At 44.7% G+C, this 72,089-nt stretch overlaps 2 protein-coding genes across 2 annotated transcripts in view; one reads left to right on the top strand and one right to left on the bottom strand.

The window, feature by feature from the left end:
- Positions 1–25,927: 25,927 nt before the first annotated feature.
- On the bottom strand, positions 25,928–59,401 carry LOC109896194 (sushi domain-containing protein 2). Its single transcript, XM_020490489.2, has 15 exons — positions 58,598–59,401; positions 57,259–57,463; positions 55,545–55,693; positions 54,783–55,152; positions 53,085–53,286; positions 52,873–52,958; positions 52,410–52,678; positions 52,057–52,200; positions 49,542–49,700; positions 48,763–49,017; positions 45,553–45,711; positions 44,675–44,791; positions 43,891–44,067; positions 30,205–30,301; positions 25,928–26,598 (listed from the first exon to the last, which is right to left on the bottom strand). The coding sequence occupies exons 1-15, from the start codon at positions 58,659–58,661 to the stop codon at positions 26,550–26,552; spliced, it is 2,502 nt and encodes an 833-aa protein (XP_020346078.1). The 5' UTR covers positions 58,662–59,401; the 3' UTR covers positions 25,928–26,549.
- Positions 59,402–68,237: 8,836 nt separating this feature from the next.
- Positions 68,238–72,089, top strand: part of LOC109895174 (tripartite motif-containing protein 35-like) — a 4,465-nt gene continuing 613 nt past the window's right edge. The window contains exons 1-2 of the mRNA XM_031829670.1: positions 68,238–71,678; positions 71,767–72,089. The exon at positions 71,767–72,089 is cut by the window's right edge and continues 613 nt beyond it. Coding sequence (XP_031685530.1) covers positions 68,415–69,473 — 1,059 coding nt within the window. The 5' untranslated portion in view covers positions 68,238–68,414 and the 3' untranslated portion in view covers positions 69,474–71,678; positions 71,767–72,089. The remainder of the gene's footprint in view (positions 71,679–71,766) is intronic.

Here is a 72,089-nt window from a genome sequence, read left to right as displayed (position 1 = left end):
TAACTGACTAGGTATCGCCCTCTCCCTCTCTGTTGTATAATTGACTAGGTATCCCCCTTTCCTTTCTGTTGTACAATTGACTAGGTATCCCCCTTTCCTTTCTGTTGTATAACTGACTAGGTATCCCCCTTTCCTTTCTGTTGTATAATTGACTAGGTATCCCCCTTTCCTTTCTGTTGTATAACTGACTAGGTATCCCCCTTTCCTTTCTGTTGTATAATTGACTAGGTATCCCCCTTTCCTTTCTGTTGTATAACTGACTAGGTATCCCCCTTTCCTTTCTGTTGTATAACTGACTAGGTATCCCCCTTTCCTTTCTGTTGTATAATTGACTAGGTATCCCCCTTTCCTTTCTGTTGTACAACTGACTAGGTATCCCCCCTTTCCTTTCTGTTGTACAACTGACTAGGTATCCCCCTTTCCTTTCTGTTGTATAACTGACTAGGTATCCCCCTTTCCTTTCTGTTGTACAACTGACTAGGTATCCCCCTTTCCCTTCAAAATAATACAAACATAACATATAATTTATTTTGTACAGAAAACTTGGGGGCGGCCTATTGGGGAACACTGGCTTAGGCCTTCTACCCCCCCTGAATGTTTCTTGTTACTGAACCGTGGTAATGTGCCTCCGATGTTTGGCACTGCTCAAACCAACCGCACAACTCACTCCCAATTACCAAATGAATCTAGTCAGGGGGAAGTATGTCTGCTATGCCCTCTCCTGACAACTGATTCTCAGAGCATGGCGGTTAGCCATAAATCACATTCAAAGGGAGTAATGTTATTTCCCGCCGCAGAGCAATTGTGCAACTCTAGTTTGTGTCAAACTCCAATCTGTTCTCAGAGCATTTCATATTATTCTGTACATAAATACAGGACACTCCATTTCGTAAGATATGTTACATTTCATATGGTATGTAATAATTTGTGGATGTCAATCATTCATTTCGTATGATACCAAATGTAACATATCATACGAATATCAGTGGATTTACATGTACTATATACGTCTAGTTTATGAGACCAGGCTGCAGACTCAGGACTTTAAAAGAGGATGAATGATAGAAGACTTAACATAGTAACACAGTATTGGTGTGTAAGTACTTAACATAGTACCACTGTATCCTTCCAGACTCATATCAAATCTAGAGTCGGCTTTCTATTCCGCAACAAAGTCTCCTTCACTTACGCCGCCAAACTTACCCTTGTAAAACTGACTATCCTACCGATCCTCGACTTCGGCGATGTCATCTACAAAATAGCTTCCAATACTCTACTTAGCAAACTGGATACAGTTTATCACAGTGCCATCCATTTTGTTACTAAAGCACCTTATACCACCCACCACTGCGACCTGTATGCTCTAGTCAGCTGGCCCTCGCTACATATTCGTCGCCAGACCCACTGGCTCCAGGTCATCTACAAGTCCATGCTAGGTAAAGCTCCGCCTTATCTAAGTTCACTGGTCACGATGGCAACACCCACCCGTGGCACGCGCTCCAGCAGGTGTATCTCACTGATCATCCCTAAAGCCAACATCTCATTTGGCCGCCTTTCCTTCCAGTTCTCTGCTGCCTGTGACTGGAACGAATTGCAAAAATCGCTGAAGTTGGAGACTTATCTCCCTCGTCAACTTTAAACATCTGCTATCTGAGCAGCTAACCGATCGCTGCAGCTGTACATAGTCCATCGGTAAATAGCCCACCCAATTAACCTACCTCATCACCATACTGTTTTTATTGATTTACTTTTCTGCTCTTTTGCACACCAATATCTCTACCTGCACATGACCATCTGATCATTTATCACTCCAGTGTTAATCTGCAAAATTGTAATTATTCGCCTACCTCCTCATGCCTTTTGCACACATTGTATATAGACTCCCCCTTTGGTTTCTACTGTGTTAATTGTTTACTCCATGTGTAACTCTTTGTTGTCTGCTCACACTGCTATGCTTTATCTTGGCCAGGTCGCAGTTGCAAATGAGAACTTGTTCTCAACTAGCCTACCTGGTTAAATAAAGGTGAAATAAAAAATAAATAAAAAGTATCAGTACTTCTTTACTTCCTAAAAGGTACAGTAAGAGGTTACGTACTTCATAGTAAGTCAGTTACTTACATCTAAACCAGGGTTTTTTCTTGACCATGAGACCTGGCCAGGATAATTCTGGACCCTATGTACTGTAGGAGTTCAACTATTTAGGATTTAAACTAGTTAGGAGTTAAACTCCAGCCCTTAACTATGGACTGCGATTGATGGATCAGAGGACAGCAAGACGCTGGCCGTTTCAACCACATAACTCTTGTTATCCCCACACTGGCTGACCATTTTGAGACTGGTCATTTTAATAGGCTACTTTATCACACTGCTATACTGACCTTCTTATCATTCTGGTTCACACCTTCTAAATAAGTATGATTTGAATAGCAGTAGAACAGATAGAGTAGTTAGATAGAGTAGAACAGATGACAGTATGAATAACTATGAGTGCTTAACCTCAGTGGACCTGCCACACCAAGTAATGGAGGAGAGAATACACTCTGACTCATAACGTGTATAATAAGATGGAGGGAGAGAGAAGAGCAAATGAACACAACCCAACCCAACACACGCACACAGACACAGACAGAGACACAGGCACACAGGAACACACAGAGCGAGAGAGCGAGCGAGAGAAAGAGAGAGAGAGAGAGAGAGAGAGAGAGAGAGAGAAAGAGAGAGAGAGAGAGAGAGAAAGAAAGAAAGGAGTGCTCCAGACATTAGACAGTAACAGTAGTTGCCTCCCAGGCCTGTGTGTGCCGGTGCGTGTGTGTGTGTGTGTGTGCTAACCACAACCAGATACCATAGGGCGCTATGCCTGGGAACCCCCACCTCTCTCCTATGGTGTTCAAACCACAACTACTGAAGGGAAATTTCCCCAGTGACTTCACAAAGGAGTCAGCTCACATAATGGATATCATCTAATAACAAGTAATACTGAGTGAGACAAGTCGTGGGCTACTGAGTAATGTAGTCAATCAATCATTGCAGTGTACATGTTATGGGTGTACACCTAAATGTTGGGGGAATAATGAGGTTTGGTATTTCAAATCAAAAGAGTTTATGAAATGTTGAGCAGTCGGATCTGACAAAAAAAATTGCAGTTTTTTTTCTGAAGCATTATTCACAGTGTATGAAAATGTGGTTAGTAGTTTTGATACCGGAATGTTCCATAGAAGGTATGCTGGGCATTCGATCAAATTTTCTAGAATCTTCCTTGATGTAGGAGTCCACTGTATACAGAACAGGACTAGCTGAAATGAAGAGTTCTTCGGCTGTCCTTGTAGGTAGAATAACCCTTTTTATGGTTCCAGGCAGAACCCTTTCCTCCCCCAATGAAGAAGCCTTTCTGAACCCTTAGTTCTAAGAGCGTACAGTAGGTAACACAACCCGAAGGTATTGTTTAATAAACCATTAGTCTGAAGGAGAGGAGTCACTGTGAGTTTGGGCTCCCGAGTGGGGCAGGGGTCTAAGGCACTGCATCTCAGTGTTTGAGGTGTCACTACAGACATCCTGGTTTGATTCCAGGCTGTATCACAACCGGGCCATCCCATAGGGCGGTGCACAAATGGCCAAAGCGTTGTCGGTGTAGGCCGTCATTGTAAAGAAGAACTTGTTCTTAACTGACTTGCCTGGATAAATAAAGGTTCAATAAAATACAATTATAATCTAGACAGTGAGACAGAGACAATCACGTCTGGACTGGCACACAGTCTCATCAGCACATCTCTGCTACACTGTGTGAGACGATGCACACACACATGCACGTATGTGTCAGTGCCAAAAACCCTCCGATAAAACTCCAGGTGTGCAAGTTTATCTGTGCATCTTATGAACACCACTTTAATGTGTTAGACTACAAAGAGAGAGGGGGAAAACACAAACCTAACCAAGCATCTACACTACTCTAAATGTGTTGTTTGAAGTTTAATTTTCTTCTGTGATGTGACTATGTGGCATAGCGAGGATGGTTAAGAAGACCATTAAGGTTAATAGAGGCCAAAAGGCCCAGAGGCGGATTCAAGCCCTTCATCTCCAATAGTAGGAACATAGTCCTGGCAGATTTGGGGGATTGTGAGACTATTCTGAGCCTTATGAGACTATTCTGAGTTTTCGGAGACTATTCTGGGCCTTCTGAGAATATTCTGAGCCTTCTGAGACTATTCTGGGCCTTCTGAGACTATTCCGAGCCTTCTGAGACTATTCTGAGCCTTCTGAGACTATTTCGGGCCTTCGGAGACTATTCTGGGCCTTCTGAGACTATTCTGAGCCTTCTGAGACTATTCTGGGCCTTCTGAGACTATTCTGAGCCTTCTGAGACTGTTCTGAGCCTTCTGAGACTATTCTGGGCCTTCTGAGACTATTCTGAGGTGGATTTGAAGGGGGAGTTCCCCTACCCAGTGTAACAGTGCCTCAGAAAAAAATATTAATGAGAAGAGAGGAGAGCAGGGCAGGTGTGTCATGAAGCAAAGGATAAACTAGTCTGACTAAAGCCTAACACAGGTGTTGTATCTCTTTGTACTACTATAGTGTATATAGTGTATATAGTGTATATAGTGTATATACTTTAGTATGAAAGTATTTTAAAATCACACACACACACGGTTGGTTTTAATACACAAATCAATGCTTCATCAGCTGTTTCAATCAACCAATGGTATTTAGTATTTAGTAGGATCCCCATTAGCCACTGCAAAAGCATCAGCTACTCTTCCTGGGGTCCACAGAAAACAAGACATAATACATAGCACAGAACAGTATTAGTCATGTACTGAAATACGTACATTTAAAACATCACACATAAAGCCTCCATATAAATACATGCACACAATATCTAGGTTTACTACAGAGTACAGGGCAAATTACAATACAAGATATATGAAAAGGCTGTCTCTCTTCACAGTAAGATGTTCTTTTATCTGGTAAAAAAAAAACTGGTTTTAATGCCAGCTTAAGTTACCTGGGGTGTCAGAGAGTTCCATAGCATTGGCTCTATTTAATAGTGTGTGTTTTCCAGCCTCTGTTTTGGAAATGGGGACTGTGAAGAGACCTCGTCCGAACTGTGTACCAACTGCTTGCACAAAGACTAATAGTGATGCAGTGTCCAAAGAAGGGCCAGATGTGTACAGAATGGTGTCGTCTGCGTAGAGGTGGATCAGGGAATCACTCGCAGCAAGAGCGACATCATTGATATATACAGGGAAAAAAGAGTCGGCCCAAGAATTGAACCCTGTGGTACCCTCATAGAGACTGCCAGAGATCCTGACAACAGGCCCTCCGATTTAACACACTGAACTCTGTCTGAGAAGTAGTTGGTGAACCAGGCGAGGCAGTCATTTGAGAAACCAAGGCTGTTGAGTCTGCCGATAAGAATACGGTGATTGACAGAGTCGAAAGCCTTGGCCAGGTCTATGAAGACGGCTGCACAGTGAAATATTTTATTGATGGTGGTTACCATCGATAAACCACACAGCTGGCAGCCGCTACCAACCTCAGCAATTTACCATCCAGGTTGTCGGTACCAGGTGGTTAGTGCTTATGGTAATGTACCAGGTGGTTAGTGCTTATGGTTATGTACCAGGTGGTTTGTGCTTATGGTAATGTACCAGGTGGTTAGTGCTTATGGTTATGTACCAGGTGGTTAGTGCTTATGGTCATGTACCAGGTGGTTAGTGCTTATGGTCATGTACCGGGTGGTTAGTGCTTATGGTCATGTACCAGGTGGTTAGTGCTTATGGTTATGTACCAGGCGGTTAGTGCTTATGGTTATGTACCAGGTGGTTAGTGCGTATGGTTATGTACCAGGTGGTTAGTGCTTATGGTTATGTACCAGGTGGTTAGTGCTTATGGTAATGTACCAGGTGGTTAGTGCTTATTTATAGACATCAACAATTGTTTCACCTCTTCCACACCCACTTTGTGGAACTCAAAACTACAGTGCCTGTCTTTCATCAGTCGGTCCATTATGCATGAATATGAAGGCTAGGCATTTTTTTTTTTTTGCATGTCAGGCCTAAGTTTGTTAATCTTGTCAACAAAAAAGTTATTAAAGTAGTTGTTAATATCAAAGGGTTTTGTTATGAACAAGCCATCTGCCTCAATGAAGGATGGAGGCGGGTTTAGTTTGTTTTGCCTAGAATTTCACTTAAAGTACACCACTGCTTTTTTACTATAATTCTTTAAACAATGTATCTTTGTTCCATAATATAGTTTCTTATGTTTGTTTTTAAATTGACCATAGAGTATGTTTACCAGTCTGCTGTGTTGTCAGACCTATTTGCTATATTCCCTTTGCCTCATCCCTTTCAGCTATACAGTTTTTCAAATCATCATTTATCCATGGGGATTTGGCAGTTATAACAGTCCGTTTTTTAATGGGCGCATGCCTATCAGTAACCAGAAGAAGCAGGTGTTGGCCACGTGGATTAAAACAACACTGTAGTGTTCCCTGAAATGTTAAAGCAAAGATCATACCTAAGAACCTTTCCTTTCAGGCATGACAGTACAGTACATTTATTCTGATGAAATCAAGGATCAAAGCCTCTAAAAGTATCTCTGTAAAACCAGCAACTTTGAAAACCGCATTCAATATAAAAGTAGTGTTTAAAAGTGCAACCTGTCGAGCTTCAGTGAAATGCAACAGTTGAGGGCGATTGTAAAAAAAAAAAAAAAAGGTTTGTTTGTCTTGGCTGGGTGGCAAAACACAGAGCGGAGAGATCAGAGACAAACACACACACCCCGCCACACACACACACACACACACACAGATCAGGCAGAGATCCACAGCTACCCACATGATAAAATACTATAGTATACTATGGTATAAATACTGTAAGTCAAGTCTGCAAAAACACTACTATTTACTGTAGTGTTGCAAACATGACTTTAGTATAATGTAGTATTTACAGTTTACTATATTGTAAATACTGTAGTAAACATAAACTGTAGTATATGTACTGTAGTATTTACTGTCGTGTTTTTGCTGACTGTAGTATACTGTAGTATTTACTGTCGTGTTTTTGCTGACTGTAGTATACTGTAGTATTTACTGTCGTGTTTTTGCTGACTGTAGTATACTGTAGTATTTACTGTCGTGTTTTTGCTGACTGTAGTATACTGTAGTATTTACTGTCGTGTTTTTGCTGACTGTAGTATACTGTAGTATTTACTGTCGTGTTTTTGCTGACTGTAGTATACTGTAGTATTTACTGTCGTGTTTTTGCTGACTGTAGTATACTGTAGTATTTACTGTCGTGTTTTTGCTGACTGTAGTATACTGTAGTATTTACTGTCGTGTTTTTGCTGACTGTAGTATACTGTAGTATTTACTGTCGTGTTTTTGCTGACTGTAGTATACTGTAGTATTTACTATAATGCTTTAGTTTTATTATCTGTGGAATAGCAGTGTGGGGTTTCTCCTCGAGGAAACCTATTGGACACAATGCTCAAAAAGCCCCTTTTCCATAACCTGTAGGTAGGTATGACTGAGGTGTGAACGGATAGTTCAGAGTTTCTGCTCTTCTCTACAACCTGTAGGGAACATATTATATAGCCTATACTTGGCATGTTGGTTTCTCACATCTGTGTGAAGTAAATGTGAGTATGGAGGAAGGGTATGGAGGATCTAGTGGGAATCTGATAGGATTTAATTGAATTAAGTTTCCACGGTTCCATGTTGACTCCACGCTCGGTTAGCAGTCAGATATGGGAACTAAAGAGCAGTGTTGCAGGTCGTTGGGGGGACAGGGTTGTGTCCTGAAGCGGTATGTGTGTGTGTGTACTTGTTTAAACTGTACTGTGTGTGTGTGTGTGTACTTGTTTAAACTATACTGTGTGTGTGTGTACTTGTTTAACTAACTACACTAGTAAACTAACAAACATGTTGACCTTTTGTTAAGCCCCACAAGGTCAAATGCTATTTCTAAGGGATTTAGGGTGAAGGTTAGAGTTAGTTAAGAAGCTAGGGTTAGTTTTAGGGTTAGGGTTAAAAAAGGATTTTGAATGGGACTGAATTTTGTGTCCCCAAAAGTTTAGCTGTACAAGACTGTGGTGTGGTGTGTGTGTGTGTGTGTGTGTGTGTGTGTGTGTGTGTGTGTGTGTGTGTGTGTGTGTGTGTGTGTGTGTGTGTGTGTGTGTGTGTGTGTGTGTGTGTGTGTGTGTGTGTGTGTGTGTGTGTATATGTATGTATGTATGTATGTATGTATATATATATATGTATGTGTTCTGAAGCCTGGTTATTCAAAACATTTACCAAGCAAACAAACAACTGGGATAACAAACAGTATTATGTGAGGAGAGGAGGGGAGCTGGGGAGAGGGTTATGATCTTTACAGACTGAGGAGGGGAGCTGGGGAGAGGGTTATGATCTTTACATACTGTGAGGAGGGGAGCTGGGGAGAGGGTTATGATCTTTACATACTGTGAGGAGGGGAGCTGGGGAGAGCGTTATGATCTTTACAGACTGAGGAGGGTAGCTGGGGAGAGGGTTATGATCTTTACAGACTGTGGAGGGGAGCTGGGGAGAGGGTTATGATCTTTACAGACTGAGGAGGGGAGCTGGGGAGAGCGTTATGATCTTTACATACTGAGGAGGGGAGCTGGGGAGAGCGTTATGATCTTTACAGACTGAGGAGGGGAGCTGGGGAGAGGGTTATGATCTTTACATACTGTGAGGAGGGGAGCTGGGGAGAGGGTTATGATCTTTACATACTGTGAGGAGGGGAGCTGGGGAGAGGGTTATGATCTTTACATACTGTGAGGAGGGGAGCTGGGGAGAGGGTTATGATCTTTACATACTGTGAGGAGGGGAGCTGGGGAGAGGGTTATGATATTTACATACTGTGAGGAGAGGAGCTGGGGAGAGGGTTATGATCTTTACATACTGTGAGGAGGGGAGCTGGGGAGAGGGTTATGATCTTTATATACTGTGAGGAGGGGAGCTGGGGAGAGGGTTATGATCTTTACATACTGTGAGGAGGGGAGCTGGGGAGAGGGTTATGATCTTTACATACTGTGAGGAGGGGAGCTGGGGAGAGGGTTATGATCTTTACATACTGTGAGGAGGGGAGCTGGGGAGAGGGTTATGATCTTTACATACTGTGAGGAGGGGAGCTAGGGAGAGGGTTATGATCTTTATATACTGTGAGAAGGGGAGCTGGGGAGAGGGTTATGATCTTTACATACTGTGAGGAGGGGAGCTGGGGAGAGGGTTATGATCTTTACATACTGTGAGGAGGGGAGCTAGGGAGAGGGTTATGATCTTTACATACTGTGAGGAGGGGAGCTAGGGAGAGGGTTATGATCTTTATATACTGTGAGAAGGGGAGCTGGGGAGAGGGTTATGATCTTTACATACTGTGAGGAGGGGAGCTGGGGAGAGGGTTATGATCTTTACATACTGTGAGGAGGGGAGCTGGGGAGAGGGTTATGATCTTTACATACTGTGAGGAGGGGAGCTGGGGAGAGGGTTATGATCTTTACATACTGTGAGGAGGGGAGCTGGGGAGAGGGTTATGATCTTTACATACTGTGAGGAGGGGATCTAGGGAGAGGGTTATGATCTTTATATACTGTGAGAAGGGGAGCTGGGGAGAGGGTTATGATCTTTACATACTGTGAGGAGGGGAGCTGGGGAGAGGGTTATGATCTTTATATACTGTGAGAAGGGGAGCTGGGGAGAGGGTTATGATCTTTATATACTGTGAGAAGGGGAGCTGGGGAGAGGGTTATGATCTTTACATACTGTGAGGAGGGGAGCTGGGGAGAGGGTTATGATCTTTACATACTGTGAGGAGGGGAGCTAGGGAGAGGGTTATGATCTTTACATACTGTGAGGAGGGGAGCTAGGGAGAGGGTTATGATCTTTATATACTGTGAGAAGGGGAGCTGGGGAGAGGGTTATGATCTTTACATACTGTGAGGAGGGGAGCTGGGGAGAGGGTTATGATCTTTACATACTGTGAGGAGGGGAGCTGGGGAGAGGGTTATGATCTTTACATACTGTGAGGAGGGGAGCTGGGGAGAGGGTTATGATCTTTACATACTGTGAGGAGGGGAGCTGGGGAGAGGGTTATGATCTTTACATACTGTGAGGAGGGGAGCTGGGGAGAGGGTTATGATCTTTACATACTGTGAGGAGGGGATCTAGGGAGAGGGTTATGATCTTTATATACTGTGAGAAGGGGAGCTGGGGAGAGGGTTATGATCTTTACATACTGTGAGAAGGGGAGCTGGGGAGAGGGTTATGATCTTTATATACTGTGAGAAGGGGAGCTGGGGAGAGGGTTATGATCTTTATATACTGTGAGAAGGGGAGCTGGGGAGAGGGTTATGATGTTTACATACTGTGAGAAGGGGAGCTGGGGAGAGGGTTATGATCTTTACATACTGTGAGGAGGGGAGCTGGGGAGAGGGTTATGATCTTTATATACTGTGAGAAGGGGAGCTGGGGAGAGGGTTATGATCTTTACATACTGTGAATAGAGGATGAGAGGCGCTGGGGAGGTGGTTATGTCATCTCTCCAGTGGAATAATAAAGACTTGAGATTTTTTTTAAATTATAAGACTAAATGTTTGTCACCATTTCATGCAGAAATATGTTAGGACATTCTACAGTTCTGTGAAGGTTATCACCACTGAAATGATTTCCCTCTTATCAGAAAATGTTCTCAGAATAATCCTCCAAACAGGATAAACGGCTTGGGCTAACAATACTCTGACTAAAATATTTATTTCCACTCTCTCTGTCTCTCTCGTCTGTCTCTCTCCGAGGTCCCTGCACACCCTGTTTTGCATATGAATAATCTCAAAATCAGGGGAATCACTTCCCTCCATCCAGTTTTTTCTCTTGTGTTTATTTAAACACAACGTTTCCAAGTAGTCTGCAATGAATTTATATTTGGGTAAGGCGGGCGAACGTCTCACTACCCTGGCTTCGTGCCCTTCCGCAGGCTTACCACGGAGGTTAGTGCCCCGTTTCCATAGCGCTAGCTGATTGATTCAGTCTTTAATGGCTTCCTCTGTTGGGCAGACTGGAAGGATGCATCCCCAATGGAACCCTATTCCCTATATAGACCAAAGTCAAAAGTAGCGCACTATATAGGGAATAGGGTGCCATTTGGAACGTAGACGAGGACTAGCATAACATCTGTAAGGGCGGACCGGGCGGGCACACAGGCAGGGCCTGCTCTCTCTCTCGCTCTCCTTCTCTGTTACCCTCATCTGTGGTGCAGTTAAAGAGAGGTATCAGCCTTTTCTGTGGCCTGGGAAGATGACGTGCTCCATTATTAAAACAACTGAGTCAAAATGAAAAATGAGAGTCGGCCCTATACTTTGTACTGGTGTGTAGATTAGGGTTAGGGTGCTTGAGAGGGGAATAGGGTTCAGCATCTGATGTTAGGGGTAAGGATTGGTGGGTAGCCATGCTGTTTTCTCTGTGATAAAGTCACACTGTATAACTACACAGGACGAGACCTAAATGCAGACACAGGAGGCAGATGGTTTGAGTCTCTGATATGTATTAATAGACAAGGGGCAGGCAAGAGGCAGGTCGAGGACAGGCAGAAGTTCGTAAACCAGGTCTGAGTCAGATGGGTACAGGGCGGCAGGCAGGCTCAAGGTCAGGGCAGGCAGAATGGTATGGCAGGCGGGCTCAGGGTCAGGGCAGGCAGAATGGTATGGCAGGCGGGCTCAGGGTCAGGGTCAGGGCAGGCAGAATGGTATGGCAGGCGGGCTCAGGGTCAGGGTCAGGGCAGGCAGAATGGTATGGCAGGCGGGCTCAGGGTCAGGGTCAGGGCAGGCAGAATGGTATGGCAGGCGGGCTCAGGGTCAGGGCAGGCAGAATGGTATGGCAGGCGGGCTCAGGGTCAGGGTCAGGGCAGGCAGAATGGTATGGCAGGCGGGCTCAGGGTCAGGGTCAGGGCAGGCAGAATGGTATGGCAGGCGGGCTCAGGGTCAGGGCAGGCAGAATGGTATGGCAGGCGGGCTCAGGGTCAGGGTCAGTAGAAAAGGTCGGAACCGGGGGGAATAGAAAAACATGCTGGTAGGCTTAACGATACAAGATGAACTGGCAACAGACAAACAGAAACCACTGGTATAAATACACAGGGGATAATGGGAACAAATGGGAGACACCTGGTGGGGGGGGTGGAGAAAGCACAAGACAGGGGCCCCTAGGGGCGCCATACCTGGTTGACCGGCGGTGAAAGTCAGCGATGAGGGCTATGAAACGTGGGATGTATACGGAGGGTGTGAGGCAACAGAAGATGAACAGCAGTTGGACTAAGGATCTTAGAGATGGGAAAGGGGCCGATAAAGCGGGGGAAAAGTTTATGGGATTCCACCCTGAGGGCCAGATCCTGAGAGTAGAGCCATAGCCTCTGCCAGAGACTATAGCGAGTAGCCCAGAGGTGGTCTTAAGAAGGGCGGACCGGGCTCTCCTCCAGGTACACCGACAGTGACGGACAAACATCTGGGCTTAGGGTATGCTGACCCCTTTCTCTGGGAAGAGCGGAGGCTGGTAACCCAGGGAACACTCGAAAGGCAAGAGCCCAGTGGCCGAGTAGGGAAGGGTGTACCGAGCGTACTCCACCCACACGAGTTGCTGGCTCCAGGTGGTGGGATTGGCCGAGACAAAGCACCGGAGAGTCATCTCCAAGTCTTGATTGGGATGCTCCGACTGGCCGTTGGAAGTAGGATGAAACTCCGCTGGCCGACGCCCAATCAGGGTTTTAAGACTGGAAGTCCAAGGATTCGGAAAACATGTTGCACCCTAAGCTGGGCCATCTCCTTGGCTCAAGGTAACTTGGGGAGGAGAATGAAATGGCCGGCTTTAGAAAACCACCACTGTAAGGATGGTGGTGTTTCCATCAGACGGAGGGAGACCAGTGACAAAGTCCAGGGATATATGGGACCAGGGGCGATGAGGATCAGGGAGAGGTTGAAGGAAGCCAGCCGGAGCTTGCCGCCGAGTCTTGTTCTGAGCGCACACAGTGCAGGGCGGTAGATGGTAAAGTTAAACCGAGTGAATAACAGAGCCCAACGAGTATGTCTTGATTGAGGCATTTGTCAGTGCGGAGATATTCAAGATTCTTATGGTCGGTCCAAAGTAAGAATGTGTGTTCTGCCCCTTCAAGCCAGTGCCTTCACTCCTCCAGCGCCATCTTAACTGCAAGGAACTTCTGATTACCAACGTCATAGTTCCTCTCAGCCGTGTTTAAGTGATGAGTAAGGAAAGCGCAGGGGTGCAACATATGGTCCTGGGCCGAACGTTGGGACAGAACGGTCCCCACTCCAACATCGGAGGCCAACCGCCACCATGAACTGAAGGGACGGGTTCGGATGGATGCAGAAGGGGACTGTGGTGAAACGATGCTTAAGGTCCAAAAACGCCCTGTCAGCTGGGGACCATGTGAACGGACCTTAGGAGTATTAAGTGCAGAAAGGAGAGAAGCCAGGGTGCTGTAGCATGAAGCGGCGGTAGAAATGACCGAATCCCAGAAAACCTTTCAGCTCTAGAGGTGTGTTGGGGCCAATCTACTTCCCCTCTCACCTTGACAAGATCCATCTGTAAGTTCCCTTCAGCGATGACGTATCCCAGAAAAGAGATAGTGAAGCGATGGAATTCACACTTCTCAGCTATCACAAACAACTGGTTCTCCAGGAGGCGCTGGAGGACTTGTTGGACATGAAGGACATGCTCTTGAGCAGAACAGGAGATAACAAAGATGTTGTCAAAGTAGATAAGCACAAACCGATTCAACATGTCATGGAACACATTGTTGACCAAGGCTTGGAACACTGCGGAGACACTGGTGAGTCCAAACGGCATGACCAGATACTCGTAGTGTCCGTCAGCCGTGTTGACGGCTGTCTTCCACTCGTCTCCTTCCCGTATCCAAACTAGGTGGTAGGTGTTCCGAAGGTCCAACTTAGAAAAGATGGTTGCCCCCTGGAGAGGTTTGAAAATGAGGAGAGGAGTGGCAGAGGGTAACGATTATTTACAGTGATGTCATTGAGGCCCCGGTAGTTGATACATGGACGCAGGGTCTTGTCCATCTTTTCCACAAAGAAGAAACCTGCGCCAGCAGGGGAAGCTGAATGACGAATGCCCTCAGCAGCCAGAGAGTCCTCAGTGTACTCCTCCATGGCCTTGTTCACAGTGCCAGATAGGGAATATATCCACCCAAAAGGCGGTGTGGTGCCCGGGAGGTCGTCATTGGCGCAATTGCAGGGACGATGCGGAGGAAGGGAGTTGGCGCGAGCCTTGCTGAAAACCTCCAGGTGGTCCTGGTACTCCGCGGAAATGGCTGAAAAATCCTAAGCTTTTCCAGAGCCTGCAGGAGGACGTCCCGGGGCAGGCTGCGCCGCTTTGAGACAATGTGAGTGGCAGAACGGGCTCCAACCCAGGATAGAACCAGTGGTCCAGTCAATCAGGGGGTTGTGAATCAAACACCTTCCTCACCTCCGCCACAAAATCCTCCAGATGAAGGCAAATGGCAGATTGTTGCTCCCAAACTGCCGTAGCCCAGGTGAGCGCCCTTCCAGACATCAGCGTTATGAGATAGGCTATCTTTGAACAACACGAAGGAATCGAAGAGGGTTGCAGCTCAAAGATGAGGGAGCACTGGGAAAGAAATGTCCGGCAGGTTCCAGGATCCCCAGCAAATCGCTCCGGAGGATGTAAGCGGGGTTCTCGGGGAGCCGGGGTAGGCTAGACAAAAATCACCACTGGTATGGGGATTACTGAGCGTCCGGGAGGTCTCCATTGTGGCATGCTGCCTGATAGTCCACGGAATTGCACCAGTAATGCTTTGAAACCCTGGTCAGTATGGGGTCCTTCCATAAGGTTCTGGAGTAGCTCCTCATGTCTTCCAATGGAGACAGTGTTGCGGAGCTGGTCCGAGTCTGATGGGTCAGTCATGGCCAGTTCGTACTATAACAACACAGGAAGAGACCCAAATGCAGACACAGGAGGCAGATGGTTCGAGTCTCTGATATTTTTTAATAGACAAGGAGCAGGTCAAGGACAGGCAGAAGTTTGTAAACCAGGTCAGAGTCAGAGGGGAAAGGACGGCAGGCAGGCAGGCTGGTCAGGGCAGGCAAAATGGTATGGCAGGTGGGCTCAGGGCAGACAGAATGGTATGGCAGGTGGGCTCAGGGCAGACAGAATGGTATGGCAGGTGGGCTCAGGGCAGGCAGAATGGTATGGCAGGTGGGCTCAGGGCAGACAGAATGGTATGGCAGGTGGGCTCAGGGCAGGCAGAAAAGGTCGGAACCAGGAGGACTAGACAAACAGGAGTAAAAACATGCTGGTAGGCCTGACAAGACGAACTGGCAACAGACAAACAGAAACCACCGGTATAAATACACAGGGGATAATGGGAGCAAATGGGAGACACCTGGGGGGATGGAGACAAGCACAATACACGTGAAACAGATCAGGGTGTGACACAAAGAGAGTGTTAATGTCAAGTGTAGTTAGTGTTAGAGTCTGTTTTTGTATCTCAAACAAATGTAAGTACAGGACTATAATGACCAGTAGGCCATTTATACTACAGAGTAGATGTAGCCTGGTCCCTGATCAATTTGAGACGTAATACCAACTCCAATGGTCAATGACATTGTTTGGTATGACAATGACCATAGGAGTTGGCAAGACAGCACAAACAGATCTGGAACTAGGCTAAAGTAGCTGAGGTTCTATTAGAAGAGGATCCCATTGATGAAGCAGCATATTGTAGCCTACTAGAACCTACTGTATAGGCTACTGGAACCAACTGTATAGGCTACTGGAACCAACTGTATAGGCTACTGGAACCAACTGTATAGGCTACTGGAACCAACTGTATAGGCTACTGTAACCTACTGTATAGGCTACTGTAACCTACTGTATAGGCTACTGTAACCTACTGTATAGGCTAGTGGATCCTACTGTATAACTTACTGTATAGGCTACTGGAACCAACTGTATAGGCTACTGGAACCAACTGTAGCCTACTGTAACCTACTGTATAGGCTAGTGGATCCTACTGTATAACTTACTGTATAGGCTACTGGAACCAACTGTAGCCTACTGTAACATACTGTATAGTTTACTGTAACCTACTGTATAGCTTACTGCAACCTGCTGTATAGGCTACTGGAACCAACTGTAACCTACTGTATAGCTTACTGTAACCTAATGTATAGGCTACTGGAACCTACTGTATAGGCTACTGTAACCTACTGTTTAGCCTGGTTCACCAATTACTTTGCAGACAGAGTTCAGTGCGTCAAATCGGAGGGCATGCTGTCTGGTCCTCTGGCAGTCTCTATGGGGGTGCCACAGGGTTCAATTCTCGGGCCGACTCTTTTCTCTGTGTATATCAATGATGTTGCTCTTGCTGCGGGCGATTCCCTGATCCACCTCTACGCAGACGACACCATTCTATATACCTTCGGCCCGTCTTTGGACACTGTGCTATCTAACCTCCAAACAAGCTTCAATGCCATACAACACTCCTTCCGTGGCCTCCAACTGCTCTTAAACGCTAGTAAAACCAAATGCATGCTTTTCAACCGGTCGCTGCCTGCACCCGCATGCCCGACTAGCATCACCACCCTGGATGGTTCCGACCTAGAATATGTGGACGTCTATAAGTACCTAGGTGTCTGGCTAGACTGCAAACTCTCCTTCCAGACTCATATCAAACATCTCCAATCGAAAATCAAATCAAGAGTCGGCTTTCTATTCCGCAACAAAGCCTCCTTCACTCACGCCGCCAAGCTTACCCTAGTAAAACTGACTATCCTACCAATCCTCGACTTCGGCGATGTCATCTACAAAATGGCTTCCAACACTCTACTCAGCAAACTGGATGCAGTCTATCACAGTGCCATCCGTTTCGTCACTAAAGCACCTTATACCACCCACCACTGCGACTTGTATGCTCTAGTCGGCTGGCCCTCGCTACATATTCGTCGCCAGACCCACTGGCTCCAGGTCATCTACAAGTCCATGCTAGGTAAAGCTCCGCCTTATCTCAGCTCACTGGTCACGATGGCAACACCCATCCGTAGCACGCGCTCCAGCAGGTGTATCTCACTGATCATCCCTAAAGCCAACACCTCATTTGGCCGCCTTTCGTTCCAGTACTCTGCTGCCTGTGACTGGAACGAATTGCAAAAATCGCTGAAGTTGGAGACTTTTATCTCCCTCACCAACTTCAAACATCAGCTATCTGAGCAGCTAACTGATCGCTGCAGCTGTACATAGTCTATTGGTAAATAGCCCACCCTTTTTCACCTACCTCATCCCCATACTGTTTTTATTTATTTACTTTTCTGCTCTTTTGCACACCAATATCTCTACCTGTACATGACCATCTGATCATTCATCACTCCAGTGTTAATCTGCAAAATTGTAATTATTTGCCTACCTCCTCATGCCTTTTGCACACATTGTATATAGACTCCCCCTTTGTTTTCTACTGTGTTATTGACTTGTTAATTGTTTACTCCATGTGTAACTCTTTGTTGTATGCTCACACTGCTATGCTTTATCTTGGCCAGGTCGCAGTTGCAAATGAGAACTTGTTCTCAACTAGCCTACCTGGTTAAATAAAGGTGTTCTCAACTAGCCTACCTGGTTAAATAAAGGTGTTCTCAACTAGCCTACCTGGTTAAATAAAGGTGTTCTCAACTAGTCTACCTGGTTAAATAAAGGTGTTCTCAACTAGCCTACCTGGTTAAATAAAGGTGTTCTCAACTAGCCTACCTGGTTAAATAAAGGTGTTCTCAACTAGCCTACCTGGTTAAATAAAGGTGTTCTCAACTAGCCTACCTGGTTAAATAAAGGTGTTCTCATCTAGCCTACCTGGTTAAATAAAGGTGTTCTCATCTAGCCTACCTGGTTAAATAAAGGTGTTCTCAACTAGCCTACCTGGTTAAATAAAGGTGTTCTCAACTAGCCTACCTGGTTAAATAAAGGTGTTCTCAACTAGCCTACCTGGTTAAATAAAGGTGTTCTCAACTGGCCTACCTGGTTAAATAAAGGTGTTCTCAACTAGCCTACCTGGTTAAATAAAGGTGTTCTCAACTAGCCTACCTGGTTAAATAAAGGTGTTCTCATCTAGCCTACCTGGTTAAATAAAGGTGTTCTCAACTAGCCTACCTGATTAAATAAAGGTGAAAATAAAATAAAAAATAAAAAAAAAGCTTACTGTAACCTACTGTATAGGCTACTGTAACCTACTGTATAGGATGCTGGAACCTACTGTATAGGATGCTGGAACCTACTGTATAGGATGCTGGAACCTACTGTATAGGATGCTGGAACCTACTGTATAGGCTACTGTAACCTACTGTATAGGATGCTGGAACCTACTGTATAGGATGCTGGAACCTACTGTATAGGCTACTGTAACCTACTGTATAGGATGCTGGAACCTACTGTATAGGATGCTGGAACCTACTGTATAGGCTACTGTAACCTACTGTATAGGATGCTGGAACCTACTGTATAGGATGCTGGAACCTACTGTATAGGCTACTGTAACCTACTGTATAGGATGCTGGAACCTACTGTATAGGATGCTGGAACCTACTGTATAGGCTACTGTAACCTACTGTATAGGATGCTGGAACCTACTGTATAGGCTACTGTAACCTACTGTATAGGATGCTGGAGCCTACTGTATAGGATGCTGGAACCTACTGTATAGGCTACTGTAACCTACTGTATAGGATGCTGGAACCTACTGTATAGGCTACTGTAACCTACTGTATAGGCTACTGTAACCTACTGTATAGGCTACTGTAACCTACTGTATAGGATGCTGGAACCTACTGTATAGGCTACTGTAACCTACTGTATAGGATGCTGGAACCTACTGTATAGGCTACTGTAACCTACTGTATAGGATGCTGGAACCTACTGTATAGGATGCTGGAACCTACTGTATAGGCTACTGTAACCTACTGTATAGGATGCTGGAACCTACTGTATAGGCTACTGTAACCTACTGTATAGGATGCTGGAACCTACTGTATAGGATGCTGGAACCTACTGTATAGGCTACTGTAACCTACTGTATAGGATGCTGGAACCTACTGTATAGGCTACTGTAACCTACTGTATAGGCTACTGTAACCTACTGTATAGGCTACTGTAACCTACTGTATAGGATGCTGGAACCTACTGTATAGGCTACTGGAACCTACTGTATAGGATGCTGGAACCTACTGTATAGGCTACTGTAACCTACTGTATAGGATGCTGGAACCTACTGTATAGGCTACTGTAACCTACTGTATAGGCTACTGTAACCTACTGTATAGGATGCTGGAACCTACTGTATAGGCTACTGTAACCTACTGTATAGGCTCCTGTAACCTACTGTATAGGCTACTGTAACCTACTGTATAGGTTACTGTAACCTACTGTATAGGCTACTGTAACCTACTGTATAGGTTACTGTAACCTACTGTATAGGCTACTGTAACCTACTGTATAGGTTACTGTAACCTACTGTATAGGCTACTGTAACCTACTGTATAGGCTACTGTAACCTACTGTATAGGCTACTGTAACCTACTGTATAGGATGCTGGAACCTACTGTATAGGCTCCTGTAACCTACTGTATAGGCTACTGTAACCTACTGTATAGGCTACTGTAACCTACTGTATAGGTTACTGTAACCTACTGTATAGGCTACTGTAACCTACTGTATAGGTTACTGTAACCTACTGTATAGGCTACTGTAACCTACTGTATAGGCTACTGTAACCTACTGTATAGGCTACTGTAACCTACTGTATAGGTTACTGTAACCTACTGTATAGGCTACTGTAACCTACTGTATAGGCTACTGTAACCTACTGTATAGGCTACTGTAACCTACTGTATAGGCTACTGTAACCTACTGTATAGGATGCTGGAACCTACTGTATAGGCTACTGTAACCTACTGTATAGGCTCCTGTAACCTACTGTATAGGCTACTGTAACCTACTGTATAGGTTACTGTAACCTACTGTATAGGCTACTGTAACCTACTGTATAGGTTACTGTAACCTACTGTATAGGCTACTGTAACCTACTGTATAGGCTACTGTAACCTACTGTATAGGCTACTGTAACCTACTGTATAGGTTACTGTAACCTACTGTATAGGCTACTGTAACCTACTGTATAGGTTACTGTAACCTACTGTATAGGCTACTGTAACCTACTGTATAGGCTACTGGCACCTACTGTATAGCTTACTGTAACCTACTGTATAGGCTACTGTAACCTACTGTATAGGCTACTGTAACCTACTGTATAGGCTACTGTAACCTACTGTATAGGTTACTGTAACCTACTGTATAGGCTCCTGTAACCTACTGTATAGGCTACTGGCACCTACTGTATAGCTTACTGTAACCTACTGTATAGGCTACTGTAACCTACTGTATAGGCTACTGTAACCTACTGTATAGGCTACTGTAACCTACTGTATAGGCTACTGTAACCTACTGTATAGGCTACTGGCACCTACTGTATAGCTTACTGTAACCTACTGTATAGGCTACTGTAACCTACTGTATAGGCTACTGTAACCTACTGTATAGGCTACTGTAACCTACTGTATAGGTTACTGTAACCTACTGTATAGGCTACTGTAACCTACTGTATAGGTTACTGTAACCTACTGTATAGGCTACTGTAACCTACTGTATAGGCTACTGGCATCTACTGTATAGCTTACTGTAAGCTACTGTATAGGCTACTGTAACCTACTGTATAGGCTACTGTAACCTACTGTATAGGCTACTGTAACCTACTGTATAGGCTACTGGCACCTACTGTATAGCTTACTGTAACCTACTGTATAGGCTACTGTAATGTACTGTAGCCTACTGTAACCTACTATATAACATACTGGAACGTACTGTAGCCTACTGGAACATTCTGGAACCTACTGTATAGCCTTCTGTAACCTACTGTATAGCCTACTGTAACGTACTGTAGCCTACTGTAACCTACGTTGACCTATGGTTTAGCCTACTGTAGCCTACTGTGACCTATGGTTTAGCCTACTGTAACATACTGGAACCTACTGTATAGCCAGTGGTGTAAAGTACTTTAAAGTACTAATTAGGGAGTTTTGGGGGGTATTTGTACTTTACTATTAATATTTTTTTGCCAACTTTTACTTAACTACATTCCTAAAGAAAATGATGTACTTTTTACTCCATACATTTTCCGACACCCAAAATAACTTGTTACATTTTTAATGCTTAGCAGGACAGAACATGGTCCAATCCACATACTTATCAAGAGGACATCCCTGGTCGTCTCAACTGCCTCTGATCTGGCGGACTCACTAACCACAAATGCTTGGTTTGTAAATGATGTCTGAGTGTTGGAGTGTTGGAGTATGCCCCTGGCTATCTTTTACACAAGTAGTATTTTACCTGGTGACTTTCACTTTTACTTGAGTCATTTTCTATTAAGGTTTCTTTACTTTTACTCAAGTATGACAATTGGGTACTTTTTCCAACACTGTGTATAGCCTACTGGAAATGACTATATAGCCTACTGTAACTTACTGCATCTTACTGTAACCTACTGTATAGTCTAACATAACCTACTGTTTCCATGAGTCAAATCATCAAGAGAAGCCAGAACAATGTGCACCTGCAAAGCTGCAACACCCAGACTTGAAACAAAACGCTCACTAAAAACAGAAGCTTTGGCCAAAACCACTACACAGGGCCTTTTCCCTAAGCCCTGCGTTTAAAGGAGGATAAAACAGAGGATTTAAAGCAGGGGAAAACTCCCAGTGAGAGAAACAGACTTGGACAGAGCAGAAAGCATTTATTTACAGTTGAATTTGACTTGGCTAATTAAGAGGAGTGGGGATATAAGACATGCGTAAATACTCTGCTTCAGAAATGAACAGGCCTCCCGCTGAGATGAAACACACACGCACGCACACACACACGCACAACTTAATCAGCATGTGACTCTCTGAACAGTACAGGCCTTAGCGATGTGCTCCATTGCCTTCCTTGTAACCAGCGATTGACACATGAAAGCAGTGAAATTTCACAGTCAACTAATCTCAGTTATACATGTATATAGACCTCCAATGTAGGAGACTTGTAGAGCTGAGCTAGTACACACTAGGCGTGTTCTTTTAACGTTGTTGTTGGTGTCTTAGGAGCTGTAGGTGTGTGTGTGTGTGTGTGTCTGTGTGGACAGGAGTGTACTGTACCTGAGGGTGTTCTTTTGTTGTTGTTGTTGGTGTCAAGGCAGGAGCTGTGTGTCTACATCACTCTGTCTATTTCTAGGATATGAGCTGTGTGTGTCTATGTCACTCTCTGTCTATTTCTGGGGTGTTTTTTGCAAAAAGACATTCAGACAGCACCTGTATTTAGGATTTGACTAACCTGTAGTACCCATTCCCCAACAACCAGCCTGTCTACAGGGTCTCTCTACAGTAGTCTGTAGTACCCATTCCCCAACAACCAGCCTGTCTACAGGGTCTCTCTACAGTAGCCTGTAGTACCCATTCCCCAACAACCAGCCTGTCTACAGGGTCTCTCTACAGTAGCCTGTAGTACCCATTCCCCAACAACCAGCCTGTCTACAGGGTCTCTCTACAGTAGCCTGTAGTATGGCCTGTAGTACCCATTCCCCAACAACCAGCCTGTCTACAGGGTCTCTCTACAGTAGCCTGTAGTATGGCCTGTAGTACCCATTCCCCAACAACCAGCCTGTCTACAGGGTCTCTCTACAGTAGCCTGTAGTACCCATTCCCCAACAACCAGCCTGTCTACAGGGTCTCTCTACAGTAGCCTGTAGTATGGCCTGTAGTACCCATTCCCCAACAACCAGCCTGTCTACAGGGTCTCTCTACAGTAGCCTGTAGTATGGCCTGTAGTACCCATTCCCCAACAACCAGCCTGTCTACAGGGTCTCTCTACAGTAGCCTGTAGTATGGCCTGTAGTACCCATTCCCCAACAACCAGCCTGTCTACAGGGTCTCTCTACAGTAGCCTGTAGTATGGCCTGTAGTACCCATTCCCCAACAACCAGCCTGTCTACAGGGTCTCTCTACAGTAGCCTGTAGTATGGCCTGTAGTACCCATTCCCCAACAACCAGCCTGTCTACAGGGTCTCTCTACAGTAGCCTGTAGTATGGCCTGTAGTACCCATTCCCCAACAACCAGCCTGTCTACAGGGTCTCTCTACAGTAGCCTGTAGTATGGCCTGTAGTACCCATTCCCCAACAACCAGCCTGTCTACAGGGTCTCTCTACAGTAGCCTGTAGTATGGCCTGTAGTACCCATTCCCCAACAACCAGCCTGTCTACAGGGTCTATGTGGTTCCTCTGGTCCTGGTAATGGATCACAGCTGGTAGCCATGAACCAACCACAGCTCGCCGGGCTGCACACCGCACAACATCAAAGAACTATAGTCCACCAGGGACAGGCTATTTCAATTAGCCTCCCCCTAGCACATACACACACGAATGCAAACACACACACACATACCCCGCTCCATCGCCGGCAGTACCCACACACACCCCTTGACTTGTCAGAGCAGAAACTAGACCATAAAGTCAAAGGAATGGTCTGTAAATCTCTGAGATATCTGGGGAAGGGTATAAAACAATGAAAGTTTCCAACAGCACAGTGGTCTCCATCATCGGGCCATTTGAAAAATATGGAACTACCTGGCCGTCTGACCAAACTGAGCAACTGGGCAAGAAGGACCTTGGTCAGGGAGGTGACCAAGAATCAGAAAAGACCACTCTGACAGAACTACAGAGTTCCTTGGCTGAGACGGGAGAACCTGCCAGAAGGACCTCAGTCTCTGGAGCCAATCTGGGCTTCATGAGAGATTGAAAGAGAAAGCCACTCCTGAGAAAATGCATGTGAAAGACTGATTGAAGTCTTTGGCCTGAATGCAAATCACTATGTCTGCTGGTGGCAGCATCATGCTATGGGGATTATTTTCACCGGCAGGGACTGGGAGACTGGTAAGGATAGAGTGAACAATGAATGGAGCCAAATACAGGCACATCCTTGATGAGAACCTGCTTCAGAGTGCAAGAAACAGACAGGGGTGAATATTTGGGACCTTAAGCATACATTTAAATCAATGCTGGAATGGCTTCAGAACAAGAATGTGAACGTCCTAGAGTGGCTAGGCCAAAGCACAGACTTGAACCCAAAGCACAGACTTGAACCCCTTGAAAATATGTGGAAAGACTTGAAGATTGCTGTTCACCACCACTCCCCCATTTAACTTAAAACAGCTTGAGAAAATCTGCAAGTTAGAATGGGAGAAAATCCCCAAATCCAGATGTACAAATCTGATACTGACAAACCCAAGACGACTCAAATCTGATACTGACATACCCAAGACGACTCAAATCTGATACTGACATACCCAAGACGACTCAAATCTGATACTGACATACCCAAGACGACTCAAATCTGATACTGACATACTCAAGACGACTCAAATCTGATACTGACATACTCAAGACGACTCAAATCTGATACTGACATACTCAAGACGACTCAAATCTGATACTGACATACTCAAGACGACTCAAATCTGATACTGACATACTCAAGACGACTCAAATCTGATACTGACATACCCAAGACGACTCAAATCTGATACTGACATACTCAAGACGACTCAAATCTGATACTGACATACTCAAGACGACTCAAATCTGATACTGACATACCCAAGACGATTCAAATCTGATACTGACATACCCAAGACGACTCAAATCTGATACTGACATACCCAAGACGACTCAAATCTGATAAAGACGACTCAAAGCTCAAATCGCTGTCAAAGGTGCTTCTACAAATTATTGACACAGGGGTGTGAATACTTATGTAAGTGAGATATTTCTGTATTTCATTTTCAATAAATTTGCAAAACCTTCTAAAAGGATATTTTCACTTTGTCAATATGGGGTATTGTGTATAGATGGGTGAGAACAAAACAATATTTAATTCATTTTGAATTCAGGTTGTAACACAACAAAATGTGGAATAAATCAAGGGGTATGAATACTTTCTGGAGGTACTGCATCTTATGATGAGATCATTGGTGTTGGACGGAAGGGGTCCCTCTGTTTCCTCGTACCCTGCCAGAGTGTGTTTTGGAGAAGGAGAGGTTACTTGGGTTCAAAATCACGAAGGGCACACAGTCAGGTGGGGTTTTTGTGTTGGGCAGCACAGTGACATAGAGACACTAACCTGTAGCACAGTGACATAGAGACACTAACTTGTAGCACAGTGACATAGAGACACTAACCTGTAGCACAGTGACATAGAGACACTAACCTGTAGCACAGTGACATAGATACACTAACCTGTAACACAGTGACATAGAGACACTAACCTGTAGCACAGTGACAGACACACTAACCTGTAGCACAGTGACATAGACATACTAACCTGTAGCAGTGTCAGACACACTAACCTGTAGCACAGTGACAGACACACTAACCTGTAGCACAGTGACAGACATACTAACCTGTAGCACAGTGACAGACACACTAACCTGTAGCACAGTGACAGACACACTAACCTGTAGCACAGTGACAAAGACATACTAACCTGTAGAAGTGACATAGACACACTAACCTGTAGCACAGTGACATAGACATACTAACCTGTAGCACAGTGACATAGACATACTAACCTGTAGCACAGTGACATAGACACACTAACCTGTAGCACAGTGACATAGACACACTAACCTGTAGCACAGTGACAATTAGCTGGATGCAACAGAACACAAAAATAGCCATTATTTTTGCAATAATGAATTGCCACAGCTATAGACGTTTCCAAAAGAACAGAAGAAAGACCAATTCACAGCCATACTTTCACAAGTGTATTTATTTTCCTTCATTGAATTCCAATCAAATATTATTGTGCCACAGTATCTATTCATTATTCAATATTTGTACTTCATTTGAAGATTTGGTGGCATGTTCTTCTGAATGACTTTTGCTCAACCATTGAATGGAATGAACAAAGGCAGTGAGCCCACACACACACACACGAGCTATATAACTGGTCAAAGTCATTCAACCTTTTAAAACGATCAGGAGATTGACTCTAAACACCTAAGAGAGTGTACATCTGGGGACCATTCTAAGTTAACAGGAACATGGAGTGACAACCTAGACGGGAACTCAAAGTATTCACATAATATTGTTTCCCAGCATTACATTTAGTCCTAGGAAAATGTCAAGACCGTGAACAAACCAAGCAGGCCCTGCTCTGTCAGCCTTTCATTTACAGACCGTTACTTAAAGTCATCTACAGTGCAACGTAAACATGTACTACACCATGAAGACAATGCATTATCCCTGGTCTACATGGTGTAGAGAACGTCATTTGCACCTACGTTAGTGCATGTTGAGGCCAGCTTAAGGGCGATGCAATTGTAGGTTCATTTAAAAAATATCATGGACAGGGAGAGTTACACAAGAGGACATCAACTCTGTTCAAATGTCACCTTTCTATCCAGCCTCTCTTGTCTTTCTCTGAAATAAAAACAGAAAGAATCAGAATCAGAAATCACCTTCACTCTACACAGACCCAGAATTTGTGACAAGGTGCTGCCAGCAATAGATTACAGAAACAGTAATACTGTGTATAACAGGCTACTCAGACACACACATAACCCCACCGACCCATCTCCGACCCCCTGGGTTGTTTCTGACCAAGGCCCCTTGTCCTTCTTTGATGTCTTCCCAACCTCCCGTGGCGCAGGTTGGGAAGGACTAGGGCCTGATGGGGCCTGCAGGGAAAAGATAGATGTGTCTGCAGCAAGGGGCTGAGGATGGAGCAAGGGGCTGAGGATGGAGCAAGGGGCTGAGGATGGAGCAAGGGGCTGAGGATGGAGCAAGGGGCTGAGGATGGAGCAAGGGGCTGATATGGTATGGGTCTCTATGCCCTCTCTACACAGCATCAGAGAAAGTAGCAGAGTATCACGCAAACAAGACCAGAACAGGCCAGGCGAGACCAGTGTGTGTGTGTGTCTCCATCAATGACAAGTGTGTCAACACACACACACTGGTCTCGCCTGGCCTGTTCTGGTCTTGTTTGCGTGATACTCTGCTACTTTCTCTGAAAGGAAGGTGTCATGGTGTGTTTAATGGTATGAGTTCACAGGAATGCCTTTGGTGAGCTTTCCCACATGTCCTTATTACCTCAGCATGTAACATGTATGTAGATGTGTGTCCTTATTACCTCAGCATGTAATATGTATGTAGATGTGTGTCCTTATCACCTCAGCATGTAACATGTATGTAGATGTGTGTCCTTATTACCTCAGCATGTAACATGTATGTAGATGTGTCCTTATTACCTCAGCATGTAACATGTATGTAGATGTGTGTCCTTATTACCTCAGCATGTAACATGTATGTAGATGTGTGTCCTTATTACCTCAGCATGTAACATGTATGTAGATGTGTGTCCTTATTACCTCAGAATGTAACATGTATGTAGATGTGTGTCCTTATTACCTCAGCATGTAACATGTATGTAGATGTGTGTCCTTATTACCTCAGCATGTAACATGTATGTAGATGTGTGTCCTTATTACCTCAGCATGTAACATGTATGTAGATGTGTGTCCTTATTACCTCAGCATGTAACATGTATGTAGATGTGTGTCCTTATTACCTCAGCATGTAACATGTACGTAGATGTTTGTCCTGCTAAAGTGAGTGTGTGATACCTCCTCTGGCCTCCGGTGCTCCCTATCCACACAGGTAATGAATGACCTTTGACACTTATCTCCCTCCCTCTCTCTACGGATGAAAGCGAGGTGATCATCAATCCTCATCAACCCTTTAAAAACAGGGCAGGTGCGCTCCCCTCTCCCCCTTACGGGTGTAAACCATAGTCGTTAATTTCTCTACCTTCAGAACACAGGCTGAACGCTCCAAGTGCACCTGGGAGCAGGGGCCAAGACAAACCATCCCTTGTCTTCCATAGGAGAGTTATGGCGGGGGGGCTCTTGATGTCTACGAGGCCCATAAAAATAGGTCTGTCATTTGGTTAGCTAGCGAGCCCAGGAGCTACGGTAGCTGGCTTCTGTTCCAGTAGTGTAGTGTACTGAGGGAGAGGTTTATCCACAGGGTGTATGCTACATCACAAATGGCACCCTATTTCCCTATGGGGAACTAGTCCAAAATATTGCACTACATAGGGAAGAGACGTGCCATTTGGGACACAGCCTGGGTCTAGCCAAATATGAAGATATACTGTATCGTTTGATCAGATCAGAAGGGTTTTATGAGCGTGTGTGTGTGTCTGTGGTTTATGAGGGGGGCTCAGAGGATGGCAGGTGGGATCAATGGTAATCATGAATCATCGTTTTCTTTGTTCATTGGGAATTAAGACATTCGTGGGATATCTATTTTATAATTTCTATTTTATCATATCTTATCAGGTGGTTAGAGTGCTGGGCCAGTAGGGTGTTGGGCCAGTAGAGTGTTGGGCCAGTAGAGTGTTGGGCCAGTAGAGTGTTGGGCCAGTAGAGTGTTGGGCCAGTAGTGTTGGGCCAGTAGAGTGTTGGGCCAGTAGAGTGTTGGGCCAGTAGAGTGTTGGGCCAGTAACCGAAAAGTTGCTGGATCGAATCCCAGAGCTGACAAGGTAAAAATCTGTCATTCTGCTCAAGGCAGTTAACCCACTGTTCCCTAGTGGACCTTCATTGTAAATAATGACCTGTTCTTAACTGACTTACCTAGTTAAATAAAAAGTTTTAAAAAATTAAAAATACACTTTTTGTTTAAATTACCCCTATGTCTGTCTCTATAACATCTGTATAATGTACACTGAGTGGACAAAACATTAGGAACACCTGCTCTTTCCATGACATAGATTGACCAGGTGAATCCAGGTGAAAGCTATGACCCCTCATCGATGTCACTTGTTAAATCCACTTCAATCAGTGTAGATGAAGGGGAGGAGACGGGTTAAAGAAGGATTGTTAAGGCTTAAGACAATTGAAACATGGATTGTGTATCTACACCTGCTTCTACACCTGCATTGCTTGCTGTTTGGGGTTTTAGGCTGGGTTTCTGTACAGCACTTTGAGATATCAGCTGATGTACGAAGGGCTATATAAATACATTTGATTTGATTTGATTTGATTTGTATGTGCCAAAAGATTGAAGTGCCTTTGAATGGGGTATGGTAGTAGGTGCCAGGCGCACCGGTTTGAGTGTGTCAAGAACAACAACACTAATGGGTTTTTCACGCTCAACAGTTTCCTGCGTGTATCAAGAATAGTCCACTATCCAAAGGACATCCAGCCAACAAACACAACTGCGAGACGCATTGGAGTAAACATGAGCCAGCATCCCTGTCGACACGTTGTAGAGTCCATGCCCTGACAAATTGAGGCTGTTCTGAGGGCAAAAGCGGGTGCAACTCAATATTAGGAGGGTGTTCCTAATGTTTTGTACACTCAGTGTATATTGTCTATATAAAACCCTTTGTGGGTTGAAATGAAGACCATTGAAATCCTATAATTGAATTCAATGAAGAAGACATTCAAAAAGGGCTGAACTCTCAGGTGGACAGGAAAAGCCTGGCATCATATCAATATCTTATCTATTTACTGCCGTCTGCCGACAACGTCTATATCATATAACACGTCTCTGCATGACATCCTGCTGAACAGGAGATTCACTGTCAGTTAGTGAAACATTCAACTCTGTGTCACTGTGATGAATGTCTGTTACCATGTGAAGAGGGAGACAGAGTAACTGTACACGTAGCGAAGGTGGAAGAATTACATCTGATTGAGTAGCATCGTCTTGAGACCTGGACATGGTCTACTGTTTTTAGTAACAACCATCTAGCAGTAGTAGACTGGTGTGTAAAGCTAACAGGCTTTAGCTCAGTGGTGGGATCCCAGGAACAGACGGCCCAGGTATGAGACCCAATCTGTTACTGCAGATCACTGTTTTGGTTTCTTAGCTAAAACGTGTGTCCATGCTGTGTGTGTGTGTGTGTCTGTGCGCACGAGTGCGTGTGTGTCCGTGCGCGCAAGTGTGTGTGTGTTCGTGCGTGTGAGTTTGTGTCTGTGAGTGTGTTTCCGTGTGTGTGTGTGAGAGAAACAGTGAACCCACCTTTTCTGTTTCCTGAAGTGTAGATTGATCATCACCCCCATGGTTATCAGAGTAGCTATGGAAAACACAGAACCCAGCACCACTCCTAGGACATTATCTGGAACACAAACACAAACTAGAATAATACATAGAGCTTTCCTCAAAACCAAAGACATGTTACACACAACAAACTAATGTATCTCTCAGTGTAGAACAATTGATCAATGTGTTACTTATCAATGCAGCACAGGCAGAAGGAAACCAAGGAACTATATAATATTATTTGAAGAGGACTAGAAACACACACACACGAAGACAGACAGACAAACACACACACACACACACAGCCATCGCATGCTCCCTGAAGTTTTCCAATTAATCTCTCCATATGGTGGTTAGCTCCACATCTAACCACCATATGTACTGGCCCTCAGATGCTGGAGCAGAGGCCTCCTGAGTCCCTCTACCAGGCCAGGCCCAAAACCTGGGGCACGGGTTGACAGGCGGCCCTGATAAAAGACCTGCCTGTGGGCCTGGAGGCTATGAGCGCAGGGAGACTGGGAAGTCAGGTCTAACATTCTTCTGATCCTGGTTCAATAGCCTCAGGCAGATCATTACTTCACTACCCCCCACCCAATCTCATAGTACGGCCCAAGGGAGCAATAGAGGAATGCATCAGTGATCACACTGGACCATCACATTACCCCAGAGGGGGGGTCACAGGGACACCCCACAACATATGTACATGTAGGGAAGAGGTTGAGAAGTTATGTTAGGTGGATGTCACAAAAACAGTGGGAAACTAATTTGATCTTCTTGTTTATCTGTTGAAAACCACATTGATCCAAGGAACACATTGTTAGATGCCCAGTAACTTTTTCCATTAGAAAGTATTACTGCACGTTAAATCCCATCCTGGATTCAAGCTATCTGACAGAACCAGACTACAGCTTCAAGTTGTCTGAATGAACAACTGTTCTGCTGCAGTATTTCATGTGAAAGTCTGGGGAGAAAAGCAAGGATATAAACCAATCTCTCTTACTGCCCTTTGTACACATGCAAACACATAACCCATCCTCTAGCAGATATTATATCACCCATCCTCCAGTAGATATCATATCACCCATCCTCCAGTAGATATCATATCACCCATCCTCTAGTAGATATCATTTCACCCATCCTCCAGTAGATATCATATCACCCATCCTCCAGTAGATATCATATCACCCATCCTCCAGTAGATATCATTTCACCCATCCTCCAGTAGATATCATATCACCCATCCTCCAGTAGATATCATATCACCCATCCTCTAGTAGATATCATAACACCCATCCTCCAGTAGATATCATATCACCCATCCTCTAGTAGATATCATATCACCCATCCTCCAGTAGATATCATATCACCCATCCTCCAGTAGATATCATATCACCCATCCTCCAGTAGATATCATATCACCCATCCTCCAGTAGATATCATATCACCCATCCTCCAGTAGATATCATGTCACCCATCCTCCAGTAGATATCATATCACCCATCCTCCAGTAGATATCATATCACCCATCCTCCAGTAGATATCATATCACCCATCCTCCAGTAGATATCATATCACCCATCCTCCAGTAGATATCATATCACCCATCCTCCAGTAGATATCATATCACCCATCAGGACAGTCAAAACACACAGAACGTGAGAGTGCCATTAAGCCGTTGTTTACAACTAGCTAGTCTGTATGAGGGCTCTTAGAAGGCCAGTACAGGCTGATAACGGTGGAAGCCTGAGAGGCTGTGAGTTAAACCCACATAACATTACAGTCAACTGAATTAGTGGCACAGAGATCAAAAGAACCTTGTCACAGACAATCTGTGTACACACCAAATGGCACCCTATTCCCTATATAGTGCACAACTTTTGACCAGAGCCCTATTGACCCCTCCTTAAAAGTAGTGCACTAAACAAGAAATAGGGTGCCATTTGGGACGTATCCACAGCCATTCTATTTTTCCATTACTCTGCTTTAAAGTCAAGGAGAGTAACCTTCAAGTGTGTCTTCCTTCACGCTCCGTTTCCCCACACAGTTTGTGTCAATAAGGAGAAAGGAAAACACCATCACATGGAGGTGAGAGAAGGTGTCTCTTTAGGATGCTGCAGTACCTCTATAACTCTCACTTTACCAGCAGGCCTCCCGAGTGGCGCAGCGGTCTGAGGTGCTGCATCTCTGTGCTAGAGGTGTCACTACAGACACTCTGGTTCAAATCCAGGCTGTATCACAACCGGTCGTGATTGGGAGTGTCATGGGGCGGCGCACAAATGGCCCAGCATCATCTGGGTTTGGCCGGTGTAGGCCGTCATTGTAAATAAGAATTTGTTCTTAACTGACTTGCCTAGTTAAATAAAGGTTCAATAAAAAAATATAAAATGATAATATCCCACTGTCCCACCCACACATTCTCTCCACCCTTCCTCCATCCATCCTCCAACTCTCTCCTTCTCCACGTCTTCTCTTCTCCCTTCCCCCCAAGGAGATAAGGAGCACTGTGATTCTATCTTTCACTCATTCCCCTGATGGACACATGGCTGGGTTTTTACATGTCTGCAGATGCCATCCCAGTCCATCCTCCTGTATCAGATCTCCAGTCCACTACCTACTCATCCGGACTGGAGTCTGTCCAAAAAGATGGATGGAGGGAGAGAGTGGGGAGACTGTCCCACAGCCCACTGTACTGTGAAACAGGGCTGTGATGTCACGAGGGTCTGTATTGAGAAACAAGGCTAAACTAATGCAAACTCATTCATAGTCTGACAATGATCGGAGGTTACGTGTCAAGGATGATAAACAGAGGTTACAGTGGGGCAAAAAAGTATTTAGTCAGCCACCAATTGTGCAAGTTTTCCCACATAAAAAGATGAGAGAGGCCTGTAATTTTCATTAGAGGTACACTTCAACTATCACAGACAAAATAATCCAGAAAATCACACTGTAGGGTTTTTTATGAATTTATTTGCAAATTATGGTGGGAAATAAGTATTTGGTCAATAACAAAAGTTTATCTCAATACTTTGTTATATACCCTTTGTTGGCAAAGACAGAGGTCAAATATTTTCTGTAAGTCTTCACAAGGTTTTCACACACTGTTGCTGGTATTTTGGCCCATTCCTCCATGCAGATCTCCTCTACAGCAGTGATGTTTTGGGGCTGTTGCTGGACAACACGGACTTTTAACTCCCTCCACAGATTTTCTATGGGGTTGAGATCTGGAGACTGGCTAGGCCACTCCAGGACCTTGAAATGCTTCTTAAGAAGCCACTCCTTCGTTGCCATGGGCAGTGTGTTTAGGATCATTGTCATGCTGAAAGACCCAGCCACGTTTCATCTTCAATGCCCTTGTTGATGGAAGGAGGTTTTCACTCAATCTCATGATACATGGCCCCATTCATTCTTTCCTTTACACGGATCAGTCGTCCTGGTCTCTTTGCAGATAAACAGCCCCAAAGCATGATGTTTCCACCCCCATGCTTCACAGTAGGTATGGTGTTATTTGCATGCAACTCAGCATTCTTTGTCCTCCAAACACGACGAGTTGAGTTTTTACCAAAAAGTTATATTTTGGTTTCATCTGACCATATGACATTCTCCTAATCTTCTTCTGGATCATCCAATTGCTGTCTAGCAAACTTCAGACGGGCCTGGACATGTACTGGCTTAAGCAGGGGGACACGTCTGACACTGCAGGTTGAGTCCCTGGCGGCGTAGTGTGTTACTGATGGTAGGCATTGTTACTTTGGTCCTAGCTCTCTGCAGGTCATTCACTAGGTCCCTCCGTGTAGTTCTGGGATTTTTGCTCACCGTTCTTGTGATAATTTTGACCCCACGGGGTGAGATCTTGCGTGGAGCCCCAGATCGATGGAGATTATCAGTGGTCTTGTATGTCTTCCATTTCCTAATAATTGCTCCCACAGTTGATTTCTTCAAAACAAGCTGCACCTCTAGCAACTCCCCATCCCGCATGAGGGAGCGTAATCATCGACTGACACTAATTAGCATAACGCAACGGACATAAATATTCCTAGAAAATATTCCTATTCATGAAAATCACAAGTGAAATATATATATTTGCTTTACAGCCAAAGCTAGACAAGTTTATCGATAGCCTAGCATAGCATTTTGTCCAGCTAGCAGCAGGTAACTTGGTCACGGAAATCAGAAAAGCAATCAAATTAAATCGTTTACCTTTGATGAGCTTCGGATGTTTTCACTCACGAGACTCCCAGTTAGATAGCCAATGTTCCTTTTTTCCAAAAATATTATTTTTGTAGGCGAAATAGCTCCGTTTGTTCTTCACGTTTGGCTGAGAAATCGCCCGGAAATTGCAGTCACGAAAACGCCGAAAAATATTCAAAATTAGCTCCATAATATCGACAGAAACATAGAAAAGGTTGTTTATAATCAATCCTCAAGGTGTTTGTCAAATATCTATTTGATAATATATCCACCGGGACAATTGGTTATTCAGTAGGACGGATTGGAATAATGGCTACCTCTGTATTTTACGCGAGAGTCACTCTGGGAGCCATGAGGTGACCAGTTGCGCAATGTAGCCGCTTACGGGTATTCTACAACATAAATGCGTAAAACTACGTCACAATGCTGTAGACACCTTGGGGAATACGGAGAAAAAGTAATCTGGTTGATAGCCCATTCACTGCTCAATAGGGACGCATTGGAACGCAGCGCTTTCAAAACATGAAGCACTTCCGGATTGGATTTTTCTCAGGCTTTCGCCTGCAACATCAGTTCGGTTATACAATATTTTTACAGTGTTTTCTATCCTAAGCTGTCAATTATATGCATATTCTAGCATCTTGTCCTGACAAAATATCCTGTTTACTATAGGAATGTTATTTTTCCAAAAATGAAAATACTGCCCCTTAGTCACAAAAGGGTGCAGATTCAGTCTTCCCAGCCTGGTGCAGGTCTACAATTTTGTTTCTGGTGTCCTTTGACAGCTCTTTGGTCTTGGCCATAGTGGAGTTTGGAGTGTGACTGTTTGAGGTTGTGGACAGGTGTCTTTTATACTGATAACAAGTTCAAACAGGTGCCATTAATACAGGTAACGAGTGGAGGACAGAGAAGCCTCTTAAAGAAGACGTTACAGGTCTGTGAGAGCCAGAAATCTTGCTTGTTTGTAGGTGACCAAATACTTATTTTCCACCATAATTTGCAAATAAATTCATTAAAAATCCTACAATGTGATTTTCAGGATTTTTTTTTCTTCTCATTTTGTCTGTCATAGTTGAAGTGTCTCATCTTTTTAAGTGGGAGAACTTGCACAGTTGGTGGCTGACTAAATACTTTTTTTCCCCACTGTACGTGTCGAGGATGATAAACAGAGGTTACGTGTCGAGGATGATAAACAGAGGTTACGTGTCGAGGATGATAAGAGGTTACGTGTCGAGGATGATAAACAGAGGTTGTGTGTCGAGGATGATAAACAGAGGTTGCGTGTCGAGGATGATAAACAGAGGTTGCGTATCGAGGATGATAAACAGAGGTTGCGTGTCGAGGATGATAAACAGAGGTTGCGTGTCGAGGATGATAAACAGAGGTTGCGTGTCGAGGATGATAAACAGAGGTTGCGTGTCGAGGATGATAAACAGAGGTTACGTGTCGAGGATGATAAACAGAGGTTGCGTGTCGAGGATGATAAACAGAGGTTGCGTGTCGAGGATGATAAACAGAGGTTGCGTGTCGAGGATGATAAACAGAGGTTGCGTGTCGAGGATGATAAACAGAGGTTGCGTGTCGAGGATGATAAACAGAGGTTGCGTGTCGAGGATGATAAACAGAGGTTGCGTGTCGAGGATGATAAACAGAGGTTGCGTGTCGAGGATGATAAACAGAGGTTGCGTGTCGAGGATGATAAACAGAGGTTGCGTGTCGAGGATGATAAACAGAGGTTGCGTGTCGAGGATGATAAACAGAGGTTGCGTGTCGAGGATGATGATCAGAGGTTATGTGTATGCAGAATGTGTTGTTTACACACTATCACAAGCACACCAAGTATTCACTGTTTCATACTGCATGATGCAGCCACCACCATGCTTCACCGTAGGGATGGTGCCAGGTTTCCTCCAGACGTGACGCTTGGCATTCAGGTGAAAGAGTTCCATCTTGGTGTCATCAGGGCAGAGAATCTTGTTTCTCATGGTCCGAGAGTCTTTAGGTGCCTTTTGGCAAACTTCAAGCGGTCGGTCATGTGCCTTTTACTGAGGAGTGGCTTCCGTCTGGCCCCTCTACCATAGATTGATGGAGTGCTACAGAGATGGTTGTCCTTCTGGAAGGTTCTCCCATCTCCACAAAGGAACTCTAGAGCGCTGTCAGTGACCATCGGGTTCTTGGTCAACTCCCTGACCAAGGCCCTTCTCCCGCGATTTCTTAGCTTGGCAGGGCGGCCAGCTCTAGGAAGAGTCTTGGTGGTTCCAAACTTCTTCCATTTAAGAATGATGGAGGCCACTGTATTGTTCGGGACCTTCAACGCTGCAGAAATGTTTTGATACCCTTCCCCAGATCTGTGCCTCGACACAATCCTGTCTCAGAGCTTTTCAACCTCGTGGCTTCGTATTTGCTCTGACATGCACTGTCAACTGTGGGACCTTATATAGACAGATGTGTGGCTTTCCAAATCATGTCCAATCAACTGAATTTACCACAGGTGGACTCCTAATCAAGTTGTAGAAACATCTCAAGGATGATCCATGGAAACAGGATGCACCTGAGCCAATTTCAGTTTTAATACATTACTACAAAAATGTAAAAACCTGTTTTCGCTTTGTCATGATTGAATATTGTATGTAGATGGATGAGGGGGGGGGAGTATTTAATACATCTTAGAATAAGGCTGTAACAAAATGTGGAAAAAGAGAAGGGGTCTGAATACATTCTGAATGCACTGTATGAAATAAATAGGAGTTACTTTCTGTAGCGATGACTGTTGACCAGAATCCTCCATCGTGGGTTTATTAGTAGTTCAGAGCACTTTACATTTCAGAGGAGGACTTGACTGTCAAAATCTGACAAGAAATACTGGAAATAAATATGAACAAGTATAAATAATACCTCCCCTGTAATATGGAAATGGTGTGTCTGTGTCTCTCAGCTTTGCTCTGATCCAAAACACAAGCTCCCTCCCTCAGGTCTTTGTGACCGAGAGAGAGAGAGATGCAGATGAGAAAGAATATGAAAAAATAAAAAGAGAAGAAGTGAAGATAGAGAGCCTCTTTAATCACAATAGATTGTTTACTCTGAGGTCCCAGACAGGGACCTTGTTTATTCAGGAAGGCTCCCTCACAGAGACATTGGTGCAGAGGGACATGACAGGTTTAAATGTCTTGCACTGTGATGGCATTTCAAGTTCCTCCTCTCTATACAACCTGCTTCTTCAATTCCGACACACTCTCTCTTTCTCTCCCTTTGTCTACATTGACATTTGAGTTATTTAGCAGACGTTCTTATCCAGAGCGATTTACAGGAGCAATTAGGGTCAAGGTGCCTTGCTCAAGGGCACAGACAGATTTTTCACCTAGTCGGCTCGGGATTCGAACCAGCAACCTTTCATTTACTGGCCCAACGCTCTCAACCACTAAGATACCTGCCGCCAGTCTCTCGCAATTTCTGCACTATGCCTTGTTGCCATATGGAAATAAACAGAGCAAGACCTTTTCATTGTTTTATTTCCTCTGCCTTTTTCAGTCAGCATCTCTACCTTTCTCTCTCTCTCTTTTCATCTGTCCTCTGCTGCTGTCATTTCGACTTTAATCATCTCCTCCGCTCCTCCTCTGAGCGTGACTTGACCCAGCCCAATTCTACAACTTGATGATTCTTTCTCCCGAGTCCTTTTTGAAGTTAGGGACTTTCTCTCTCACCCTTCCACTGCGTGACTCATCTCCCACGCCGAAGAATATTAAAATGGATTAGCAGAATAAATTACCCCTGATAAAGGTCATTTATCCCTGATAAAGGTAATTTATCATACACAGAACCAGGTTCAAATACTATTTCCAATCAATCAAATACTTTATCTGTGGTTTATTGAGTTTGTCTGGCAGTACGAAACGTATTGAATTCCCAAAACGGCAAACCCCACCCATCTAGCGCTCAAAATAAATAAAATATTTAAAAAAAAAAAATTCAATACATTTTTTCCCCCCTTTTCATGACCACAATCTTGTCTCATCGCTGCAACTCCCCAACGGGCTCGGGAGAAGCGAACGTCCTGTCATGAGTCCCCTGAAACATGACGTGCCAAGCTGCTCTTCTTAACACTCGCTCTCTTAACCCAGAAGCTAGCAGCACCAACTGATGACTGAGTCAGCCTGTAGGTTCCCGGCCCGCCACAAGGAGTCGCTACAGCGCAATGAGCCAAGTAAAGCCCCCCTGGCCAAACCTTCCCTTAACCCGGACGATGCTGGACCAATTGTGAGCCCCCCTATGGTACTCCCAGTCACGGCCGGTTGTGACAGAGCCTGGGATCGAACCCCAGGCTGTAGTGACGCCGCAACACTGGGATGCAGTGCCTCAGACCGCTGCACCACTTGGGAGGCCGTATATATATATATATATATATATATATATATATGAAAGATTTTAAATAGTATCTGCTCCAGTGGAGGCTGGTGGGAAGAGCTGTAGGAGGACGGGCTCATTGTAATGGCTGGAATAGATTCAATGGAATGGTATCGAACACATCAAACACATGGAAACCACACTTTTGACTCTGTTCATTTATTCCATCTCAACCATTACAATGAGCCCGTCCTCCTATAGCGCCTCTCACCAGCCTCCACTGATCTGCTCATACAGTATGTGTACATGACGTGGTACATTGTCAATGGAAGCCAATAAATTATAATTAGGGACTGGCAGAGCTCCAGTCCTGGTGACAACAAATGTTGATCTCCTTTGACAGAGAGAACTGTGTGTCACCTCTCCTGTCACATCAAATCACATTTTTATTGTCACGTGTCGTAAACAACAGTGAATTTCCCACAAGGCTAACTACTCTGGATGTGGAGACCTCTGTTCTACTGTATCACCCTGCCCTTTACTACAGCTAACTACTCTGGATGTGGAGACCTCTGTTCTCCTGTATCACCCTGCCCTTTACTACAGCTAACTACTCTGGATGTGGAGGCCTCTGTTCTACTGTATCACCCTGCCCTTTACTACAGCTAACTACTCGCTACAGCTAACTACTCTGGATGTGGAGACCTCTGTTCTACTGTATCACCCTGCCCTTTACTACAGCTAACTACTCTGGATGTGGAGACCTCTGTTCTCCTGTATCACCCTGCCCTTTACTACAGCTAACTACTCTGGATGTGGAGACCTCTGTTCTCCTGTATCACCCTGCCCTTTACTACAGCTTACTACTCGCTACAGCTAACTACTCTGGATGTGGAGGCCTCTGTTCTACTGTATCACCCTGCCCTTTACTACAGCTAACTACTCGCTACAGCTAACTACTCTGGATGTGGAGACCTCTGTTCTACTGTATCACCCTGCCCTTTACTACAGCTAACTACTCTGGATGTGGAGACCTCTGTTCTCCTGTATCACCCTGCCCTTTACTACAGCTAACTACTCTGGATGTGGAGGCCTCTGTTCTACTGTATCACCCTGCCCTTTACTACAGCTAACTACTCGCTACAGCTAACTACTCTGGATGTGGAGACCTCTGTTCTACTGTATCACCCTGCCCTTTACTACAGCTAACTACTCTGGATGTGGAGACCTCTGTTCTCCTGTATCACCCTGCCCTTTACTACAGCTAACTACTCTGGATGTGGAGACCTCTGTTCTCCTGTATCACCCTGCCCTTTACTACAGCTTACTACTCGCTACAGCTAACTACTCTGGATGTGGAGGCCTCTGTTCTACTGTATCACCCTGCCCTTTACTACAGCTAACTACTCGCTACAGCTAACTACTCTGGATGTGGAGACCTCTGTTCTACTGTATCACCCTGCCCTTTACTACAGCTAACTACTCTGGATGTGGAGACCTCTGTTCTCCTGTATCACCCTGCCCTTTACTACAGCTAACTACTCTGGATGTGGAGACCTCTGTTCTCCTGTATCACCCTGCCCTTTACTACAGCTAACTACTCTGGAGGTTTATGCTACTCTACAACTGCCGTAGTGACTCACACAGGGTGAGGACAACACAGACAAAGCATTTCCTGTCTCTACTGTCACTGTTTAGTGTTTATGTCAGCCCCCCATGGGCAGATGCTGCGTGTTGACTGAGAGAATCTGCCAGGACTGAATGGGAGGAGTGATTTCCGAGCAGCATTAGTTCCGGTTTTGTGGGTTTTAGTCATTGGTTATTTGGACGTATCAGGAGAAAGGCGGTGTTTAAACAGCTCTAACACGAATGCTTTGAGTGCTGAGAGTTTCGTTTTGTGTCTGCTGAGAGTTTCGTTTTGTGAGGGCTGAGAGTTTCGTTTTGTGAGTGCTGAGAGTTTCGTTTTGTGAGGGCTGAGAGTTTCGTTTTGTGAGTGCTGAGAGTTTCGTTTTGTGAGTGCTGAGAGTTTCGTTTTGTGAGTGCTGAGAGTTTCGTTTTGTGAGGGCTGAGAGTTTCGTTTTGTGAGTGCTGAGAGTTTCGTTTTGTGAGTGCTGAGAGTTTCGTTTTGTGAGTGCTGAGAGTTTCGTTTTGTGAGTGCTGAGAGTTTCGTTTTGTGAGTGCTGAGAGTTTCGTTTTGTGAGTGCTGAGAGTTTCGTTTTGTGAGTGCTGAGAGTTTCGTTTTGTGAGTGCTGAGAGTTTCGTTTTGTGAGTGCTGAGAGTTTCGTTTTGTGAGTGCTGAGAGTTTCGTTTTGTGAGTGCTGAGAGTTTCGTTTTGTGAGGGCGGAGACGTTGTTTTGGCCGGAACTCTCAATGTGTAACACGTATGAACCCAGATGTTAATCGCACAGCTGACCAAATGACATGAGATTTTCCTCTGGGTTAACAGAGATGAGTGTTTATGGGACATGGATAGGAGTCCTATAGGATGGGACATAAGTAACTGGTTTGAGTCCCAAATGGCACCCTTTTCCCTAAATAAGTGGGGTAGCACACATTTCAGTAGGTTGTTTGGAGTGTGTGTGTGTGTTAGTGATGCTGTTTGTTCACCCGCACACAATTGCTTATAACCCATCAGAAACCACCGATATGTGATAGTGAAGGTCTGAGGCCCTCAACCCGACCTGCTTCTCTTCTGTTATTACTTTATGAGAGAGAGAAAGAGAGAGAAAGAAAGAGAGAGAAAGAAAGAGAGAGAAAGAAAGAGAGAGAAAGAGAGAGAAAGAAAGAGAGAGAAAGAAAGAAAGAATGCAAGTGTTTGGACATCTGTATACTTTGACAGCCTTGTGGGAAAGGCATTCTTTGACAAACCACTCAAACACTGTGTTAGTGTTATAATGTCCCCTCTCTCACCACCAGTGTATTGGGAACCAGGCCCTGAAACACTGTGTTCGTGTTATAATGTCCCCTCTCTCACCACCAGGCAGTGTACTGGGAAGCAGTGTGTTACAGTGTCACTGTCAGCAACAAGTACTAATGATACGACTAAGACTAATGACTTATTACCAAGAGTTCTCTCCCATTTCTTGTGTACTGCTAGATCCCAGCGAAGTTTGTCTTGACTTTTTGGTTATGCACTAACTAAGGCCTGGAGTTCTTCCCCTGACTACGTGGCCCGACCAGGAATAACTCAAGGCCCCAGTTACTGCAACTCAGGAAAAACTACTGGCCCTAGTAAAAACATCCCCGATGTTTGCTGTACCTGTATACTTCACCAGAGGATGACAACAAGATACCAAACACCTGTTGTTGTAGTACGTCTGGGATAATATAATACCCAGAAATGTCACCGTAAGACTAATAGAAATACATTGACTGGGGGATTAGGTGACGTCAGGTTCTGTTCCTTCTATTCTATCCAGCTGTGATGCGTTGAGCCAAAGTAGTGCACTACATAGGGAATAGGGTGCCATTTTAGACACACACACTACAGCCACATGAACAGGGAAGGGGGTGAAGTCAGGTTGGTTTCTATTTTATCCAGCTGTGACCCAGTCAAGGAGTCAATATGTGTGTTTCCTCGTCCAGATCTAATATCTATCCAGCTGTGACCCAGTCAGGGAGTCAATATGTATGTTTCCTCGTCCAGATCTGATATGAAATCCGTCAACATCCAGCATGATCAGATGGCTATCAGAAGGAAGTCTCTGTTAGCGGACTAATGAAAAGAGGATGAGAGAAGACTGAGAATGGAGCAGATGGAGGGACTGGGCTGTTGTAGCCTTCAGGGGGTGAGACTGAGACAAGTGGACAACTTGCTTCTCCACCAGACGGGGACTAGGGTTTCTCCAGGAAAACACTGCCATCTGCAGGCAATGATAGAGCACTACAACGAAAGTCTCAGTCAGTGGAACTGCTCTCAGCCAAGGCTCGCTTTCTGTTACTGGCTGCAACAAGGCATTTTGGAAACACAGGTGGTTCCCATTCACAAACAGACAGAGAGAGGGGGAAGAGGGGGGAGAGAGAGAGAGAGAGAGAGAGAGAGGGGGGGGGAAGAGGGGAGAGAGAGAGAGAGAGAGAGAGAGAGAGAGAGAGAGGCGAGAGAGGGTCGAGAGAGGGGGGGGAGAGAGGGGGAGAGAGGGAGAGAGATAGAGGGGGAAGAGAGAGAGAGAGATAGAGGGGGAAGAGGGGAAAGAGAGAGAGAAAGAGAGAGGGGGAAGAGGGGAAAGAGAGAGAGAGAGAGAGAGGGGGGAAAGAGGGAGAGAGATAGAGAGAGAGAGAGAGAGAGAGAGAGAGAGAGAGAGAGAGAGAGAGAGAGAGAGAGAGAGAGAGAGAGAGAGAGAGAGAGAGAGAGGGGGGGGAAAGAGGGGGGAGAGAGGGAGAGAGATAGAGGGGGAAGAGGGGAGAGAGAGAGAGAGAGAGAGAGAGAGAGGGGGAAGAGAGAGGGAGATAGAGAGAGGGGGAAGAGGGGAGAGAGAGGGGGGGAGGGGAGAGAGATAGAGGGGAAGAGGGGAGAGAGAGAGAGAGAGAGAGAGAGAGAGAGAGAGAGAGAGAGAGAGAGAGAGAGAGAGAGGGGGAAGAGAGAGGGAGATAGAGAGAGGGGGAAGAGGGGAGAGGGGGGGGGGGTGAAGAGGGGAGGGAGGCCAAGCCAAAGCCTTTAGTGCTTCATCTCTAATAGACTAATATCTTTTTTGTTGGTATGTCTGGGCAACTAGCTCAGAGCACAAACCACAGTTGCTGGAATCTCTGCTTCTAATGAGTCACGCTAAATGGGATTTTCAAAGTTGCTCTGTTTCTCATTTGAAGACAATCATTGCACAAAACCAAGTTAGGCCAGACAACTAAGATAGCCCATTGAGAGGTAGGTTAAAGGTCATGTTGCCCTTCTTTAGGCTGGCCGCAGGGCACATTTAGTCCCTGGCAGATGGGTGACCGTTAAAGGTTAGGGTTGGTAGTTCGAACATGTGTGTTGTTAGAAAGAGTTGGACTTCCATCCTGCTGTCTAGCATGACCACACAGTGATATAACCTATGACTATAGACCTACCAGTACCACATATTAGAAGTGTGCCAATTTTCATGCATCTAAATGAAAATGAAACGTTTTCAAAAATGTATCTACTGGACTATAGGAACCTACCAGAGATACAGGAGACGTCCTCTCCAGTCCACTCTCCGCTGGGTAGACAGGTGCGTTCTGGTGATCCATACAGAACGGAGCCACTGTTACAGGTGAAGCTCACTGTCGAACCCTCTAGGTAGCGTGTACCTATCTTCTCACCGTCCCTCGGAGAGGCCAGCCACCCACAGGACACCACTAAGGAATATAAGGATGTTATCTACTAATAAAACTATTGATTACGTTGATAAATCAATCATCTGTATATGTCAAACCACTCGAAACAGCTTCTTAATATATACAGGATCATTTTCTTCAACAGTGTTTCCCAGCTCCGATCCTCCAGTACCCCCAACAGAATAGATTTCTGTTGTGACCTGGGACAAAAACACCTGATTCAACTTGTCAACGGCTTGATGATTAGTTGACAGCTCAAGGCCCGGAGTCAGGAAACACTGATCTGGAATATAAAGCCTATGTACAAAGTAATGACACAGAACCATACTACCCACTGTGGTGAAGTACAGGGCTGTGGCAACACTCTAAACATCTTGAGAAGCTACTGGAACTTCCTCAGCACTTTGCTTTGGCAAAACCGTGTTGTAACTTGCATCAGTCAACACACATATACAGTAAAGTTCTGCTTCCACATAGTATTCAACAAGTAGGTTAACAATCAAGAACATAAAAGGTTATGTTCACCTCGCTGTCGTCTAAGGTCTTGGCGTTAATGAGTAGACTAACTCCATAAACGTCCATTTCACAACTCCTGTCAATGACAGAGAGGTGACTCCTGTATACATACCAGACTCCAGGTCCTGCATGAGTGTCTGGTGACTTCTGAAGGACAGGAGTGTGGCGTTACCCACAGCCAGACTACGGGTGCTCAGGGTGTCGTACTTGCAGAACTGGGCCCCATCACCTATATAAAAGATTGTGTTAAAAATGTGACAATTGCATTTAATTTAATGTTATCGTACGTTTGACTGTTGTTGAATGTCATATCATAAAAAGTACGGTAACAACCCGAATGTCAACATATAAGACTTGGGGCAGCAGTAGTACTTCATAAAGACAACAGGCCTGTATGATATGTTTTAAAGAAAGAGCTCCCGTGGACTGTGTGGTCCAACAGTCAGTACCGGGGATCCCGTCACCTGGTGACTCCTGTGGCGGGCCGGGCGTAATGCACGCTGAACAGGTCACCAGGTGTACGGTGTTTTCCTCCGACACATTGGTGCGGCTGGCTTCCGGGTTAAGCGGGCATTGTGTCAAGAAGCAGCACGGCTTGGCTGGGCCGTGTTTCGGAGGACGCACGGCCCTCCACCTTCGCCTCTCCCAAGTCCTTATGGGAGTTGCAGTGGCGAGACAAGACTGTAAATACCATTAGATACCACAAAATTGAGGAGAAAAATGGGTAAAAAAAAATTCGATAACAACTCTGTGGAAAGGTTTTTACATGGAACCCAAAAGGGTTCTTCAAATGGTTCTCCTATAGGGCCAGCCGAAGAACCATTTTAGGTTCTAGATAGCACCTTTTTTTCCTAAGAGTGCAGAGTTGGTATGGGTTTGAATCCAACCCATTTTTTCTTACCGTTAAAGTCTCCTCTTCACGGTCCTATATCATTAAAATACATAAACACTCCTAAAATATATATTTAGAAAAATAGAGAGCCCCCTCACCGAAACACATCTTCAGCATGTCCCCCACCAGAGGGTCAGCTGGATCTTCGGACACAGAGAAGGCCGGGACGAAGGCTGGGTCGTGTTTCACGTAGTAGTACGCGTCCAACAGGTACTTACTGTCGTAAGTGAACAGAGACGTCTGGTTGGAGGTTTTCCCTGTGGAGAAGACGACACAACATCACTTGTGCCCATATTCACAAGAGTGCTGATACAGGATCAGTTTTGACTTGAAGGTTATACTGATTAAGACAAGAGGGACGTGGGCCCATATTTATCAAGTGTCTCATTGTAAGAGTTCTGATCTAGGATCAGGTCCCTCCTGTCCATGTAATCTAATTCATTATGATCTAAAAGGCCAAACTGATCCTAGATGAGGACTCCTACTCTAAGACTCTTTGTGAATACAGGCCCAGAACATTTATTTTACCAGGTTACATGATTAAGAACACATTAACAGCAATGACCTGGGGGGATAGTTACAGAGGAGAGAAGAAGAAATGAATGAGCCAATTGGAAGACGATTAGGTGGCCATGACTATACAGTATGTGGGCCAGTTTGGAAATTCACCTCGTGTTTACTTGGTTACAACTACAGAGGAGTTTGTTTTGAACAACATAGTACACAGGTGCAGGGTCACGTTCTCTCATTCATTCACTAACATAGTAAACTACAGTACGTTGGTGAAACTATCATTGTTTAACTAACTGAAATAGTATAAGAATCATGTTGGGTTGTTTTCCTAGGTTTATATTTCCTTACAACCGGTTAAACTGATATGATTGGAAATTAAGCACAGAATTTGTAAACAAAGAAAATTGCATTTTGTTTTATTGCATTTTCTCCCCGGTCCCTAAACGTCTTTGCGCTGCCTAATAAGAATAGACAGAGAACTTGACCGATGCGAACTAGATTGAAACATTCATTCTATCGATGCATGTTATTATTCTGGTGAGCAAGAGTTTATTTAGTCTTCTAGGGCAACATACAGTATAATGACAGAAGAGAAGCTGCATGGTGTCTAATTGTAGACAAGTAGACAAACAAACAGCCTACCAAAATGTTGGAAATTATAAGCAGAAACATATGTAAATAAATAAGTCAATAAATGAAAAATAAAACATTGTTCAGCAGTCTCTGACTGTAGCCCACAGCGCATTTTATATATTAGCGGTTTGGGTCGGCTGCGGGCCTCAGATTTTCACTTCATCACATACATTGTCAGGCAGTTGCGGATGGGTTATAAGCAGTTGCAGGTGGGTGAACAAACAGCTGACCCACTCACCACTATCGCAGGAGTAAAATGAAAGCCATCAATCCAGCAAGATTTAAGTGACAACAAGTGGATGTTGTACACCTGGAACACAGGAAATAAACAAAGACAGATCCTCCGGTGGGCGGGGCATGAACGTTTCTAATAAAACGGCATCTAAAAAGGCCAAAGACGCACAGTGATACTATATTATACTGTATATCAATATATATGATTAGAACACAGATGGCTCACTGTTATCAGGAACTCTGAAACAAGAGAAGTGCATCTGAGCAGCTGAGAGAGGGAGGAAAAATCTGTTCATTACTCCTTATCTCTGTGGGTTGTGTGGAATGTTATCATGGTGACTGTGGCTCAGGCTGGACAGGCCAGGACACCACTGGTCTCCTGCCATTAGGTCTGCTCTCTGGTCTGACACCATGGCTCGGCCAAGATCTCTCTCTCTCTCTCTCTCTCTCTCCATTTGCATCTCAAATGGCACCCTATTCCCTACATAGTGCACTACTTTTACCAATAACCCTGTAAGGCTCTAGACAAAAGTAGTGCACTATATAGGGAATAGGGTGCCACTTGGGACTCACACCTGTCATCTATTAAAACCCTTTGGACGCCCTTTAACTCGAAACAGGTGGTTGGCTGGCTGGGTTGAGGGAGGGAGGGAGGGGTGAGTGCACAGTACACATACTCTTCTCTTCCTTGGGAATATCTCAGGCAAAGAGAGTCAAAGGTCAAATTAAAGGTCAAATTAAGGAATTGTGGTTTACAATTCCAGATGTACCAAAAGGTTAAGTGCAGCGGTTTTTGTTTTTTCAGTATGGTACGTATGAAACACACAAACACAAAGATAAAGCGTGTTATATTCCTTCTCCTGACACTGCATATGTTTCATAGGTTGTTTTTGTTGTTGTTGTTGTGGGTGTGGTTAACATTTGTAAATCTATTTAGTACATCTAGCCCCTCAGCCCCTGGTGTCACAAGACCAGGTGATTCAAGGACGTACAGCTCCGAAGGTGAAGACAGACAGAAAGAACATTGTTTATTTGTTTGTTTTTTTCAAGATGTAGCACCTGTTTTTCAGTGAATTTACCTTCATGTCACCTGTCCAATGAAGGAGGAAGCAAGGAGCCTTCGATTATTGAGAAGCACAAGGATCCAAAATAACTTTTATAGTGCCGAGCGATTAGTGCTTTTTGAGGTCGGTTCGGTTTCGGTTCGATTATGAAAAAATAAAAATAAATTACATTTGATTTTGATAATTAGATTTTTGAATATTTTAAATGCAATTAACAAAAGTGTAGTGTTAACCCATTACTACTTATCACTTATTAACTTTCATTTATCACACAAGACTTTATTCCCATTATTTTAATACAAATATTTCAGTTGTTGTCTATTTTAAGTTTTTGTTATTTGATGAATATTATTTCATTTAAAGTAATCATCTCTGCTGCCTAAGCTGCCTGCCAAAATCACTACTTTAGTAGTTCTTCACAGTAAATAAGGCTTTTATGACTGCTGAATGCCAACTATCAACCACGTAGATCATGTATTTCCATGTAGATACAGAAAGCAGTTGCTTCGCGAGGTATCTCTCGATCGCGTGTCTTCTGTCTCTTCTCTACTCTGTGTCTGCCGGTGGTCATTGTAGTTATTTACCTCATTTTCTGTGCTAAGCTATGTCAAATATTGGCCTGTTCGAAACTACAACTCCCTACTACATTGCACAGTTGGTGCTTGATCCGGTTTATGTCTGGAAACATTGAGATCACAGAAATAAATATGAATGAAATGGAATTTAAATAATTGAACCGACGTCGGTTTTACTTATTTAAAAAATAACCAACATTTCAGATAATCACTCAACAAAATGTATCAACACTTTGGGATCCTAAGATGCCATTTATGTATCAATGAAGACATAGGCCCAGGCACTCACAGCTAGCTCCGAAGGTGAAGATTTCCTCAGGACTGGTGTTGTCAGGAGAGACGACATCTCCCAGGCTGGTCAGGAGGTCATCTAAGGGGTCAGAGTTCATCTGTCCTAGCAGGCCGTGGGTGAGGTTGGTGTAGTCTGGGGGGAGCAGCACGGTGAGGGCCATGGCGCCCCCCTCTCGCCCCCGTACCTCCATCCCCACGCCAGAGGAGAACATGACGGTCACGTTCTGGGGTGTTGGGGAGTACAGGAACACACCTGGAGGGAGGAGAAACACAGAAAACACCTTCAGAAGGAGAGGCTGAATCCTAACTTGAGATACATGCACATAACATCACTCAATGTGGGAGATTTGTGTAGAAGTTTTAGGCTATGTCCTCATTCCTCAAGTAAAGATTTGTTTCCAAATGAACTTGATATCTTTTTGTTGGTATGTAAACTTGGCACCCACTGGTCAGTAACACGAGACTAATTGAGATGTAAACTTGGCACCCACTTGTCAGTAACACGAGACTAATTGAGATGTAAACTTGGCACCCACTTGTCATTAACTCGAGACTAATTGAGATGTAAACTTGGCACCCACTGGTCAGTAACACGAGACTAGTTGAGATGTAATCTTGGCACCCACTGGTCAGTACCACAAGACTAGTTGAGATGTAATCTTGGCACCCACTGGTCAGCAACACGAGACTAGTTGAGATGCACTTTAATTCATATCTTAAAGAATATAAGCACGGCACACAAACAAGATTATATTGACGCCTGATATTCTCTCTTACCATGTAGGTCCATCCATGACTGCTCTGTGAAGGAGAGGACCTGCTGGTTCCTCAACACCTCCAGCTGGTTCTGCTGCTCCGCCTGGCGCACCTCTATGACATCAGAGCTCCTCTCCCTCATAGCCACCGCCGATAGCCTGGTAGCCTTGGATAACGTACCTGAGGGATTATTCAAATAACATCCTCTCAGGTAAAACCTATATAGGTTAAGATAGCTAAAGGGATTAGCAGATTCTCAAAAATATTATTGGCTAAGATGGGCTATTCAACTGGCGGCCGACGGCCCGTATATTAATTTAGACAGGACCTTTGATCAATTCTCAACATTAATAGAAGATCAGCAAAAAAATGAAGGCCAAAATCCAACGTTCAGTGCCAAAATGACAAGAACTACGGTGGTTGTCTATAGTGTAGTTTGTTTTTTGTGTGGTTTCTAGTGCCTATGTAGCGTTTGACTGCTACAAAAAATATTATGACCCCATTTCTTGAAAGCTATGACTCTCAGGAACCACTACTTGCCTTCTGTCTCCCTCTCTGATGCTCACAAGGACTCGTTAGAAGGGAGCGCGACAACAAAACAAACACATCTAATGACTGACTGGAATTTGGCAATATCTGATTTGACATATCTTGGTCATATTTACTGAGATACTTAGTTTTCAGATGATTTAAAATTACCTAATAACTTTTAAGATAGATAAATAGATAAAAAATGGTGAGCGAGGGTTTCAATGAGATCGTTCTAGTATTAGCTGAACACCACTGACATCTGAAAAGATAAACAACGTGGTCGACTCCAACTCATAGAAACTTACAGACGCTGGATCCTCGTATATAATCCACAGAACAGATCATTTTCGGTATGAGGCCTACCGCTGACATCTGGCCATCTCCACTGATCTGGCTTCAGATCGGTTTCCTAAAGTAATGGGTACGGAGGAGCTCCTAACCACCATAACAGCTGTTCTAGAGTCAGATTGACCCGGAGAGATTGACAGGGAGAGAACAAGAGAAAACTAGAGGAAATAACATCTCAAGACCAGACCGCTTCGCTCTGTTGTTGTGTAAAAGAGTGTGCATGTGCATGTGTGTGTGAAGCTGAGTTGCGATGATGCGTCTTGGGGAAGAATAGCAATCAAGCGTTCTCAAAAGGGGACAATAAAATGTGTTAAGAAGTTAAAAAGTATTCATTTGATACAATCAAACCGTCTTAACTATTACAGAATTGTTTCTCTTTCGAGACAAGCCTGAATCCCTGAGCATCCAAACAAATAGAAGTTGAGACAGCGACAGCGAGAGAGAGGCAGAGACAGAGAGGCAGAGGCCGAGGCAGAGACCGAGAGGCAGAGACAGAGAGGCAGAGACAGAGAGGCAGAGACCGAGAGGCAGAGACAGAGAGGCAGAGGCCGAGGCAGAGACCGAGAGGCAGAGACAGAGAGGCAGAGGCCAAGGCAGAGACCGAGAGGCAGAGACAGAGAGGCAGAGGCCGAGGCAGAGACCGAGAGGCAGAGACAGAGAGGCAGAGACAGAGAGGCAGAGACAGAGAGGCAGAGGCCGAGACAGTGGCAGAGACAGACCGAAAGAGACAGAGAGCTAGAGAGAGAGGCAGAGACAGAGAGGCAGAGGCCGAGACAGTGAGAGAGAGGGTTAGAGGCAGAGGGGTAGAGAGAGAGAGGCAGAGACAGACCGGAAGAGACCGAGAGCTAGAGAGAGAGGCAGAGACAGAGAGGCAGAGGCCGAGACAGTGAGAGAGAGGGTTAGAGGCAGAGGGGTAGAGAGAGAGAGGCAGAGGCAGAGACAGACCGGAAGAGACAGAGAGCTAGAGACAGAGATAGAGAGACCGAAAGAGACAGAGAGCTAGAGAGAGAGGCAGAGACAGAAAGGGCAGAGGCCGAGACAGTGAGAGAGAGGGTTAGAGGCAGAGGGGTAGAGAGAGAGAGGCAGAGACAGACCGAAAGAGACCGAGAGCTAGAGAGAGAGGCAGAGACAGAGAGGCAGAGGCCGAGACAGTGAGAAAGAGGGGTAGAGACAGAAAGACAGAGCAGTAGAGGCAGAGAGAGAGACAGTGAGAAAGAGGGGTAGAGACAGAAAGACAGAGCAGTAGAGGCAGAGAGAGAGAGAGAGTGGTAGAGGCAGTGAGCTAGAGAGACAGCCTAGAGAGAAAGAGAGACAGAGAGAGAGAGAGCTAGTAGAGAGACAGAGAGAGAGAGAGAGAGAGCTAGAGAGACAGAGAGAGAGAGAGCTAGAGAGACAGAGAGAGAGAGAGAGCTAGAGAGACAGAGAGAGAGCTAGAGAGACAGAGAGAGAGAGAGAGCTAGAGAGACAGAGAGAGACAGAGAGAGCTAGAGAGACAGAGAGAGAGAGAGAGAGCTAGAGAGACAGAGAGAGAGAGAGAGAGAGCTAGAGAGACAGAGAGAGAGAGAGCTAGAGAGACAGAGAGAGAGCTAGAGACAGCCTAGAGAGAGGAAGTACACTACAAACAGACAGGCTCGTTTCCAGTGGAGAGCAAACTCACCGTTCTCTAGTTTCACCTGCTCTGTCCGGCCCTGAACACTGAGCCCTCTGTCTGGCGAGAGAACCAGGTAGTACTCTCCTTTCCCATTGAAGGTGTACCTTACATCATCAAACGTTAGAAAATGTGGGTCCCCTAGGACTGCACCTAGGAGGTGGAGAAAGAGGGAAAAATAGGAGAAGAATCATTACAGGGAGAAATAGCAGATTAGTACTTGTATATGTTGAAGAGACAACACAGCATAACAAGAGAAGAGGCGCTTAGGGAGAGACGACTGCGATAAGTACTCAGTATACATGGTTCTGTAACAACCAGACAGCATTCTATTCTACTGTAAACACCCATGAGTTCCTCACCAGCTGTAGGTGGTGTGTAGTGTCTACAGCCGCTGGAGGGTCTGTGTGTGAAGTACACCTGGCAGTGGTCAGACCACAGACAGCAGTAGTAGAATGTCAGGACATCGTACATCCAGTGGGAAAGGCTGGGGATCCGAGGGGGGTCTCTGTAGGGAGGGGAGCCCCAGTCATGGGCCCGATCTGGGGTGCTGCCTCCAATCGAGTCCCCTGTCAGAACCTGGGCCCCCGTGCTGTCATAGCAACACTGCTGTCCTGCTCTGTACACAGGGCTGGGGGATGGGAGAAATGGGCTGTTATTGATACAGTTGGTGTTTTCTACTGTTTATTTGGTATACAAATTGTTGACTTAGGAAAGACCTGTACATGGTTTTTTTTATGACAAAATATAACTTGATGTCAGTGGGTGTCAAATCATTACTTCTTCTGAATTCTCCCAAACTTGAGGTGGTGAGGTGTCGCCTACCTTGCCTGTATGGCTCGGACACAGTGCACAGAACCAGGGTGGTAGGTACACACACTCCCCTTCTCCATGTCACAGCCATAGTCAGTCTGAAACACCAGAGACATTCCCTTTTAAAGTGCTGTAAGGATACAGTACCAGAGCCTCTAAAATCTAGCCTGAAGGTGGTCTTTGGTTGAGGGGTTATTGGTCCTCAAAGAACAAGGAATTCATACATGGAACCTGCCGGTGTCTGCACGGGCCTGGGCCAGGGTACAGGGACAGTCCACCACCTCCTCCAGGAAGTTAGGGAGACTCTTCTCCAGGACATCCCAGGCCAGGCACCTGTGCAGGGCCCAGGCTGCTGAGTCCTGCCTAAAGGCCTCCTCCAGGTGCCAGGCCAGGGCATGAGCCCCACTCCACACAGCCCTGACGTTCCTGAACACAGTTACAGGGTTTATAGACAGGGACGGTATATCTATGCACAATTCCAGGTATATAGTTAGTGAGAGAGGACTCTGAAGTCTGGGCCCTGGTTGAGTACGGTGCCAGGCCAGGGCATGGGTCCCACTCCACACAGCCCGGATGTTTCTGGACAGGTTCAGAGGCATAGTTAGTATGTTTAAAGGGATAGTACACTACCTGGACAGGTTCATAGGCATAGTTAGTATGTTTAAAGGGATAGTACACTACCTGGACAGGTTCATAGGCATAGTTAGTATGTTTAAAGGGATAGTACACTACCTGGACAGGTTCAGAGGCATAGTTAGTATGTTTAAAGGGATAGTACACTACCTGGACAGGTTCAGAGGCATAGTTAGTATGTTTAAAGGGATAGTACACTACCTGGACAGGTTCAGAGCCATAGTTAGTATGTTTAAAGGGATAGTACACTACCTGGACAGGTTCAGAGGCATAGTTAGTATGTTTAAAGGGATAGTACACTACCTGGACAGGTTCAGAGGCATAGTTAGTATGTTTAAAGGGATAGTACACTACCTGGACAGGTTCAGAGGCATAGTTAGTATGTTTAAAGGGATAGTACACTACCTGGACAGGTTCAGAGGCATAGTTAGTATGTTTAAAGGGATAGTACACTACCTGGACAGGTTCAGAGGCATAGTTAGTATGTTTAAAGGGATAGTACACTACCTGGACAGGTTCAGAGGCATAGTTAGTATGTTTAAAGGGATAGTACACTAAAGCAGCAGTATTCTCTTATTTTCTATGGTTGAACATCTTTATAATGACGTCAGTTTAATCAACTCTTAATATTGAACAAATTGCACTCATTGGAGATTATTACAGTCACTGGAGTATCTGACAGAGGCTTTGAAACAGCACCTGTGAAGTGGCTACCAGTGTAGCAAATGGGGCAGGGTAACTAGCGTTGGACTAGTAACCAGGTTGCAAGTTCAAAATCCCCGAGCTGACAAGGTACAAATCTGTCGTTCTGCCCCTGAACATGCAGTTAACCCACTGTTCCCAGGCCGTCATTGACAATAAGAATGTGTTCTTAACTGACTTGCCTGGTTAAATAAAGGTCAAATAATAAAATACATAAAAACAATGTAAGAAATGCCATTGGATGTTGGTTAGCTGACTAAACTCAACTCCATGGTGAAGGAGGTTTCTGATCAACTTCACCAATGACATAGTGGAGCAGAGACCAGGCTTTGTGGAATTAATCAGCTTCGACCACATTGACTCGCCCAGGGTAAATACTTCAACAAAATGTACATTATGAAACGTTTACCATGTGCCTATGTTTGTCCGTGCCAGTAGTGCACATTTGTTCTCTACCCCTGCTTTAACTCATCAAGGAATATGGGATAATTAGCTAATTCAGGTGTACTTGCTCTGGCTCTCAGCAAAAAAAAGATGCTATCCTCTGCAAGTACTCTTCCGTGTGCAGCACAGCACATGTTCCATACCTGGCTCCATCGGAGTAGATACTGGGGCTCACTCTGACACTCCCCACCTCCCAGTCAGAGTAGGGCTTCTCGGAGGACTTGGGGGTGAAGCTGAAACTGCCGCTGTTGGCTAGGCCTTTACCGAGAGAGTACAAGTAGGTCCATTCTGCCCTCAGGGGGGGCAACTCTTCCTCCCATGTAGTATCAGTAGTAGAGGTATTGACCTCTCTGTACCCCCATAGTTCTATGTTGACTCTGTCCGTGTCTCCAATCAGAGAAGGGTGCCATGTCATCCTCAGTGTTCCAGCTGTGTTGGGGGTGCCGTAGTATTGCCACTGTGTTGAATTCACCAGCGTCACTTTAAATGCAGCGTCCATTTTACTTGGGTGGACTGATAGAAAAAGCAGAATAGAGAAGGTGTGAGAAAATTCTTAATTTTCAACTCTGTGAGAGGAAATTATATTATGTTGCAAGAAAAATATTAGTCTTTGGAAAAGTTGAAAACTTGCACATGGGAGTTGCAGATAATGTGAAATAACATCGTTTCAAAGCTCTGGAGTTATTTACATCTTATCTGAATATCTTATCCTGTCTTTAATCTTATCCTGATAAAACTTCAGGCAATGTGCAATGAACTTTGGTTTACTGTGTACATTTCATCCTCAATACGGAGTACATCTTTTTAGACAGCATTTACTAAACATTAACGAGAGTTATAAAAATAAAACAAAACCTGTGTATACCTTTACCATAACTGTAGTGTTGTCAAACGTCAACTCTTACCTGACAGGTATTCTCCAGAACTGTTGAAGTTCCGTCCATCTGTAGAGACGTCAAAGGGAAGCCAGCCACTCTGGAACAGTAAGGGGGAGACACAGTAACCTTTGCCTTCTCCGTCTGTGTAGCCCACTGTCTCTATCTCACCCCTGAACCTGCAACACAACAACATGGTTACTGTTGGGATTCATCCCTGGACCTGCAACACAACAACATGGTTACTGTTGGGATTCATCTCTGATCCTGCAACACAACAACATGGTTACTGTTGGGATTCATCCCTGGACCTGCAACACAACAACATGGTTACTGTTGGGATTCATCCCTGGACCTGCAACACAACAACATGGTTACTGTTGGGATTCATCCCTGGACCTGCAACACAACATGTTTACTGTTGGGATTCATCCCTGGACCTGCAACACAACAACATGGTTACTGTTAGGATTCATCCCTGGACCTGCAACACAACAACATGGTTACTGTTGGGATTCATCCCTGGACCTGCAACACAACAACATGGTTACTGTTGGGATTCATCCCTGGACCTGCAACACAACAACATGGTTACTGTTGGGATTCATCCCTGAACCTGCAACACAACAACATGGTTACTGTTGGGATTCATCCCTGGACCTGCAACACAACAACATGGTTACTGTTGGGATTCATCCCTGGACCTGCAACACAACAACATGGTTACTGTTGGGATTCATCCCTGGACCTGCAACACAACAACATGGTTACTGTTGGGATTCATCCCTGGACCTGCAACACAACAACATGGTTACTGTTGGGATTCATCCCTGGACCTGCAACACAACAACATGGTTACTGTTGGGATTCAACAACATAACAACACATATAGAGCTACAGTAAGGAAGGATGAGGTTGCCCCTGGTAGAAACTGATTTACAGTAAGGAAGGATCAGGTTGCCCCTGGTAGAAACTGATTTACAGTAAGGAAGGATGAGGTTTCCCCTGGTAGAAACTGATTTACAGTAAGGAAGGATCAGGTTGCCCCTGGTAGAAACTGATTTACAGTAAGGAAGGATGAGGTTTCCCCTGGTAGAAACTGATTTACAGTAAGGAAGGATCAGGTTGCCCCTGGTAGAAACTGATTTACAGTAAGGAAGGATGAGGTTGCCCCTGGTAGAAACTGATTTACAGTAAGGAAGGATGAGGTTGCCCCTGGTAGAAACTGATTTACAGTAAGGAAGGATGAGGTTGCCCCTGGTAGAAACTGATTTACAGTAAGGAAGGATGAGGTTGCCCCTGGTAGAAACTGATATACAGTAAGGAAGGATCAGGTTGCCCCTGGTAGAAACTGATTTACAGTAAGGAAGGATGAGGTTGCCCCTGGTAGAAACTGATTTAATGTAAGGTCAGTTTTCACTTCATCCTAATGGTTAAAGTTAGGAGTTGGAGAAGATAAGCTGTTTACAGACTAAACTAATTGGTATCTTTCAAGATATTGATGTTATAGGGTCCAACCACAGAGCTGAGTTAAAGATTTAAGAGCCCAGGGTTAACCCATGATATATCGCAAACATGTCCATGTGTTACAAAGATCACTACAGCGAGACGCTACATAGATGTTTACCTCCCAAAATTATCTCAAGACCAGACCGCTCTGTTGTTGTGTAAGAGAGAGAGAGAGAGAGAGAGAGAGAGAGAGAGAGAGAGAGTGTGTGTGTGTGTGTGTGTGACCCACACCTACCTGCAGGTGAGCTGCTCTTGCTTGCTTGGATAAAAGGTGGCATTGAGGATAGAGAAGACACTTCCACCCATCATAGTTCCTGAGTAAGGGGAGATCTGGAGACAGTACTGTCTGTAGTCTCCACAGCAGGTCAGAAGGGACACACATGTAGCGTGACATGAACACGTCCCCCATGTTTTACCACACTGTCCATCACATGATTGACCTGAAGAAAGATACATCATCTTATCTTACTCAAAGATAACTATTTTGTTTTAACAGATTTTTTTTTTCACATACAAAACTATGGTAACAATTACAGTAGTTGGTATCGTAATCTTATTAATCTTGGTTAACCCAGAACTAAAACTTTGAGCAATTTGGTCAGCTGTGTGAGTTCTTATAAGCAAAAAACAATAAAAAGACACTCTAAAATGTGCAGTTTTGACACACAACAATGCCACAGATGTCTCAAGTTGAGGGAGCGTGCAATTGGATTGTCCCCCAGAGCTGTTGCCAGAGAATTTAATGTTAATTTCTCCACCTTCAAAGTCAGTTTAGAGAATTTGGCAGTACGTCTAACCTGCCTCACAACCGCAGACAACGTGTATGGCGTCGTGTGGGCGAGCGGTTTGCTGATGTCAACGTCATGAACAGACTGTCCCATGGTGGTGGTGGGGTTATGGTATGGGCAGGCATAAGCTACGGACAACGAACACAATTGCATTTTATCGATGGCAATTTGAAATATTGTGACCAAATCCTGAGGCCCATTGTGAGGCGCATTTTTTTTTAAGGTATCTGTGACCAACAGATGCATATCTGTATTCCCAGTCAGTGAAATCTATAGATTAGGGCCTAATGAATTTATTTCAATTGACTGATTTCCTCATATGAACTGTAACTCAGTAAAATCTTTGAAATTGTTGTGCTTATATTGTTGTTCCGTAAATTTTCAGGTAATTATAAATCATATGTTTCTGGACTAGTAAATTATCTGTTAAAAAATGGAATATGTAATGGAAAATGTAATAACACTCGCATACACAACAGGCTTTATGGTAAATGAACAATCTATGCAGTTTTCATATGCAAAATAATACAATAGTAAGACAATAGCCCTATCTGATACTGTTCAATAAGTAGTTCTGTTATCTCTTGAACATAAATGCATGAAGTGCTCTGGTAATGAATCTACTGTTTAGAATTACATTCACAACACTGTTATTGACAATCCAGATTTGTGGGACTCTGTACTTGCCATATGAGCATTTAAACCTTTAATAATGTATTTACTTGACAGAATTAAATGAATTCTTAAACTGTTTTTACATCTTTAACTTGAAAAAATGTAACTTACCGGTAATTTCAGAAATGCATACAACTGCTAAGAGCAAGATGCTCTGCCTCCACTTTAACCTCATAGTAGACAGCTGTTCTACATTCTTTCCTGTGCATTCATTTTTATCAGCACATTGTTATGACGATGTGGCATTCAACAAGTTCTGCAGTTGCGGTTGTTGTGAAAGTAACAAAGGTCTTTCCGATAATGAATATTTCGCTCCAGGCAAGTGAGTCACGCACTGTTATTATTTAACAGAATATGGCACCGACACATTTTTACTTCTAGTAGAGAAGTGATTCGCTGTTTCAGAGAATAGCATTTTGCAGAAAAGATAAATATACGTTATATTTAAATAGATTAAGGAGCCGTTGAATGTCAGTTCGATAACTTTAAACCTTTTTCCTGCAACATTTTAAAGCTTTCAACAGTCTCGTTCAATAAACTAAAAGGCATGCATGCGCAATCGCACATTTGTACAGCCCCGTAATCTAGCGGGTTAGCCAAATGCCTCTCAAGATATATTGAAATATTTATTTTTTGTCATTTTCTAGTAATATGTGGTTGGGAATCCGAACTTGGCTATCGCTGAGACGAGTCATTTATTTATATATGCACGTCATGGATTTCTCGTCGTGATGATGACGTCGCGAAACAGAATGCTAGAACATGCTAAAACAGTTTCAGGCTATTTATGTGGCTAACCAGCTACTGTAGCTCACAAAAATGTATATTTTGTACAGGATTATCGCTTCATTAGTTTGCTTTTTGTTTTTGAAATGGATGAAAAAGAGGAGGTATTGCACGGACTTGAAAAGACTATGGCAAAACAGCTCTCATCACTGCTACGGCATCTATCCAAACGAATCTAAGAAATTAAAATGCGCTAGGTTAGCGAGCTATTCTTCTTTTGTGATATCATAGCGGTTCACAAACAATCGTTTAAAGTGCATGTCGCCACCTACTGTGCTGGAATGTACGATCAATCAGGATCTTCCCAATTCTGTACTACCATGAAAATTCAATTTAAACATAATAAATCCCTACTAACTATTACCACACCCAAAACCCCTTCCCCAACCCCATAAAACTGTACATATGTCATGCTGTAACCGGCAGTGATTGGGAGTCCACAATTGGCCCAGCGTTGGCCGGGGTAGGCTGTCATTGTAAATAAGAATTTGTTGTTAACTGACTTGCCTAGTTAAATAAGTAAAAAATGTACCCCCAAATATGTCTTTTGCCTTCTCCACAATAACCTTCAACCTGACATTTCTGCTTTCCACTGCTTTCCACATAACCTTACTAATAAAAGCTATGAAGTCAACTTTATTCATTATCAAAGTGACCTTTGACACCACACATCCATGAGTGCAATATTTCTGAACAGACCTTAAAACCATTCCCTGACCATCAGCAACACCAGCCCTGACAATAGATCCACTTACTAACGGATCAGCCATGGAATACTCCATCACTGTAGTTGTAATCTGTAATCTGTTTTACAGCCTCTGCATACGATACAATACTTTTTAACAGGTCAACATCCACAAGGCCGCTGGGCCAGACTGATTACCAGGAAGTTTGCTCCGGGCATGTGCTGACCGACTGACAGGTGTCGTCACTGACATTTTTGACATGTCCCTGATTGAGTCTGTAATACCAACATGTTTCAAGCAGACCACCATAGTCCCTGTGCCCAAGAACATTAAGGCAACCTGCCTAAATGACTACAGACCCGTAGCACTCACGTCTGTAGCCATGAAGTGCTTTATAAGCCTAATAATAGCTCACATTAACACCATTACCATTATCCATTATAGAGCCACTCCAATTTGCATACCGCTCAAACAGATCCACAGGTGATGCAATCTCTATTGCACTCCACGCTGCCTTTTCCCACCTGGACAAAAATAACACCGACATGAGAATGCTATTCATTGATTACAGCTAACACCATAGTGCCCTCAAAGCTCATCACTAAGCTAAGGACCCTGGACTAAACACCTTCCTCTGAAACTGGATCCTGGACTTCCTGACGGGCCGCCCCCAGGTGGTGAGGGTAGGTAACAACACATCTGCCACATTGATCCTCAACACTGGAGCCCCTCAGGGGTGCGTGCTCAGTCCCCTACTGTACTCCCTGTTCACTCATGACTGCATGGCCAGGCACGACTCCAACACCATCATTAAGTTTGCAGACGACAACAGTGATAGGCCTGATCACCGACAACGACGAGACAGCCTATAGGGAGGAGGTCAGAGACCTGGCCGGGTGGTGCCAGGATAACAACGTCTCCCTCAACGTAATCAAGACAAAGGAGATGATTGTGGACTACAGTGATTAACTGAGCTAAATGACTATCGCCCCATAGCACTTACTTCCCATCATGAAGTGCTTTGAGAGACTAGTCAAGGATCATATCACCTCCACCCTACCTGACACCCTAGACCCACTCCAATTTGCTTACCGCCCCAATAGGTCCACAGACGACGCAATCGCAATCACTCTGCCCTAACCCATCTGGACAAGAGGAATAACTATGCAAGAATGCTGTTCATCAACTACAGCTCAGCATTTAACACCATAGTACCCTCCAAACTCGTCATTTAGCTCGAGACCCTGGGTCTCAACCCCTCCCTGTGCAACGAGGTCCTGAACTTCCTGACTGGCCGCTCCCAGGTGATGAGGGTAGGAAACAACATCTCCACCTTTCTGATCCTTATTAACACTGGGGCCCCACAAGGGTGCGTTCTCAGCCCTCTCCTGTACTCCCTGTTCACCCATGAATGCGTGGCCATGCACGCCTCCAACTCAATCATCAAGTTTACAGACGACACTACAGTGTACCAACAACGACGAAGAAATGTGGCTTGTCACCAAAAACACTCAAACTTTTACAGATGCACAATCGAGAGCATCCTGTCGGGCTGTATCACCGCCTGGCACAGCAACTGCTCCGCCCATAACCGTAAGGCTCACCAGAGGGTAGTGAGGTCTGCACAACGCATCACCGGGGGCAAACTACCTGCCCTCCAGGACACCTACACCACCCGATGTCACAGGAAGGCCATAAAGATCATCAAGGACAACAACCACCCGAGCCACTGCCTGTTCACCCCGCTATCATCCAGAAGGCGAGGTCAGTACAGGTGCATCAAAGCTGTGACCGAGAGCCTGAAAAACAGCTTCTATCTCAAGGCCATCAGACTGTTAAACAGCCACCACTAACATTGAGTGGCTGCTGCCAACATACTGACTCAACTCCAGCCACTTTAATAATTAAAAATTGGATGTAATAAATGTATTACAGATGTTAATGCGAGTGTAGCGAAGTGATTGTGGTCACTTTAAATAATGCCACTTTATATAATGTTTACATACCCTACACTACTCATCTCATATGTATATAATGTTCTCTATACCATCTACTGTATCTTGCCTATGCCGTTTGGCCATCGCTCAACCATATATTTTTATTTACATATTCTTATTCATTCCTTTACACTTGTGTGTGTGTATAAGGTAGTTGTTGTGAAATTGTTAGATTACTTGTTAGATATTACTGCATGGTCGGAACTAGAAGCACAATCATTTCGCTACACTCGCATTAACATCTGCTAACCATGTGTATGTGACAAATACATTTTGATTTGATTTATGGTGGTTTTGGAGCAGTGGCTTCTTCCTTGCTGAGTGGCCTTTCAGGTTATGTTGATATGGGACTCGTTTTACTGTGGATATACCGATACTTTTGTACCTGTTTCCTCCAGCATCTTCACAAGGTCCTTTGCTGTTGTTCGGGGATTGATTTGCACTTTTCGCACCAAAGTACGTTCATCTCTAGAAGACAGAACGCGTCTCCTTCCAGAGCGGTTATGGCGACTGCGTGGTCCCATGGTGTTTATACTTGCGTACTATTGTTTGTACAGATGAACGTGGTACCTACAGGCATTTGGAAATTGCTCCCAAGGATGAACCAGACTTGTGGAGGTCTACATGTTTTTTTATGAGGTCTTGGCTGATTTATTTTTATTTTCCCATGATGTCAAGCAAAGAGGCACAGAGTTTGGAGGTAGGCCTTGAAATACATCCACAGGTACACCTCCAATTCACTCAAATGATGTCAATTAGCCTATCAGAAGCTTCTAAAGCCATGACATAACTTTCTGGAATTTTCCGAGCTGTTTAAAGGCACAGTCAACTTAGTGTATGTAAACGTCTGACCCACTGGAAATGTGATACAGTGAATTATAAGTTAAATATTCTGTCTGTAAACAATTGTTGGAAGAAGTACTTGTGTCATGCACAAAGTAGATATCCTAACCGACTTGCCAAAACTATAGTTTGTTAACAAGAAATTTGTGGAGTGGTTGATAAACGAGTTTTAATGACTCCAACCTAAGTGTATGTAAACTTACGACTTCAACTGTAGCTACTGACCCTGGAACTGTCCCTATATATGGCTAATGACCCTGGAAGTGTCCCTGTATATAGCTACTGACCCTGGAACTGTCCCTGTATATAGCTACTGACCCTGGAACTGTCCCTGTATATAGCTACTGACCCTGGAACTGGCCCTGTATATAGCTACTGATCCTGGAACTGTCCCTGGATATAGCTACTGACCCTGGAACTGTCCTTATATATACAGTGCCTTGCGAAAGTATTCGGCCCCCTTGAACTTTGCGACCTTTTGCCACATTTCAGGCTTCAAACATAAGGATATAAAACAGATTTTTTTTGTGAAGAATCAACAACAAGTGGGATACAATCATGAAGTGGAACGACATTTATTGGATATTTCAAACTTTTTTAACAAACAAAAACTGAAAAATTGGGCGTGCAAAATTATTCAGCCCCTTTACTTTCAGTGCAGCAAACTCTCTCCAGAAGTTCAGTGAGGATCTCTGAATGATCCAATGTTGACCTAAATGACTAATGATGATAAATACAATCCACCTGTGTGTAATCAAGTCTCCCTATAAATGCACCTGCACTGTGATAGTCTCAGAGGTCCGTTAAAAGCGCAGAGAGCATCATGAAGAACAAGGAACACACCAGGCAGGTCCGAGATACTGTTGTGAAGAAGTTTAAAGCCGGATTTGGATACAAAAAGATTTCCCAAGCTTTAAACATCCCAAGGAGCACTGTGCAAGCGATAATATTGAAATGGAAGGAGTATCAGACCACTGCAAATCTACCAAGACCTGGCCGTCCCTCTAAACTTTCAGCTCATACAAGGAGAAGACTGATCAGAGATGCAGTCAAGAGGCCCATGATCACTCTGGATGAACTGCAGAGATCTACAGCTGAGGTGAGAGACTCTGTCCATAGGACAACAATCAGTCGTATATTGCACAAATCTGGCCTTTATGGAAGAGTGGAAAGAAGAAAGCCATTTCTTAAAGATATCCATAAAAAGTGTTGTTTAAAGTTTGCCACAAGCCACCTGGGAGACACACCAAACATGTGGAAGAAGGTGCTCTGGTCAGATGAAACCAAAATTGAACGTTTTGGCAACAATGCAAAACGTTATGTTTGGCGTAAAAGCAACACAGCTCATCACCCTGATCACACCATCCTCACTGTCAAACATGGTGGTGGCAGCATCATGGTTTGGGCCTGCTTTTCTTCAGCAGGGACAGGGAAGATGGTTAAAATTGATGGGAAGATGGATGGAGCCAAATACAGGACCATTCTGGAAGAAAACCTGATGGAGTCTGCAAAAGACCTGAGACTGGGACGGAGATTTGTCTTCCAACAAGACAATGATCCAAAACATAAAGCAAAATCTACAATGGAATGGTTCAAAAATAAACATATCCAGGTGTTAGAATGGCCAAGTCAAAGTCCAGACCTGAATCCAATCGAGAATCTGTGGAAAGAACTGAAAACTGCTGTTCACAAATGCTCTCCATCCAACCTCACTGAGCTCGAGCTGTTTTGCAAGGAGGAATGGGAAAAAAATGTCAGTCTCTCGATGTGCAAAACTGATAGAGACATACCCCAAGCGACTTACAGCTGTAATCGCAGCAAAAGGTGGCGCTACAAAGTATTAACTTAATTGCACGCCCAATTTTTCAGTTTTTGATTTGTTAAAAAAGTTTTAAATATCCAATAAATGTCGTTCCACTTCATGATTGTGTCCCACTTGTTGTTGATTCTTCACAAAAAAATACAGTTTTATATGTTTATGTTTGAAGCCTGAAATGTGGCAAAAGGTCGCAAAGTTCAAGGGGGCCGAATACTTTCGCAAGGCACTGTAGCTACTGACCCTGGAACAGACCCTGTATATAGCTACTGACCCTGGAACAGACCCTGTATATAGCTACTGACCCTGGAACAGACCCTGTATATAGCTACTGACCCTGGAACTGTCCCTGGCCCTTTCTTGTGTTCTTATTTCTCGTGTGTTTTTGTTCTACTTGACCTTTTGATTGATTTGCTTATAGTCCTACTGATATGAATTACTGCATTGTTGGGAAAGCGCTTGAAGGCATTTCACTGTAGTTGTGCATGTGACAATAAAAACTTGAAACCCTCAGGTCTTGTTTGTAGGTTTTCTGGCGGTGTGTTTGAGTGTGTTCATGAGGAAGTACAGACTCACTGTGCTCAGTGTTCTGCAGGCATCGTGTTCATCTAATACTCTGTCACAGAACCATCTAACCTCAATGGGATATTAACTTGTTTTTTCTTCATGTGCACTCTCCTCCCAGCATGCCCTTCTCTCTCCTCCCAGGCATGCCCAGCATGTCCCCTCTCTCCTCCCAGACATGCCCAGCATGCCCCTCTCTCTCCTCCCAGGCATGCCCAGCAAGCCCCTTTCTCTCCTCCCAGGCATGCCCAGCATGCCCCTCTCTCTCCTCCCAGGCATGCCCAGCAAGCCCCTTTCTCTCCTCCCAGGCATGCCCAGCATGCCTCTCTCTCCCCTCCCTAGAAGGACGATAACTTCAGCATGTGTTTCAGGGTGAACCACCTCGGTCATTACCTCCTGACCAACCTGCTACTGGGTCGTCAGAAGGATTCAGTCCCCAGCCTGCTACTGGGTCGTCAGAAGGATTCAGTCCCCAGCATGCTACTGGGTTGTCAGAAGGATTCGGCCCCCAGCCTGCTACTGGGTTGTCTGAAGAATTCAGCCCCCAACCTGCTACTGGGTCGTCGGAAGAATTCGGCCCCCAGCCTGCTCCAGGGTCGTCTGAAGGATTCGGCACCCAGCCTGCTCCAGGGTCGTCTGAAGGATTAGGCCCGCAGCCTGCCCCTGGTTCGTCTGAAGGATTCGGCCCTCAGCTGTGTGGTCACTCCCACCTGTTCCAACTACAAGTATCGGAATAGGCCCACCCACTGGGGAGCCGGGCCCAGGCCCTCCGAATGAGTTTTTCCCCACAAAAAAGGCTTTATTACAGATATCTATTCTGTTCAGTTTCATCAGTTGTCCTGGTGGCTGGTCTCAGACGATCCCGCAGGTGTAGAAGCCGAGTGTGGAGGTGCTGGGCTGGCGTGATTACACGAGGCCGGTTGGACGTATTGCTAAATTCTCTAAAATGAGATTGGAGGTGGCTTATGGTAGAAAAATGTACATTAAATTCTCTGGCAATAGCTCTGGTGGACATTCCTGCAGTCAGTGTGCCAATTGCACACTCCCTCAACTTGAGACATTAGTAACCGGAAGGTTGCAAGATCGAATCCCTGAGCTGACAAGGTAAAAATCTGTCGTTCTGCCCCTGAACAAGGAAGTTAACCCACTGTTCCTTGGCCGTCATTGAAAATAAGAATTTGTTCTTAACTGACTTGCCTAGAAAAAGTTAAAAAATATATATAAAAAAATCTGTGGCATTGTGTTGTGTGACAAAACTGCACCTTTTAGAGTAGCCTTTTATTGTCCCCAGCACAAGGTGCACCTGTGTAATGATCATGCTGTTTAATCCGCTTCTTGATATGCCACCTCTGTCAGGTGGATGGATTATATTGGCAAAGTAGAAATGCTCACTAACGGTGATGTAAACAAATTTGTGCACAAAATTTGAGAGAAATGTATATATTTTTTATTTTACGTATGGAAAATATCTGCTATCTTTTACTTCATGAAACATGGGACCAACACTTTACCTGGTGCGTTTATATTTTTGTTCAATGTAGTCTGCCATCTCATTGGCTCGAATGGTCCCACCTGACCTCACTTGCCTTCGCTCATTGAGGACATGAATTTCCACTGTTAGAGCAGTCTCTTGGCTATTTTGTCAATAGAATAGATCCTCTTTGGTATAAATTAAAGAAAATGTTGGCACAACTCTCTGTTGTCAAATGAAATGTAATTGTTTGTTTTACTAAATCATTAAGAAAAAACATGAATCATTCATCTCTTTCCCCTCCCTCCCACCCTCTCTCTCCTCCCACCCACTCTCTCTCTCCTTCCAACCGCCGACCCTCTCTCTCCTCCCACCGACCCTCTCTCTCCTCCCTCTCACCCTCTCTCTCCTCCGACCGGCCCTCTCTCTCCTTCCACCCACCCACCCTCTCTCTCTTCCCTCCCACCCTCTCTCTCCTCCATCCCTCCTCCCCTTCTCTCCTCCCACCAACCCTCTCTCCTCCCACCCACCCACCCACCCACCCCCTCTCTCTCCTCCCACCGACCCTCTCTCTCTCTCCTCCCACCTACCCTCTCTCTCCTCCCACCAACCCTCTCTCTCCTCCCTCCCACCCACTCTCTCCTCCCTCCATCCCTCCTCCCGCCCACACTCCCCCCCCCCCTCCCACACTCTATCTCCCTTCATCTCTCCCTCTCTCCTCCCTCCCACTCTCTCCCTCCCTCTCTCTCTTCCCTCCCTCCCTCCCTCCCCTCTCTCTCTCCTCCCTCCCTCCCTCTCTCAGAGCAGCTGGACCTACTACTACTACGCCATCCTGTTTCGTATGTTGATGCCATGTGAGACGGGCGTCTCAGACCATTGTGTACTGCACCGTGTCGGACGAGGCCGCCAAGCACAATGGGGGATACTTCACTGACTGCTGGCCAGCCACGCTGAGACCGCTCGCCAGGGACACTGGCGTGGCCAAGAAACTGCGTGAGGCCAGCAAGAGGCTGGTCAAACTGGCTGGAGAAACTGGAATGATTAAATTCAACTGAAGCTTTGCAAGCAGACAATGTGTGGGAATCTCATATTTTGGTCAAACAAGCCCCCAAAAAATGTTTTTGTTTAGTTCTTAATAATTTGTTGATTTTGAATTTGTCTTCGGGGGACTTAATTCACTATAATGTCAGGATTGTTGAACATTTGATGGTTTGCCCTTGGATTGTTGACCTCAAACACTTGAATGATGAATGATGACATGTAAAACATGGCTGCTTTTCCTTCTGTTGTAAATAACCTCTGAAAATAAATTCTGTGGCAATACAATGCTGTGTGATGTCTTATTAGGATAGTGGTATGGTTTACCTCCATGAGTATTCAGAGGATGGAGGTTTAGACAACACAGACAACCAGGGGTGGGACACTTAAAGTCAATGAATAAAACCTTTTAACAAATTCCAAAAATCTAACAGCACCATCTACAGGAAACAAGCAGGTGCTGGAATGTATATTTTGTTGACCTGACACAGCATTAAGTGGAACTGAAAGTAAATGTTTAACATTGCTTATAAGATCCGAGTCACCATTACAGGGTGTGGACATTACAGAGACGTCTCCCGATCAACTGGAATAATCACATTTCTTATTTAATTTGACTTGATATTTGACTTCATGTTAGTCATATAAAGTGGTGGTTGTTCTAGTGACGCATTATACGTTTTTTGTTTGTTTTGAAAATCAAAGTATACTTGGATACTGAAAGAAGATGACAGATAGTTACCTGGATAGTTACCTGTGCTGCCATATTTGCTCAGAGACTTTCAGAGAGCCTGTTTCTCTGGGCTGCCACCACAGCTTCTGTTCCAGCTGCCTGGACAAATTCTGGGATCAGACCAAAAACAAGAATTGTCCGGTATGTAGGAGGAAATGTTCCAAGGATCATCTAAAAGTTAACTTTCAGTTGAAGGAACTGTCTGATAAATATGCTGGGAGACAGAAAGCAGGGGAGAAAGACAGTACTCTAGATGAAGACAGAGCAGTGGTTTGTACTAAACACACAGATGAACCTAAATGGTTCTGTGAGGTGGAGCAGAGAGCTGTGTGTCACGTCTGTGAGTTTCCTGCACATCATGGACACACAGTGGTTCCCTTAGAACAAGCAGTGAAAGACCTGAAGGACAAACTAACCTCAGACTTAGACTCACTGCAGAGCACACAGGTTAAATGTAAAGACATAGAGGAGACATACAACAAAATGTTTCAATACTCCAAGAAGCAGCTGGTGTCCACAGAGAGACAGATCAGAGGGGAGTTTGAGAAGCTTCACCAGTTCCTGAGGGAGGAAGAGGAGGCCAGACTGGCAGCACTGAGGAAGGAAGAGGAGGAGAAGGGGAAGATGATTGCCAGAGAGATGAAGCACATTCAGGACCAGATCTCTTCTCTCACAGAAAACATCACTGCTGTGGAACAAGAACTCCAGAAACAAGAGGTGCCATTTCTCAAGAGCTACAAACTCACACAGACATTCTCCAGAGCCCAGGACACACTGCCGGATCCACAGCTGGTCTCAGGAGCACTGATAGATGTGGCCAAACACCTGGGCAACCTGCAGTTCAGAGTCTGGGAGAAGATGCAGGGGATTGTCAAATACACTCCTGTGATTCTGGACCCCAACACTGCAAACAACTGTCTCTCTCTGTCTGATGATCTGACCAGTGTAAGTCAGACAGTCCCAACCCAGCAGCTCCCTGACAACCCAGAGAGGAACACCATTTACATCACAGTTCTGAGCTCTGAGGGGTTCAGCTCAGGAAAACACAGCTGAGAGGTGGAGGTGGGGCACCACCCTCAATGGTATATAGGCGTGGCCAAGGAGTCAATCAAAAGGCAGGAGAAAGTAAAATATTTTAACCCAGAGTTTGGAGTCTGGCTTTTAATGCTGAGAAGTGGTAAGTATCAAATAATAGGTAAAACCTTCACTCTGAAGAGGAGACCCCAGAGGATCAGAGTACAGCTGGACTACGACAGGGGAGAGGTGTCCTTCTACGATTCCAAAAACATGACACACATCTATACTTTCAGAGATACATTTACTGAGAGACTCTACCCATACTTTTTTATTGGAAAGGTTGGTGATGCTGACAACACTGGTATACAGATCTGCCAATCAGAAGTGTCTCTTACAGTGAAGTCATTCCAGTGAGAGAATCAGAGTGATGTCGTTAGGTTCTGACTCATCTATACCCAGAGATTCAGAGTGATGTCGTTAGGTTGTGACTCATCTATACCCAGAGATTCAGAGTGATGTCGTTAGGTTCTGGCTCATCTATACCCAGAGAATCAGAGTGATGCCGTTAGGCTGTGACTTATCTATACCCAGAGATTCAGAGTGATGTTGTTAGGTTGTGACTCATCTATACCCAGAGAATCAGAGTGATGTCGTTAGGTTCTGGCTCATCTATACCCAGAGAATCAGAGTGATGCCGTTAGGCTGTGACTTATCTATACCCAGAGAATCAGAGTGATGTCGTTAGGTTGTGACTCATCTATACCCAGAGAATCAGAGTGATGTCGTTAGGTTGTGACTCATCTATACCCAGAGAAACAGAGTGATGTCGTTAGGTTGTGACTCATCTATACCCAGAGACTCAGAGTGATGTCGTTAGGTTGTGACTCATCTATACCCAGAGAATCAGAGTGATGTCGTTAGGTTCTGACTCATCTATACCCAGAGAATCAGAGTGATGTCATTAGGTTTTGACTCATCTATACCCAGAGAATCAGAGTGATGTCGTTAGGTTCTGACTCATCTATACCCAGAGAATCAGAGTGATGTCGTTAGGTTGTGACTCATCTATACCCAGAGACTCAGAGTGATGTCGTTAGGTTGTGACTCATCTATACCCAGAGAATCAGAGTGATGTCGTTAGGTTCTGACTCATCTATACCCAGAGAATCAGAGTGATGTCGTTAGGTTCTGACTCATCTATACCCAGAGAATCAGAGTGATGTCGTTAGGTTCTGACTCATCTATACCCAGAGACTCAGAGTGATGTCGTTAGGTTGTGACTCATCTATACCCAGAGAATCAGAGTGATGTCGTTAGGTTGTGACTCATCTATACCCATAGAATCAGAGTGATGTCGTTAGGTTGTGACTCATCTATACCCAGAGAATCAGAGTGATGTCGTTAGGTTGTGACTCATCTATACCCAGAGAATCAGAGTGATGTCGTTAGGTTGTGACTCATCTATACCCAGAGAATCAGAGTGATGTCGTTAGGTTGTGACTCATCTATACCCAGAGATTCAGAGTGATGTCGTTAGGTTCTGACTCATCTATACCCAGAGAATCAGAGTGATGTCGTTAGGTTATGACTCGTCTATACCCAGAGAATCAGAGTGATGTCGTTAGGTTGTGACTCATCTATACCCAGAGAATCAGAGTGATGTCGTTAGGTTGTGACTCATCTATACCCAGAGAATCAGAGTGATGTCGTTAGGTTGTGACTCAGCTATACCCAGAGAATCAGAGTGATGTCGTTAGGTTGTGACTCAGCTATACCCAGAGAATCAGAGTGATGTCGTTAGGTTGTGACTCATCTATACCCAGAGAATCAGAGTGATGTCGTTAGGTTGTGACTCATCTATACCCAGAGAATCAGAGTGATGTCGTTAGGTTGTGACTCATCTATACCCAGAGAATCAGAGTGATGTCGTTAGGTTGTGACTCATCTATACCCAGAGAATCAGAGTGATGTCGTTAGGTTGTGACTCAGCTATACCCAGAGAATCAGAGTGATGTCGTTAGGTTGTGACTCAGCTATACCCAGAGAATCAGAGTGATGTCGTTAGGTTGTGACTTATCTATACCCAGAGAATCAGAGTGATGTCATTAGGTTGTGACTCATCTATACCCAGAGAATCAGAGTGATGTCATTAGGTTGTGACTCATCTATACCCAGAGAATCAGAGTGATGTCGTTAGGTTCTGACTCATCTATACCCAGAGAATCAGAGTGATGTCGTTAGGTTGTGACTCATCTATACCCAGAGAATCAGAGTGATGTCGTTAGGTTCTGACTCATCTATACCCAGAGAATCAGAGTGATGTCGTTAGGTTGTGACTCAGCTTGTCATGCTGTGTTTATTGTACTGCTGGGCTTCTGTCATCTGACTGTTTTCTATGGGGATTAAGGTCTGTTTAATAATTATACTGAATTATGATTTAAGAGGTCAAAAGTCAATTATACATTTTGTTAAAGTTATCAGACTGTAATATAATACAGTGTGTGTGTGTTTTATAGTCAGATTATGTCATGTGTATCTGAGAGAGGAGCTGTGAGATCTGTGTTTATCTCTCCTGTTCTGGACATATGATTTTCTCTCAATCACTTTTGTTTGTTATTTGAATGACCTTTCTGTTGAGGACATTTCATATAA

This window comes from Oncorhynchus kisutch, linkage group LG8, assembly GCF_002021735.2.
Source record: "Oncorhynchus kisutch isolate 150728-3 linkage group LG8, Okis_V2, whole genome shotgun sequence".
Classification (NCBI taxonomy): Eukaryota; Metazoa; Chordata; class Actinopteri; order Salmoniformes; family Salmonidae; genus Oncorhynchus; species Oncorhynchus kisutch.
This window is presented reverse-complemented; position numbering and strand designations above follow the sequence as displayed.

What these genes read in the sequence shown, in the direction of transcription:
- LOC109896194 (XM_020490489.2), bottom strand. Translation starts at nt 58,661, where the DNA reads ATGAGGTTAAAGTGGAGGCAGAGCATCTTGCTCTTAGCAGTTGTATGC. An exon ending in ATGCATTTCTGAAATTACCG is followed by an intron (nt 57,464 to 58,597) that starts GTAAGTTACATT and finishes ATCTTTCTTCAG; the next exon opens with GTCAATCATGTGATGGACAG. An exon ending in GGACGTCTCCTGTATCTCTG is followed by an intron (nt 30,302 to 43,890) that starts GTAGGTTCCTAT and finishes TTTGTGTTCCAG; the next exon opens with ATAATGTCCTAGGAGTGGTG.